Here is a 72,089-nt window from a genome sequence, read left to right as displayed (position 1 = left end):
TATTAAAATCCTCCCCAAAAGAAATTAATCTTCAATTCTCCCTTTCTTTCTATATTTTTTCCAATCCTTCATCTTCAATAATACTTTCTCCTTCAGCATTGCTCCTCCCCCTGCTTTTATTTTCAAAAAAATTTGAATGTAGATTTGAGACTGATGCATCTTTGAAGATCGCTCTCTCCTAAAAGTTATCTCCTTCATTTTGAAACCTCCATTTCGACTCTCCCTGCTTATATAATCAGTCACTTCCTCTCTTAAAAGTTGATTCTGTCTATAAAACCAAGAATTGTCATGATAAAGTTTATCAGTCTGCAGGAAAGAGTCTATTTGCTGCTTTTCAATTAACTGCATAGAAGCCTCTGCCAAAACCTCTGTTTTCAATGTGGTAACTTCCATTGTGTTCCTGACAGTCTCTTTTCCCTGCTCCAAAGACAAGTTAGTTTGATTTTCTTCCTCTTTTCCAGCCAGCAAATCATTTTTGTTCTCCAGATTATAATTTTGAATAGTCCTTTCAATTGATTCCAGTATAGCAGAAGTATAGAAATTTAAAAGTTCTTGTAAAACCTCTACAGTCACAATTTGTGAATTTGCTGGCTCATATAGTAATGATCCTCCATCCTTGATGTCAGTCATATTTCAATTCCCAGTTTAAGTTTGTTCAGCTATCAGGTCAATAAATCCAATAATTTTCCACACAATTTAGAAGTATAAAGTAGTTAAGGTCAATACTATAGTCTTTTTCATTTCACTAGCACTTTAAATCTTTTTCTTGCCGCATAATCTAGTAGCTTTTACAATGTTGCAGCTTTAACCATCACTTTCACTTGTAAGTTTCGTTTTAAACGCCCTTAAGCGCCATCTTTTTTCCTTTTTCTTTTAAACAGAGTTTAATACTTGCATTTTCTGTTCTCCTGATTTGCTCTGCCAGCATCCAGGTTCAAATTTTCTTAGTCCTTAAAATTGCACTGCTGGTGTGGTCGCGACCCCTTGTTCTGCATAGAGCAGAATCATCCCGGATCCGGAGCACTGACGGGCTTTCAGGGAGCTCTCACCCTGCAAACCCCAGGCTTAAAAAAAAAAAGCCTGGGGGTCTAGGGGAGCTCTACCCCGACCCTTCTGCTCTTCTCTCCCCCTTTTTCCCTGGGGGAGAGTTTCGAGCCGCTAGAACAGCTGATTTTCGCTGTTCTAGCGGCAAATGGAATCACGGGGCTGGAGCTCCTAAAGGAGCATCCATTCAGGGAACGCGGAGCCACTGGAAGTCCAGATGATTGGGAAAGGTGACTAAAATTGATCATTACTATTATCTCAATTTCCAGTTTGTTTATTATTGTTAAATCACTTATTCCCCTCATTTCAATAATTCCAGCATTATAAGCAATAATGAGAAATCAAGTGAGAGGATTCCATTCAGAATAAACAATCGGTTCATCATGATAATGCTAGAGGCAAAATAAGCATATGGGGAAAGAAATCTGTGAATTTCCAGCCGTTTCTGGCTACAATTCCCAGCACCCACAGCCAGCATGCTAATAGTGAGGAAGCTAGAAATTTTAGTTGAATAACGTCCTGAAGACCACAGGTTGCTCAACAGATATTTTCTTATCTTCCATCACATGGAAAAGGTCAGTATACTGGCCTGGGTCACAGGTAAATCTAATTCTTCTTAATAGTATGTGCAGGAGACATGTTTGTGTGCTCCAACCTCTTTTCTCTTTCAGAATATCTGCCCTGTTCAATGAACGATGGTTTCTCTTAAGAACAATATCAATGGTGGTTTTGTAAAATAAGCAAAGGAATGACAGCCATCATTTGAAATTGGTTTGTTATACTTATTAGATTTGGGGCTGGTAGACACGTTGCATTCGGTCCTAGTGTAGTTTCTTGGCTTAACAGAATCCATGAGTTACTTCTATGTGCTGTGTAAAGCAGGGGTGAAATCCAGCAGGTTCTGACAGGTTCTGGAGAACCAGTAGTGGAAATTTTAAGCGGTTCAGAGAACCCGTAGCGGAAATTTTGAGTAGTTTGGAGAACAGGCAAATACCACCTCTGGCTGGCCCCAGAGTGGAGTGGGAATGGGAATTTTGCAGTATCCTTCCCCTGCCACGCCCACCAAGCCATGCCCACCAAGCCACACCCACCAAGCCACATCACGCCCACCAAGCTACACCCACAGAACCGGTAGTAGAAAAATTTGGATTTCACCGCTGGTGTAAAGTCACCCAAGCATGACCTGGTCATTTTAATATGTTTTAAAACTGGCATTGGGCGATGTGTGAACCCAAACTTTGTTCAAGGAAGGACCCAGCCAGAAAGAGAACCAGGGTGGATTTGATTTAAATTGAGTTGATTTAAATCACAATTTAAATCATGATTTAAATCACTAGTAAAAAGGCTTGATTTAAATCAACTCGATTTAAATCATAATTTTTAAAGAGCAACTGTCATCTCTGCTACTCCTTTGACCCACTGTTGACTCACCGATAGTCCCAGTGTTGCAGAATATACAGCCTCATGCTACATAACTAAGCTCCATTTCATGCTGAATAAACTAAATTATTTATGTATCTTAAATAGAAAACTATCTTATGATAGATTTTTACCCCAAAAGTTTTTTATTAAAATAAATTCGATAAAAAAAAAAATCCGATTTAAATAAAAAAATCCGATTTAAATAAAAAAAATCTGATTTTTTTGATTTTTTAAAAAAAATCATTGATTTTTATCCACCCTGAAGAGAACCCAATACTTCCAGTCCAAAATTCATTCAGATTTATTCCAACAGCATTAAACGTCAACATTATGTGTTAAAGATCATTCTCAGTCATTTCTTCTTTTTCCAGAAGGCAGGACAGAGAAGAACAAAAGAATGATGAAGTCTCCTTGTTTTCCTTCTGTTTTTACTTACAAGTCTGAATCGTCAGCGATGTTCTTTTGTGGGTATATCAACTTAACAGCCAACAGTTGCCAATAAGAAACTTGCAACAGAGGCCAACAAGGGTGTGCTACACTACTTCAGGATTCCTGGCAAATTTTTATCTGAGTCATGAGCTAATTGCCCATCATGGTTTCCATGTAACCTGAGGCTCAAAAAAATTAAGCCAATAATTTTATACATTGGTATAACTTTCTCCTATGAATGCTGGGAACTGGAATCTTTTATTTATTATTGATGTTTGGTTGCTTCTTACCCATATGCAATGCTGAGGAGAAAGGTAGCAGAAGAACCTGTCCCAGGCCAGTATAAAGCTCATAGCCTTCGTTTTTTGTTCACACAGGTAGTCCTCCACTTACGACCACAATTGAGCCCAACATTTGTTAAAGTGAGTTTTTTCCCCTTTTACGAACTTTCTTGCCACAGCTGTTAAGTGAATTACTGCAGTCGTTAAGTTTGTAACACAGTTGCTAAGTGAATCAATGGTTTCCCCATTGACTTTGCTTATCAGAAGGTCGCAAAAGGAGATTACATGACCCCCAAGATACAGCAACTGTCACAAATATGAGTCAGTTGCCAAGCATTTGAATTTTGATCACGTGACCATGGGGATGCTGCAAAGGTCATAACAGTAGTGGGTTCCTCCCGGTTTGGCCCGGTTCCGCCAAGCCGGTAGCGGTGATGATATGACGTGCCTGCAAAAATAAATGGGTAGACCGGTACAGCTCTGCAAGCAGTTAAAAGCCTGGTAGACCAGTACCTCTGCTAAATCCTACAGAATTGTCACATGACCATCAAGCCACGCCCACAAAATAAGCCACGCCCACAGAACCGGTAGTAAAAAAAATTAGAACCCACCCCTGGGTCTTTAGTGTGAAAAGCGGTCCTAAGTCACTTTTTTCAGTGTCCTAACTTCAAACTGTCATTAAGCAAACTGTTTTAAGTCGAGGACTACTTGTATTATCTGACTTTGGGGAAAATAAATCAGTTTGGGAACTAAACAGAGCTGCCATGCCCATCCCTGCAATACTGGAGTAACGTGATCCTCACTTATCACTTAGGCAGGGCTTTATAAATATCCTGTTTCAAGAACTTATTCAGCTCTTTCAAGACGCCCACTTGCACAGACATTTGTGGGCACATGTGCTGGATGATTCAGATTATATGAGACCACACAAGCCTAACGCTGTGGTATTGCACCCTTGCCATGTTTATGAATGACACGCCTACGTGAAATCCTTCCATTGAAAATTGGACTAAAAGAGGTAAGTCTATGCCAGCAGCTTCATTTGGACAGATACGTTGGATGAGTGATGAGGAAATTGTGAGAATCCTTGAGTAGGTCTACTGACCAAACAGTGGCTGAAAATCAAAACAGAGGGGCAAATATCTGAAAAGAAATCAAATTTTTAGTCTTGCTTTCTCCTATTACAAATCAAACTCTTCCCTTAAATAACCTGACAGCTGTAGGTAGATAAACAAACCAATTAGCATACCTCTTATTGTGCCTATACAGGTAGTCCTCATCTTACAACAGTTCATTTAGTGACCGTTTGAAGTTACAACAGCCCTGAAAAAAGTGACTTATGACCGTTGTTCACACTTAAAACCAGGGGTGAAATCCAGCAGGTTCTAACAGGTTCTGGAAAACCAGTAGCGGAAATTTTGAGTAGTTCGGAGAACCAGCAAATACCACCTCTGGCTGGCCCCAGAGTGGGGTGGGAATGGAGATTTTGCAATATCCTTCCCCTAGGAGTGGGGAGGTAATGGGGATTTTGCAGTATCCTTCCTCTGCCACACCCACCAAGCCACGCCCACAGAGCCAGTAGTAAAAAAAATTGGATTTCACCACTGCTTATACCCTTTGTAGCATCCCCATGGTCACGGGATTTACATTTGGATGCTTGACAACTGACTCACATTTATGACAGTTGCAGTGTCCCGGAGTCACATAATCCCCTTTTGTGACCCTCTCAAAAGCAAAGTCAACGGGGAAGCCAGATTCAATTAACAACCATGTTGCTAATTTAAGAACTGCAGTGATTCACTTAACAAATGTGGCGAGAGAAAGCCGTAAAATGGGGCAAAACTCACTTAACAAATTTCTCCCGTAGCAACATAAATTTTGGGCTCAATTGTGGTTGTACATTGAAGGCTACCTGTATTACATTCTATAGTTGTATACTAGTCGTTTATCAATATTTTACATATTTTTATAAAACATGATAACTGTGGATATATTAGCTTTGTTTTTTTATTTGGCAAAAAAAGAAAACATTTTTAGAAATTTGGGGGGGGAGGGTCAAAGAAGATTCGTACAATTGATATATGATTATGTGCCATAAAATTGCTGTTGAATCGTAACAATCACATAATCTTTTTCCATGACAATCTGACCCTAAAATTTGGTCCTTCAGGTCTTCTAATGGTGCAATTGTTGCCATTGTAACTAAGTCAATCCACTTTGCTGCTGGTCATTCTCTTCTTTTTCTTTCCTTCCACTTTTCCCAGCATTAGAGATGCTCAACAGAGCTTGGCCTTTGCACAATATGTCTGAAATATAATACTTTGAACCAGGGGTGAAATCCAGCAGGTTCTGACAGGTTCTGGAGAACCAGTAGTGGAAATTTTGAGTAGTTCGGAGAACCAGCAAATACCACCTCTGGCTGGCCCCAGAGTAGTGTGGGAATGGAGATTTTGCAATAGCCTTCCCCCAGGAGTGGGGAGGGAATGGGGATTTTGCAGTATCCTTCCCCTGCCACGCCCACCAAGCCACGCCCACAGAACAAGTAGTAAAAAAAACATTGATTTCAACATTGCTTTGAACCTGGTTCTTTGGGCCTTGAGTGAGAACTCTGGGTTAATTTGTTCAATGATCCGTTTGTTTGTTTGTTTGTTTGTTTGTTTGTTTGTTTGTTTGTTTCACTGTCCACAGTGTTCTCAGGAGTCTTCTCCAATCTCAGGGTTTAAAGGTGTCAATATTCTTTTCTACCCAGTTTTTTTTTAAAGCCCAACTTTCCCTTCGATAAAGTGTCACCAGTGTCAACTTTATTGTCTCCTCAGATTCCCATCTCAGGTTACCTGGAAAAATTCAAACTACATCCAAGGGATTTCATTGCCTTCTTCGCCCTTGCCTCTGTCTGATCCCCACTTGAAATCCTGTTTTGCAATGGAAAATTTATTTTACTGTGCAATAGTATTTATGGTGTATTTTTATGGATGATTATTCTGGGTTTCCTTTTTCAGCCTGTCATGCGGTTTCTCAATATATTTTTTTTAAAAAAAGTTTATTACAATTTTGTTATCTTCAAGTATAATTTAGAATCAGTAACTGTACTGTAGTTTTTAAATTGAGACTTGAATGTATAGATTTATTAATTCAGTGATTAATAAATCACTGGGGTCTGCAGACCTCTGCAGGGCTAGGATGTCATCACAGGAGTTCCGCGAAGGCTTGAAGAAATGTTATGATTTAAAACTTGAGTTAAGTTTTGGGAGTCCGTGGCCATGGTCTGTGGCCACAAAAGGTATTTAAAGGAAGCCCATAGTAAAGAAAAGGTTGCAAACCACTGTATTAATTGACATGTGCCATCAAGTCAGTATCAACTTTTAGCAAACACATAGTTTTTCTCCATGATGGTACCTACTGCCATTTGCCATTTAATCCACCCATCATGCCACTAAAAAACTAAACCTGAATGTCAATGAAGTGCCTTACTGGACATAGCTTATGTGCTCATAATGCAGTTCTCAGGAAAATATTACTATTATTCAGTTTAACTGCTTCATATCAAGTTGAACACTAAAAGTGGCAAATTAAAAAAAGTAAGATGAATGATGTTCAGAAAACACAAAATATGTTAAACTTTCAAGTAATTTGTATTACATTAGAACACAAATAAGTTAGGGGTTTGTAGGAGGAGAAACATATCTAACAGGAAAGAAACAGACTAATGTTAGTAAGCCTAACATCTTGACTGCCACATAATTGTCACTGTCTGCAATAATCCCACTTTGATGAATTTTTTCAAAAGTTTCCTAAACATGTTAGTCCTTTTCTGATATGATGGAAAGCAACAAGCTTCTGACCGTGGCTCTTTTCATAAAGACAGGATGAAACAGATCACTCAAACTGTCCTGGAATGATAACGAATCTTAAGGTATTCAATTATCAAATCTGGAGGAAAACAAAGAGGGCAATGCAAATATTGGAAAGTTACCATTTCTAATTTCAAGAGTTCCAAAAAACATGTTTGGATAATGCTTTCACTGTCATTGCCAATGGTGAAAAGCAAAGCTTTAAGTTCTTTTAAACTGACTCTCAAGGCAGATGTCAAGGAGGAGGAGGAGGAAGAAGAAGAAGAGAAGGAACAAGGAAGTTAGCTTTATCTTGAAGGAACAGAGTGACTGAAATGAAATGTTTTATTTGGTACTGACAAACCTAACAGACAATACATAAAACAAGCTGTAGCTCTGAATTATATGCAATCACAGGCAGACTTCATTCTCCTTAATATGCAGCCAGGTAAAAAGCTCTGAAAAACTTACTGTACATTTGTTTCCTATCTTATGACATTTTGGTTGGCCTTAAAGAATTTGTTGTGTATTATGAAGTGTTTCTTAGAGACCATTACGTTTGTCTTTACATTCTTATTTCAAAGTCATCCTACATTTACTTAATAATTAATGTTTACAAGCAGGCATTAACCCTGTCAGGTTCTATGTTCATCTTAGAGGGAACTTTATCACCATCACAGAACAACTGCTATTCATCCTTATCAGAAGCACCGAAACGCTTTCATGGTGAAAGGATCAACTAGTAACATCATAGTTGACTGGGGGACACCCAATTTGGGGCGCCTTTTCTGTCCGCATTAAGTTGCCCACCAAAATTGTACCCATTTATCTACTCACAGTTGCCCACTCGTGAACTGCTAGGTTGGCAGGAGCTGGAGCAAGCAACAAGAGCTCACTCCACCACATAGCAGCAACTGGGTCTTGAACACGAATCTGCCAATCATCAGCCCAGCATCCTAACTATGTCCTAACCAGATGCTAAACCACAATAGTTTCATAAACTTCCAGCACTGCTGGCATCACACTTCAGAGGCAGTAGCATGACCTGTGTGGCATTGTAAAGGATACTGCAATACAATTATTTAACTTTTCACAGCAATATTCCCATAAATAGAAAAAATTATTGAATCAGACAAGTTTGTCTCTTGGTGCATTTATGAACACTTTGTGTAATTTTCTTGGCACCAACATGGAAGCGATTGGCTTTGATTTCTTCCAGGATGTTTTGATGACTTTCCATCTAATGTCTACTCCTACTATTTCCAGTCTCCCATGCAATCACTAAAAAAAACAACTCAGCTCAGCTTTCAAGATTAGCCAAAATTAGTTAATGCTGCTATCTTGATGGGCTGAAATGTAACACACAAGAAATTGTGCAGGGGTTAGACTATCAGATCTAGACTGCAGAAACTGGAAAGCTATTAAATGGCAGGAAGTAATGTTAACTCCATGACACCTGGTTGTTGATGGGATTTTTGCAGCCCCACTCAAGATGGGCATCAAGTCATCAATGCAATATTTAATGACTATGTTTTGCACGTGAAGGACACAATATTGCTCAGCATGAAGAACTTATGGAGAGAGGACTTACAACATGTCAGTTTCCATAAGTAATTTAGAATCTTTCATTTAAAAAAAGTATGGTAATGGAAAAGACAAGTTCTTGCTGTGGCCAAAACCTTGTTGAGGATATGTATTGAGATGTTCTAAAATTTTGGATGGCTAACAATAAAGACTAGCATTACCCCTCAAACCCAAAAACTAATAAACCCATTCATGATTTAAACCAAATGGAAACATCAAAATAATAAACAAAAATATGAAGTCATGCACTTCTCAGATTACAACCCTCACCTTGCAACAGGTCTTCCTCCTATGCTAGAAAGATCTGCTGAAACCAAGAAAACTTAACACTGATGATGTTACCTTGCAAGAAAACAACTAAGCTCAGAGAGCACCAAGGACCTCTCAGAGAAAGATGAGACTGGATCTCAATGAGGAGAAAATTCTGTTGGGATTTGGGCAGATCAAGATAGGAGAAGATGGTCTCTCGTATATACTCTGAAGCTCAGGACCATTTTATTGATTTTCGAATGCATTACTTAGCCATACAAATCCTAAGGCATGGTGTGGTTTGTTGACATGGGGTATGCATGCCCCAAATCAAATATTGTGGGCTTACCAATAAATTGTAGTTACTAAGCATCGCTTTGTGTTATGTTAATATGTTTCATGTGTGTTTTATGAATGCAACCTCAGGCTACGACTACAAGCTATGGGCTTAAGAGGTCAACAAGTACGATCCACACACAAGATAAAAAGCTTTGGGGAGATCAAATGTTTGCAGAAAATTGAAAACAGTCCCTCCCCCCAAGAAAAGATGATGGAACATGATCACTGGTTGAAGAAAGCTGCCTGGTAGTTTGGAGAAATTAAAAACCAATGTCAAAAGAAAGATGGAGGGGCTGAAGACCTGGACCAATATAGCATGCCATATATTATAACTGAGATCCCCATTGTTTCATTTCAATCTTGTTTGATAAGCTCCAGTTAGGATGTCATTCAGCCATCAGAAGAATGATAAGTGATTTTCCAGACATGCAGTCAATATTCCTGTCTCATTCCTCTGCCTCTAGTAGGATCTTGCCATCTGAGGCTCTAGTAGTCTATGTAGCATACAGTTCCCTAAGACTTTTCTCTTTCTAAAGAAAAAAAATAACATTTTTAAAGGAGGAGGAAGAATACGGCAGGGAAAAGAACATTGTGAAGATGCGGAGGATACGTGGGGCTGTTCTCTAACCCCCAAGAGTGAGCTGGGACATTCCAGAAAAGTTACAAGCAAGTCAAAAGTAATATTAACCAGAAAGGATGTGTTAAGGTATTTAAAATTTAATAGCTGGAACAGTGAAGGATTGGACAATGAGTAAGAACACACAGTTGTAGTTAATTAGTTGAAGAGAGCTGGCCACTGCATGAGGAAATCTGAGCTGTGATTGGTTGAAAGGGGGCGTTTCCTTGTTTCCCGCCTTTTTCCTCTATGTGCTCTCTGGGATTTACCTCATGATATTTCTGCTGTGTTGATTTACCTGACGATGCTCCTGTTTTCCTATCTTATTTACTGTAAATATATTTATTTATAATATGCGAAGAGGCTTTCATCCTGCCGTGGATAGACAAAGACTTAAAATGATGGAGGAGGAGGAGGATATAAAATTGCAAGTTCTTGTCAGCGTCTCTGACTCCATTTGAACATCCGGCTGCACAATTTTCTGACAGGATGTCAGATTCATGTAAGCAAGTTCGGCTAGAATTTTTTCCTCAGAATTTCATTAATTTGAATGTGTGTGTACTACCTGACTGAGATTTCTGTACCTATGCTAGGCAAAGCAACAAATATTAAACTAAGATCTTGTGATCTTTGGGCAGCAGATCTTACCCATATAGATCAGTGGTGGGTTTCAAATTTTTTTACTACCAGTTCTGTGGGTGTGGCTTGGTGGGTGTGGCTTGGTGGATATGGCATGGCATGGCTTGGTGGGCATGGCTTGGTAGGCGTGGCAGGGGAAGGATACTGTAAAATCTCCATTCCCTCCCCAATCCAGGGAAAGGTTACTGCAAAATTCCCATTTCCTCAGCTGGGACTTGGGAGGCAGAGAATAGATGGGGGCAGGGGCAGTCAGAATTTTTACTACTGGTTCTCCAAACTACTCAAAATTTCTGCTACTGGTTCTCCAAAACTGGTCAGAACCTGCTGAAACCCACCTCTGATATAGATCTATGTCTCACAGTATTTTAGAAGAGATTTCTTTTAATAGGTTATTTGTCATTCAGTTAAACTTAAACGCCTTATTTTATTCTCCTGTAACTGACTTGTGTGACAACTTTTTGGTAGAAAAGCTCAAAATAAATTTTACATTTACCTTTTTATCACCTTTCTTTTTTAAAAAAAAAGAAAGAAAGAAATTGTCCTTTTGTCCTTTTGTCCCAGCTCTTTGATCATAGCTTTTCTGTCAAAGGAGCAGAATTTGGCATGACAGAGTTCATTCTCCTTGTTAATAAACATCCTTTTTATTATCATCGTTCTCAGTTAAGGGGACGGTGTCACATAAAGACATTTCCAGAATAAACAGAGTGGTTGCAACCATAAATTACTAAGGTAGATCCTCAAGACAGAGAGATGGACCAAATCCATGAGGATTTCTGGGACCAGAAGATTGAAACCCTACTCCCTCCCGTTCACATATGAGCTTGGCTTTTATTATGCTAGCCCCATTTCCCATATGGGAAAAGAACGGGTAATTCTTCATGGGTCTGAAGATGAAGATGAAAAATTCATTTTATATACACCATAATAGTCAACAACAAACACTGAGTCCGTATTTTGCCTTTGCCATCGACTGTATTCATTTGTGTTAATTTCTCAAGATATTTCAACATTTGGTCTGAAGCCTCTGTCCTTGATGACTTTAATAAAACACAGTCCTAAATTCCCCTGGTTTTCTCCTAGCCTGGAGCCTTCTAGATATGTTTAGACTACACCTCTAAAAATTTCCAGCTGGATGACATCAGGCTCAAGCAAGGCTGAGTTACTTTAGCACAACTTTAACACAACGTTATAGGAAATTGGAGCAACAAGAAGAATGGCACGTATTCCTTGCATTTTGCTGATTTTTGGACAAACTACACTGAAAAATCAAACAAGGATAATGACTAGACTAGACTAGACTAGACTAGACTAGACTAGACTAGACTAGACTAGAATAGAATAGAATAGAATAGAATAGAATAGAAATACCTCATTTAGTGACTAAAGTTACACTGGCACTGAAAAAAGTGACTTATGACCATTTTTCACACTTATGACTGTTGTACCATCCTCATGGTCACGAGATTTACATTTGGATGCTTGACAATTGACTCACACTTATGACAGTTGCAGTGTCCTGGAGTCATGTGATCTTTTTTGTAACCATCTAACAAGCAAAGTCAATGTGGAAAGCAGATTCACTTAACAACTGTGTTACTAATTTAACAACTGCAGTGGTTCACTGAACAAATCCGGCAAATCTATTCATGGCATTGGGCCTGGGTACTTACGGGACCGCCTTCTGCCGCCGATAGCCTCCCACCGGCCAGTTCGCTCCCACAGAGAGGGACTCCTCAGGGTGCCATCAGCCAGGCAATGTCGGCTGGTGACCCCCAGGGGGAGGGCCTTCTCTGTGGCAGCACCTGCCCTCTGGAACAACCTGCTCCCGGAGATACGTAGGATACCAGATCTCCGTGCTTTTCGCCGTGCCCTCAAAACTTTTCTATTTCATCAAGCTGGGCTGACGTAACACACACACCCCTTAGATATTTTTAATTGTAAATGGATTTTAGTCGGGAGGTTTTAAATTTTGGGCCAAAATTTGATTAATTCTTTTAAAAAAATTTAAATTTTGTATTGGGATGTTTTTATTCTTGGCTGTGCACCGCCCTGAGTCCAGTAGGAGAAGGGCGGTATAAAAATTTAATAAAATAAAATAATAAATAATAAGAAAAGTCATAAAATGAGGCAAACAAATTTCTGAATTAACTACATAAATTTTGGGTTCAATTGTGGTTGTAAGTTGAGGACTACCTGTACATACCAAACATGCAGACTCACAGAGGCACACAACACAAAGCTTCCATAGTACAGAAGTTGAAGCAGGACATAAACGAACACTGCTGCTTCCTAATCTGTTTCCAGAAACTAATCAAGGCAGGGTGTTTGGAAGACACTCAGCAGTGAAGCAAAAATTGAAGCAAAGTCGTTTAAGGTCAATGCAGTTAGCTTTGTTCCATCATTTCTTTAACAAAAAAATAATAATAAATAAAATAAAAACTCCCTGGATCCCTTCCATTACCTCATGACTACAGCAATGTGCAATCATAATATTAAAAAAAACACTTACAGTTGAAACTTGCTTTCTCTTTAACATTCCCACAGCTTTCATGTATAGAGGAGGCCAGAAAAATAAGCAGCAAAGACAGAAGTTTCCTATTCATTAACTTAAAGAGAGAGAGATGATTCACACTATTTATATCAGGCACAAATAGAAAGTTCTTCTGTTTTTGTGCAATTGCCAATTGGGCAATTGCATAAGAATTTTGACTTTAAAAATAAGCATCAGATTTCCAAAAGTGGGAAATATCCAAATAAATGTACTAGCAAGCTTTAGAATAATCACAGCCTATTGCTGCCCTATATCCCATGAAACCAGGGGTGAAATGCACTTATCTTCGCTACCGGATTGCAAATGTGAGCTCGTGCGTGTCTCCTCCACACATGTGCAGAGCCTTCTGCACATGCGCAGAGGGTCAGTGATGACGTCTGGGAGGGTGGGCGGAGCCTCCCGCCACTGGCCCTACCGGATCGCGCAATCCGGATAGATCCGGCTGAATTTCACCATTGCATGAAACCCAAATTATAGTTCTGGAGAGTCCTACATGTTTCAAACTTGAGCCATTTGTGATTTATGAAAGCAATTGTTTTCAGAACTGCATAGGCATATTTCTTTTATCCCGGAAATGAAAAAAATTCAGAGTTGATTTCCAGAAACATTCCCAAAATATGAGGGTGGGAGATGGAAAGAATCAATTAAAAATGTTTTTCAAAGCCTCATATTACTGTGTTGTCATAACATGGGTGTGTGGATGCATTATATATTTAAAAATGCATTTTATGGAGGTATGGCTAAGCATTTAGAACACAGCAGCCTCTAAATAACAACAGTAAATCATCAACTGTTATTAATTTTGCAAAATAAGTTGATTGTAAAATAATTATGAATGCAAATAGTGTAAAGCAGGGACTTATTTTCAGAAATTAAATTTCAAAGAGTGGAGGTGCATTTTATAATTAATGGTTTACTTATATTGAAGGCAAATGACTTTTAGAGCAACTCTTTAATCTTGTCAGGCTTCATTAATTTAATTGTTTGAGTAATTTGCCAACATTAAAGGCAGTGTTCCTTCACTGACTCCGCAGGGAAGAAATAATGTACTGAACTAGTAGCAAAAGGTAATCCACACCGGCCTGCTTGTTATTCCAATCAAATCATTACAGTAAACATCTTTGTGCCAGCAAAGTCACTCAAGTGCTCTCATGAAATTTTTAGAATAATTCTACTTGTGTTTCTTTCTGAGCAATTAATCACCTTAAAAATGTAACAAGTACAATTTAGTCTCATTTTCAATGATTATATAGACTTTTTGATATCGCCTCATTATCAAAAAGCTGCCCAGGGCATGTACAGAGAACAAACAAACAAACAAAAAACCCCATAATTGTTAAGGTCTAGGCGAAGAATGGAGGTGAGGCCAGAGTGATTTCTAACAGCTCTTTATTCAAAACTGCCTGTGAGGCAACTGAATTTACTGGCTGACACAGCTCCTTTTATAGGGAACTGATTAGCCAAACAACCAATCAGAAGATAGTATTTTCCCGCTCCCATAGAGGACCAGAATGAGAACTTCAACTGACAACTATACACTATATACAATACATAACAATAATATATAAACAATACATTATGAACATAACATTCACACCCTCTGAGGCTATTGGAGTCCCCTACAAATTTTAAAAATGGAAAACTAAGGCCCAGGTTGTAGAAATGTTTACTGCTTCTAGTTCAATGTAGAGCTAACAAATTTAGCTTACAAAAACCCAGAGAACCACTAGATGGCAACAAAGAGTTAGATTTTTCTAAATCTCTTTGCTGCCCCAATTTCTGCCACTCAGTTCTAGGACTCCTGGTTTAATGCAATATAGAAAACTGTTGCCTTCCCAGAAAAAAAATCAAGTCTTTCAGTCTAATTAACACAACTAAAATGCAGGAAAAGGTCAGCCCTAAGCCTTTCAAAATCAAACACAAAATCCCCAAGTGGTGTCTCTTTTGTGTGAGAGCCAAACAAATGCAGTTGGATAGGCCCCTTGACTTTACAGGAAGGTACGTTCTGTCCCTATTTTGTGAAATTATACTGATAAGATGAAAACATTGTATGAAGAGCACAATGGCCTCTGAAAGATCAGTTATTAATTTGTCCATCTTGAGGACAACCTCCAGTACTAGAACAGCTGCAAAGAAAAGGTTTTCCATTACCAGTTTCACGATGCTCTTAACTGCAGCAGGGGCTTTTCTGCATAAAAATGTATGTCACAGACCGGGCTCAGCTCTGTTTTCTGCCCAATACGCCTCCTCAACAATAGCAAAGGAAGCCTCTCGCTTTGACAAATGCCTTAAGGAAGAAGATTGATACTCCCCCAGCTTTTCATGCAGACCTCTGCAAGTTGTTCCTAGCAATGTTCCTTTTTTGGCCAAACTACAGACAGGATTTGAAGAGCCATCCTCCTTTGCTTGCCTATGATCCTCCTACAGGCCAGTCCTGACTTTCCTCTGTGTGGAACAACATTCAGAAAACCATTTCTCCTTCTCCATGCCTTTCTTCAAACAAAAGTGGCCCTGCCTTCCGTCCATCCTGCTGGTTCTCTCTTTGAAGTTTGCTCAGACAGCAAGAATGCATGAAGGGGAAGGAAAGGGTGGTCAGCAGGGAGTGTGAGTGAGGCACAAATTCTTGACTATAAACAAAGAAGGCTTCTATCATATTGCATCCTCAACACAGGGTAGCTTCCTTGATATTCTTCATCCACATCCATCCATACACACACACACAAAAACAAACACATAAACAAATCTTACAATTGTTAATAAATCAGTCTAAAACTAAGGCTGCCATAGTTTTTGTACTCAAGCAAGGCAGTCAAGGCAAATGTTTCCTGGGGGGAATAAACCTCACTAAGTCCTTACTTGAAAGAGATCCAGGAATGCATGTTTGCTTAAAGCCGATTAGGAAGTCTAGTAAACAGTTTGGAAATTTGTAGGACCAGTCTGGGCATAGACTGTCCTGGAGAAACTCTAAAATCAAGTTTGTATCAAGAGTTGATATTAACTTGTTGACACATAATCAATCCATTTTTTAATTATTATTTTTTTGCATTCCAGAGCATTCCCTAGTTCAGGGCAGTAACTCCTATCACTAGTTCGCAACTTAAAGATGTTGCTTAAAGGTCCCAAGTACTGAGAGTTTGTGGTACTGTTGAAAGTTCCCTCTGAACAAAATATAGCAGCTATGTCTATACCACTGTTTCTCAACCTCAGCAATTTTAAGTTGTGTCGACTTTGACTCCCAGAATCCTTCAGCATGAATTCCCAGCAGTCCCACCAGTGGGTAGATCATATGTATCAGTTTTGCTTACTTCCAATTCCCAAGGTGCAATCTTTCCTCCATGAATGGAAAAAGTACATCCATCTTATACCATTCTTTAATCACCTCAAGTTCACGTGTGAAAGGATTGTCCAAGTGAGCCAAGAAGAACTAATGAGATTTTTTTTTTGAAGGTGCATTTCAGCATTATGTCTTAATATCTACAGCAGCTTTCCATATAAAGCTATCTTCTATCTTCCATAGAAGATACTCTCAGTATCTTCTAAATGTGCTGAGAGTTTGGTTGATTGTGGCTTTGGGGAGTCTAGAGTAACAATATGCAACCGCATGCCATATATTACTAATTATTATCAAGTTCCATGCCACCCATTAAAACTGAGAACCAGTTCAGTTGGAGGTTAAGGCACCAGGTTAGAAAGAAGGAGATTGTGAGTTTTAGTACCACCGTAACCATGAAAGGCAGCTGTGTGTCTTTAGGCTATTCACTCACTCTCAACCGAACTCACCTCACAGGGTGGTTGTGGGGAAAACAGGAGAAGGAAGGAATATGTTTGATCCCTTGAGTTATTGGCAAAGCTAATAAAAGCAGGCTACAAACAAAATAAACTTAGAATTCAAGCTTTATCTTATCCTATTGGGTCAAGCATAAAGCCTTAATATGTAAAGCAGAATAAAAAAAATCAAGGCTCATTCTCCCCAATTAAGTCACACAGGTTGAGTTCACACATAATGGTAAATCATAATGTAATCAATCAATCATAGATTACATAAGACAAACAAGTCACATTATGCCTTCGAGGAGTGTTTCATAAAAGTAGGGATTAAGCTGGTCACTCAAATATCTTTTACATTATTCATACCTCTAGTGTAATATTTGAGACACATATTGTAGTTGATTCAAATCTCATATTATTCTAAGCGTATTTGAGGAGGAATCAAGGAAACACTACCTCCAGTCTTTATTCATTAATTCTAAATGATTTATTGTTGATTAAAAGTGATGGCAACTACTCTATCTTATTGCTGCAGTCCTTTGAACACAGACACTAAAGTTTGGGTTAGGGCTTATTTCTTAACTACATATTAGGTAACTTAGAACCCTAAATGTGGCCTAACAAAACACAATTACTACATCTCCCAAATAAACTATGATGGCAGGATTCATTTTTAGAATAAAATAAAATAATGATGCCGGTTCCCATAACCTGCCAAACCAGACCATGAAGATTCATTTTACATACTCCAGAGTGTTGTACTAAGTCAATGCCAATTGTAGTGGATCTTTTGAAAGGTAAAGAAGAAGATAAACTGGGTAGGAATCTGTAATCACCTACCTGATAAACTACAAAACCCTCAACCAACATGACCAGCAGCTGGGAGATAGAATTTGGCAACACTGGATGGAGTCGCTTTACCAACTGTCTCAGAAAATGAGGGACAGCCCCTTTTGGCTCCAAATTTAGAGGAGGGCTAAATTTGGGGCTCATCTGGATTGCTGCATATCGGATTTGGCAACCTTAACCAGGATCCTTGGTTGTAGGTTTCACACAGGCAGATCTTAGCTTTGTAGCACCAGCAACTTAGTCCATCCAGTAAGAATGCCAGACATAAGCAAACTTCTTCATAAGCTACTCAAACTACCATTCAATTCCCTCAATCCTGCACCGCTTCAAGGTTGAACTCAGCCTTCCATCCTTCCAGACGGGAAGTTGAACAACTAGCCTCGTGGTGCGACTGGAACAATCTGGAAATGAACACACTCAAAACCGTAGAAATGGTGGTAGACTTTAGGAGAAACCCCTCCATACTTCCACCTCTCACAATACTAGACAACACAGTATCAACAGTAGAGACCTTCAAATTTCTAGATTCTACCATATCTCAAGATCTAAAATGGACAGCTAACATCAAAAACGTCATCAAAAAAGCAAAACAAAGAATGTTTTTTCTGCGCCAACTCAGAAAGCTCAAACTGCCCAAGGAGCTGCTGATCTAGTTCTACAGAGGAATTACTGAGTCTGTCACAGTGGTGAAATCCAAATTTTTTTACTACCAGTTCTGTGGGTGTGGCTTGGTGGGCATGGCAGGGGAAGGATACTGCAAAATCTCCATTCCCATCCCACTCCAGGGGAAGGATACTGCAAAATCCCCATTCCTTCCCCACTCCTGGGGGAAGGATACTGCAAAATCTCCATTCCCACCCCACTCTGGGGCCAGCCAGAGGTGGTATTTGCTGGTTCTCCGAACTGCTCAAAATTTCCGCTACCGGTTCTCCAAAACCTGTCAGAACCTGCTGGATTTCACCCCTGGTCTGTCATCTGCACCTCTATAACTGTCTGGTTCGGTTCTGCAATCCAACAAGACAGACAGAGACTTCAGAGGATAATTAGAACTGCAGAAAAAACAATTGCTATCAACCTCCCTTCCATTGAGGACCTGTATACTGCACGAGTCAAAAAGAGGGCTGTGAAAATATTTACAGACCTCTCGCATCCTGGACACAAACTGTTTCAACTCCTATCCTCAAAACGATGCTAAAGAGCACTGCACACCAAGACAACTAGACACAAGAGCAGTTTTTTCCCGAACGCCATCACTCTGCTAAATAATTCCCTCAACACTATTTACTAAGTCTGCACTACTATTAATCTTCTCATCGTTCCCACCACCCATCCCTTTCCACTTATGACTGTATGACTGTAACTTTGTTGCTTGTATCCTTACATTTATATTGATATTGTTTCCTGATTGCTTATTTGTACCCTATGACTATCATTAAGTGTTGTACCTTATGATTCTTGATGAATGTATCTTTTTTTTTAGGTACACTGAGAGCATATGCACCAAGACAAATTCCTTGTGTGTCCAATCACACTTGGCCAATAAAAAATTCTATTCTATTCTATTCTATTCTATTCTATTCTATTCTATTCTATTCTATTCTATTCTATTCCATTCCATTTTGAGGTCGGGCAAAATGTGAACCCAGATTGTAGGGGGCAATATGCTGACTCTGTAAAACCCCTTAGAAAGGGATGTAAAGCGGTATAGAGCCTTGGTACTACAGTGGTTTAAAGCACCCTGTTATTAACACAGCTGCCTGCAATTTACTGCTGGTTCGAATCTCTCCAAGGCTCAAGGTTGACTCAGCCTTCCATCCTTTCTAAGGTAGGTTAAATGAGGACCCAGTTTGTGGGGGCAATAAGCTGACTCTGTATAAATATACAAAAGTATGAAGGCTATTGCTTAACGCACTGTAAGCCGCCCTGAGTCTCCGGAGAAGGGCGGCATATAAATCAAATTAAAAAAATATATATATATATAAGTCTCAGTGCCATTGCTATCATACCACCATCCTGCACTCACTTCTGCAAAAACTGTGTGGCAGGCAAGCTGGAGGAAAAGTTTTCACTTCTCCCTCTGCAACAGACCACTAGCATTCCTCTAGTTCCCTTGCAACTTAAACAAATCCCAGTTGTATATATACTCCCACCCCCATCAATCATTTTGCCTGGCTTCCTTCAACACTTCAGCATGTTAGAGCCATCAATCCCCGTCCCCCACCATGGCATGTCCCCTTCACGGTCACGACCACCTGTTGGGAGATGCTGCACCTGTTGCGTTTCTGCCTGATCCTAAAAGCGGGGGAGGGGGGAAGGGAGGAGAAGCCCGCTGGTATCGAGAGAAGCGACCCTTCCCCCGCCTTTTACTAAGCGCCCCATCAAGCGTTACTTTCGCCCTACCTGGGAGGCGCACCCGGAGCCTCGTTTGCAGCGGCTCCGTCGAGCCTTCGGCAGCGCCGCGCGGCCGTCTCTGCGCTGGGAAGGGAGCGGGGGGGGGAGACCGGCAGGCTCAGGAAGAGGCTCCACCTTGGAGGCGCCTGCGAAGCAGCTGCCGACCGTCTGGGGTCGCGGGATCAAAGTAACAGTGCGAAGGGCTGGCCCTTTCCTTCCTTCCCTCCCTCCCTCCCTCCCTCCGTGTATCCAGCTAGGCTTATTCGGGGGCAGGATTTCCAGAATAGCAGAGATGGGACTCGAGCGTGGATCCGGATCGAGGGTGGGAAGGAGGGAGGGGGGGAACCCAATTGCGAAAAGGGCCTTTGGGGAGAAGCTCCTAGGAGGGCGCCTTAGGGCTTCGGGTGGAGCTCGTTTGATAGGCTCCGTCTGAGTTCATAAACTGCTGCCTGAACTCCCCAACTGATCCTAAAAGGCTCTTGCATCGCGTTCAGTTGCGCATTTGTGTTCCCAGAGGGTCGGGGTGATCGTTGCGCGGGCGGGCCGGGAAGGAAGTCTGATAGTAGAGCGACCATCTATTTATAAGATGACAGGTCGTCCTGGACTTTAACAACAGTTCGGTGAAGTGACAGCATCGCTGAGAAAAGTGACTTGTGACCGGTTTTCACACTTAACGACCGAGCCCCCGTGGTCCCCATGATCAAAATGCAAAGGCTTGGCAACCGATTCATATTTATGACTTGCAGGGTCCTTGGGGTCATGTGCTCCCCTTTTGTGACCCTCTGACACTGTTGAAGGGCATATTCTTCTGCAGATAGGTTCCTTTTCTTTTCGCCTACAGCAGGGGTCAGCAACCTTAAACACTCAAAGAGCCACAAAGGTCCTAACCGGAAGCCCCCCATTCAATTCTGGAGCCGACCGGAAGTCCGGTTCCCTCACCATAGAGTAGTGATGGCTAACCTTTTTGCCATTGCATGCCAGGAAGGGGGTGGGGGTGGGGGTTTCGAATGTGCGTGTGCCCACACCCATAATTCTATATGCCCTGCCCTGCGCATCCGTGCGTGACCCCCCTCCCCCCCCCCGCACCTGGCACGCAATGGCCCGGTAGGCCCATTTTTCTTTCTCACCTAGCTCCAGATCCTCTTTATGCATCTGGGAAGGACGAAAACAGCCTTCTCCACCCCCTCGGAGGCCATCTAGAGGCAGGAAACAGCCTGTTTCCCTACTTCTGGTGGGCCCAGAAGGCCCGAAAATCAGCTGGCCAGAGCTGAGCTGGTGTGCCAGGCAACATGGCTCTGCATGCCACCTGTGGCATGTGTGCCATATGCCACGTATGGCCATCACAGCCATAGAGTCTCCTCCTAGCGTGGCATCCTTTTTTCCTCTACCTATCCTAACCGAAAGCCCTATCAATTGTGGAGCCAACCGGTAACAGGGAGCCGCCTCAGAGGGATGAAAGAGCCACATGCAGCTCCAGAGCCACAGGTTGCTGACCCCTGGCCTACAGGAATATGGTGGAAATGCAGTATAGGTAGTCCTCGACTTACAACAGTTCATTTAGTGACCATTCAGTTATAATATCACTGAAAAAAGTGACTTATGACCATTCTTCACACTTACGACCATTGCAGCATCCCCCATGGTCGGGTGATCAAAATTCAACAACCAGGTTACTAACTTGACAATCCCAGTGATTTACTCAACAAGTGTGGCAAGAAAGGTCACAAAATGGGCCAATGTTCACTTAACGACCATCTCACTTAGCAACCTAAATTTTGGGCTCCATTGCGGTCGTAAGTCGAGGACCACCTGTACAAAGCTGTGCAGGCTAAAAAGCAGACCTTTCATTCACTTCAGGTTCTCGCTTCGCTTGATCTTCTTTTTCCAGGAACAAAGTGTCTCTGAGCATATTTATTTTTGCTTCAGTGTTGTTTAAATTCAGTATGTTGATCCAGGAGATAAAATAATTTCAGTAAGTTCTTACTACTAGTACAGGTATCCCTTTGTTTACAATAGTTCATTTAGTGACTGTTCAAAGTTACAATGGCACTGAAAAAAAATGAGTTAACAACTGCAGTGATTCACTTAACAACCATGGCCAAAAAAAAGATCATAAAAGGGGGCAAAATTCACTTAATTGTTTCTCTTAGGAACAGAACTTTTGGGCTCAATTGTGGTCCTAAATCGAGGACTACCTGTACTCAGATAGACTGCTCCTGCTTGGAATTTTTGACTGTCCTGATCAAATAACGCTGCAATCAGTGTTTATGGTGGCCTCTCCCACTTTATTCTCAACTCAATTGGGCTAACGGTGGCCCACCTGAAGAACTGAAATGTATGCTTAATTGAATTCTAGTGTTTAAATATCTGTAGCACAACTACTCAAAACCTGTGGGACAAAATCTGTGCCTGTTCTTTGTTGTTTTCCCCTCGCTCAAGTACACCCCCATCAGGGGTCCTTGGTGCTCTCTGAGCTTGCTTGTTTTCTTGCCCTAAATAGGCAACAGGTTCAATGCTATGCTAGTAAGGAGTACTGTTCGCTGTCAGTTTATATTTTGGCAACTTGCCTGTCTGGGTGGGTGGGTGGAAACGGTCTTAGAGATTCATTTACTGATGGCTTTTTGGCAGTTTCTTGATTGGGGCATTGCTTGTTTGGTTGTTGGCCCCGAGTTAATCTATGCTGATCTGGTTGCTGATTACTGGTGGAGAGATGCTTGGGTCTTTTTGTTCCCTTTTGGGGTGGTTGATTGTCTCTGTTTAGCCCAGGTGTGTCAAACTCGATTTCATTGAGGGCCACATCAGGGTTGTGTTTGACCTCGGAGGGCCAGGGTGGGCGTGGCCAGGGGTGGACATGGTCATCGTGGACGTGACACAGGACTTGTTTCGGAGGGATACCTGTAGTGGCCAAGTGCTAAGGTAGGACTTCCCTCAGATTCTCCCTTACTCTCATTATACTCTCCTTCCTTCCTTCCTTCCTTCCTTCCTTCCTTCCTTCCTTCCTTCCTTCCTTCCTTCCTTCCTTCCTTCCTTCCTTCCTTCCTTCCTTCCTTCCTTCCTTCCCTCCCTCCCTCCCTCCTTCCTTCCTTCCTTCCTTCCTTCCCTTCCCTTCCCTTCCCTTCCCTTCCCTTCCCTTCCCTTCTCTTCTTTTTCCTTCCCTCTTCATTCTGGCCTGCTGCCCTCACAAAGCCTCTGAGGAACTGTATAATCCAACTTCATCTGAATGTCAGCATACTGCTTGACCTTTGTTACTTACTCATGTCTTGACTCTGCTGAGGGCCTTCTGGTCTTACTGCAATTGTACTAATGTTCTTGTCTCACATAATTTAAAATTGCAACCAAGTTAAAGAGTATAGCTTCCAGACCAACCTGACTCCAGAATTCTGGGGATTTTTTAGTATAAGTAGTCCTCCACTTATGACCACAACTGAGATCAGAATGTCTAAGTAAGGCGGTTGAATCACACACCTTTTTTAATGTCCTCTTTGACACAGTTTTAAGCAATCACTGCAGTTGTTAATAGCTTCCCCCATTTACTTTGCTTATCCAAGTCAGTTTTCAGCCGAAGCACACTCATAGTGAAGCACTGGTTTGCTTAATGACCTTGGTGTTTGTTTAAGGACCACCATGCTTGCTTAAGGACTGCTACAGGAAACATTATAAAACTGGATTGGTCATGTGACCAGCCCATTGTACAAATATTATGACATATGACCATAATGGGCAAGCTCAATTATTTATTTATTTTGTTTGTTTCTTTATTTGTTTATTTGTTTATTGTCATATTTATATGCCGCCCTTCTCCCGAGGGACTCGGAGCGGCTCACAGAATAAAACAACCCAACAATAAATAGAATTAAAATGTTAAAATCCGATTTAAAAACCCCAAATCCCCAAATTAAAATGCACAGCAGATCAGGGAATTTGCTGAAAGAGCCAAGACTTTAGGTCTGCGCGGAAGGTGTGGAGGTCAGGGGCCGTCCGGAGCCCAGTGGGTAAACCATTCCAGAGGGTCAGTGCGACCACTGAGAACGCCCTCATCCTGGGGGCCGCCAGCTGACACTGTCTGGCCGATGGAACCCGGTGGAGGGCAGTCCTATGTGCATAATTATGGTATGTCAAGGACTACTCATATGGACTCTTTGCTGAAAATGGATAAAAATGAACTGCTCATTTTGGAATTTATTGATTAAAAAGTTTTGTTCATAGGAAGAAGAGCAACTATGATATGCATTAGGGAAATATGGCAACGGTATGTAATGTTTGGAATTGCGACAGCAAAGAGAGGACGCTGCTTCTTTAAATATATTTTTTTTGCTTTTTTGTTGCCACTTTTTATTTTATCCTTTTTATAATGTTTTTCCCCCTATCTTTCTTTTTCAATAGCATTTTTTAAATTTTTTGTAAAATCTGTTAGTAAAAGCTATTCATAAAAAAAAAAAGTCTGGAAACACTAAATAGGGATCAAAAGCTTCAAATACTCAAGATTAGTGTTGGTGAGCAGAAATAACAGTGAACGATGCCGGACAGGGCAATGAAAACAAGCTTAATGTGTGTGTGTGTGTGTGTGTGTGTGTGTGTTTTCTTTCCAATTCTATTCTGAGAAAAGAAATGCTTTTGGAGATGGTAGGCTTTCCAGCTCAAAAATCTTATTTTTTTTAATACCAGCCCAATATTGGGAAAACGTTACTAATGCTGGACTTCATTCTAAGTGAAAATGCTTATTTGGCATATATTAGAGAAACCTGGCATGGGAGTGTTTGTCCTATTTTGAACACCAGGTTCCTCTGAATTAGGTTGGCAGAGAACATTGCATTCATTTAGTGGAAGTCGGTATTGCTAACCAGATGTTCCAGCCAGCTGCCTGCTGATTCAGAGTTCAAGCTGCAGTATGCCTTTGGGTCAGGGGACAATGAAGGAAACTTCTCCCTGATTGATATAGATTTGCCAGACTCTTTATTCTGCTCCTCGATATCACATTCCTGAAGCAAAGGAATGAGAGCTCCCAGCAGTTAAGTGTTTTTCTCCCTGACTTTTCCTTAAGGTAATCAAGATTACTAAACTTGCAACATCATGAAGTAAATGTTCAAAACAAACCTGAAACCCCAAATGAACCAGCATTCTCTGGCTGTTAATTCTAGAATAACCCCCCCCCTCTTCTCTTTCTTTCGTACGCTCTGTTTGAGAACGTCTGCACTAAATATCTTTTTAAATTGTACAATACGGCCTCAAGCACAGAATGTCCTACCAAGAGAGGTATATCAGTGCCATCTTTAACATGATTCTATTCTCTTTATTATTATTTTTTAAATAAAACTTTAGGTTGGATCCTTACAACTGCTGTGGCCCTGGAAGACTTCAGGCCCATCAGTCTAAGAGTTGGAGAGAGATATGGCTTTATCTCTTGCAGTCCTCTCCCCCACCCTAAAAATAAAAACCTCCTATCATCCTTCTGAAAAAAAGTGGAACATGGAGATATTTTCATGGATATCTTGGATATATTCAGATCAGAAGACTTCACCTTTCATATGGTCTCAACCACAGAAGCCATAATTATCTTCTAAAATACATCTCTTTAGTCCCTGAGCCCTCTGCTTACCTTTAGAGTTTTGTGCTCTTTTCACAGTTACCGTATTACGTTCAAGTTTTATAATATTTGATTTTTTTAAATTCAGTGATAACTGATCGGTGAGTTATTGACTCACTGATTAATGGGCTTTCTAGGGGCAACTTATAAATTGAGCAACTGTCCATCTAATGCAGGGGTGTCAAATATCTGGCCTGCAGGGTGCTTAGATCTGGCCCACGGGGCTGCCCTGGAAACCCGAAGGACTTTACTTTACTTTTATTTGATTTATATACCGAAGGACTCAGGGCGGTAAACAGCCAACAATAAAATACATATATACAAAATTTAAAAAGCAAAGATAAAATCGAATTAAATAGTTTGGCCCAGACAAATTTAAAACCCCAATCAATTTAAAACAAATTTAAACTTTGAATATTAAAAATACTAAAAAATATTAAAAAATTAAAAATGTTTAAAAAGAGGGAGAAAGTTAGGCCAGGCCCGCCTGGTGAAATAAAAAGGTCTTTAGAGCACGGCGGAAGGTGCGCAGATCCGGGATCCTCCGTATCTCCAGGGGGGGAGCTCGTTCCAGATAGTAGGTGACCCCGCAGAGAAGGCTCTCCCCCTGGGCGCCGCCAGTCGACATTGTTTGGCCAATGGCACCCGGAGGAGCCCCTCTCTATGAGAGCGTACCGGCCGGTGGGAGGCTATTGGTGGTAGTAGGCGGTCCTGCAAGTACCCAGGTCCTGAGCCATGGAGCGCTTTAAAGGTAGTAACCAAAACCTTGACTGGCTCACGGTGCCTCTACCAGCAAAAATGGAGCTTGGGAGGACCACACGCATACTTCCTGAGCTCCATTTTCGGCTGTGAGAGCCTCCTGCAACCCTCTGCCGGCAAAAATGGAGCTTGGGAGGGCCACACGCGGCCCTCCCCGAGCTCCGTTTTCATTGGCAGAGTGTTTGGGTCACCACAGGTGCCCCCATGAGTGATGTCAAACTGGCCACGCCCACCCCAGCCCCCCAAGATCAAACAACCCTGATGCAGCCCTCAATGAAATCGAGTTTGACACCCCTGATCTAATGGTATATTTCTAATCTGATTTTTAGGCTTCAGCTAGTGCTGGGTGCAGATTTTACAATGAATTGTCTTTCTTCCACTTGGTTTTATTTCATAAGAAGGAAGAAATATATTTTTTCTCTGTTTTGGATACATTTTCTGAATTTTTAAAAAATATGTGTGTTTTAGAAAAGAGCAAGTGTGACATTATTATGGTTGGTCGCACAGTCATCCACATGTATAGACTGGATTTGGCAGCTTTATCCACTTATTGAGAGTTTCCCAAAAACCTGGAATAGATAGATTTTGTTGTTTGGTGATGTTCAAGGAATGCTCCAGATGTTTATTATTATTTGAAAATATTTTGATAGCTTTTGTAAACTATTGGCTGCGGAACCTTTAACTCCATTTTAACACTGCCATCTACTGGGGAAATTAAGGAATGTTAGTAAGAGATTTGAGCATTCTGTAAAATAGATAATGACATTTTCCTCCCGGCATAAATACTTAAAAATTGTGTTTAGTTTCTTCCCTTCTCCAAAACACTCTAACAAAACTTAAAGGTGAAATAATGATGTTATATAATTTTCTAAGTAAGTTTTATTTTGCAAAGAAATAACTAAGCTGTTAGGATATTTTCTCATATCTCAAAAGAGTCTCTGCAGCTTGTGCAAAGCAAATATCCCTTAAGATATTATGAATCTCTTTAAATTCTAAGTTTTAAAGAGTGTATGCAAAGTTTTAAGTGCGCCCATTTTAAGAGGAGATATAACAAAGTTTGAACAATGATGTTTCCCAGTGAAATTCTCTAAAAGTATGCACAGTTCTTTATTAATGTGACAATCCATATCAAAACTAAATACACAGCATGAAGCAAAAATAATTTTAATTCATAAAGCAGAAAAAGATTTTTATTTCATCAAATTTATTTAATTATTTACAAGAATTACATGGCTCTTTATCTCATACAATGATTCTGGACAGCTCAGAACAATCCATAAAACATAATTAAAAACAAAGGTAGCCTTCCCCCAGGTGCCAGACCGAACAGTCTCACAACTCAACCCCCAACCTAGCCCCATGCTTGGGGGAAGAGCCAAGTATTCACAGCCCTCTGGAAGGTTGAAAGGGTGGACTACTGAGTTGACCACTGAGAAGGCTGGTGTCCAAGGTCCCGTCAGGTGGCAACATTTAAGGAAGGGGACATAAAACATGCCCACCCTACATAATAAAGTAGGACAGATACCATGTTTCCCCAAAACTAAGACCTCTCCAGATAATTAGCCCAATCAGGCTTTTCAGCACATGCGTTAAAATAAGCCCTCCACCAACTACTTACACGCATGCACAGCCGGTCCCGCCATTTCCTCTGGTTGCTTGCCGTGCAACCAAAACAAGTTGATTCGAAGCCAGAGGGGGGGGGGAAGGGGGAAAACACTCCCTTCCCTATTCTTCACTCCGGCCGAACATCTGGCCGCCACTGCCCCGTAGAGCAGGACTCTGCAAGGATGGTTGTGCCGTTGCACGCACAAACAGTAGCACCACCGCAAGCTTCATCATACCGGCACAGCTGGCATCCTGCCGCTCATGGCTGCGCCAGTATGTCAAACCTTGCAGCAGTGCTGCCGTTCGTGCATGCAAGGGCACAAGCCTTGCAGAGTCCTGCTCCACGAGGCGGCAGCGCGATGAGTCTCACAAAGACTCATTTCTGACAGGTGGGGCGAGGGAGAAGCGAGATGCGTGGAGAGAGACATGGCTCTCCTTGCCATCTCTTCTCACTTCCCACTCACCGGGCATGGCAGGGCTCTTGCCCCTTGCTTAGCCACCCGCCTCCTTTAGGGATGCAATTTGGGGGTGGCAAGTGGGGCAGGCAAGAAGCGGGATCCACGTCTTACCTTTCAAGCTCCATGGTATTCCTTGCTGTTGTGTCCAGGGAAACACGTTGTAAAAGAAAACTTCTCACAAGTTCGATTGCCCTTGCACTCACAAACAGCAGCACTGCCGCGAGGTTTGACATACTGGTGCAGCCGTGAGTGGCAGGATGCCAGCTGTGCCAGTATGATAAAGCTTGCGGCAGTGTTGCTGTTCATGCGTACAATGGCACAATAAGCCTTGCAGAGTCCTGCTCCATGAGGCAGTGCCGGTGGCGGGACACGTCAGGGCAGCAGCGGCCAGCTGCTCGGCCGGTGTGAAGAACAGGGAGGGGAGGTGGCAGCGATGACGGAACATCCAGTCCCACATTCGCCGCCTCCTCCACCCCCAAAATAAGACCCCCCCCAATAATAAGGCCAAGCTTTTATTTCGGGTTTCAAAAGAAAATAAGACCCTGTCTTATTTCCGGGGTAACACGTTAGACAGGCAGTCTTGCAAGTAACCTGGCCCTATGCCATGTAAGACTTTTAAAGATGATAACCAGGCACCTTGAACTGCCATTAGAAAGTAGCTAGAAGCAAATGTAGCTCATGCAACAGTGTAGTTACTTGGGTGAATCCTGTTCATGCTGCTACATTCTGACTACCCAAAAATAAGACCCAGCCAGAAAATAAGCTCTAGCATGATTTTTCAGGATGCTTGTAATATAAGCCCTACCCCAAAAATAAACCCTTTACGATCGTTAGCCAGATGGATGCATTTACTGCCATATTTCCCCGAAAATAAGACCTAACCAGAAAATAAGACCTAATGTGTTTTTTGTAGCAAAAATTAATATAAGATCCGGACTTATTTTTGGGGAAACATGGTAGTTGCTGCTTCTGGCTGGTCTTCAAGGGAAGCCCCATGTAGTGTGTATTGTAGTAATCCAAATATTTGTGTGTATATAATCACTTTTAAATGTGGAACATAAAATTTACCTGCTTCTGATTTAGCTGGTCAATTTACAGTAATCAAACTGAGTATATTTGTAGTAGAGATACCGTAATGAAAAGTATAATGTGGAAAGCCTTCTTAATCATTCTAGAACATTTTATCAAACAAATGAATATGTAATGACAAAAAATAAGCTAATTAATCAATGACAGGACAATCATGAGATGTACAGTATATCACAATACACAAGAACCACTGTTTCTCAATGGAAGAAGCAAAAGAAGCAACTTGAAGGGAAGTTTTTGCTCAGAATTTCAACAAAACCAAACACCCCTTTTATGCATAGCTTTATTAGAGAGCTGATTTGGTATAGTGGTTAAAGCACCAAGCTAGAAACCAAGAATTTTAGTCCTACATGAAAGCCTGATGGTGACTTTGGGCCAGTCAGTCTCTCTCAACCCAACTCACCTCACAGGGTCGTTGTTATTGGGAAAGTAAGAGGAAGAAGGAGTATTATGCACATTCAGTTTTGCAGCTACAAAGATTGTTGGTCGTGCAAGCACAAAGATAGCCAGGGAAATGACTGAAGCCTGGGAAAGAGCCCCTTGTCAGTCAACAGGAGTGTTGATTTATCTTCAGCTTATCAGGTACTTAAGAGCCGAGGACTTGGCAGCACAAGGAAACAACAGCCAATTGCCAGCCATCAAATACACCATCAATCAATAGGAAGGCATCACATAAATATGGTGCATAGAATAGCCCAAAGCACACACTCTGGTAGAGAGAATTTCCCTGAGGATGGGCTCAAGCATGAGTCCAAATGCTCAGAAGACTAAACCTCTGGTCCTGGTGACTGTCCCAAATTAGATCTTGAAGTATTATACTGTATATGTTCAGCATCTTGAGTTATTTATAAAAAAATAATACAAGTAGTTGACTTACGACTGTTTGCTAAGCAACCGTTTGAGGTTACAGTAGAACCTCAAAAAGGCCAAGTATCTCTTGTCTTGGAAATGAGCACCATTTCCAAGTGGCCACAATTCATTCTCTCCTAATTTGGCAACCACTTCTGGGGCACAGCCAAGCAGCCTTTGCTGTGTAGGAAGGCAGTGCAGTGCAGTGGCTGCTTCTAGAAGATCCACCATAAAAGTTAAGTGATTGATGGATGACAGGGTAGGGAAGAAGGTGTGGGACGCATTGAGGTGGGAAGCAAGCCATTGGGGTGGGGACTCTGAGGGGCACACGGTGCCTCGAGGAGTGGAGGAGGCCTTGGGAGGCTCAGGTAAGGTGGACCTGGACCTGCACTGTGCTTTCCAGAGCCTTCTCATCCAACGCAACCCATGATCCACTTTAGCATTTGCTATTAACCATATTGCAGAACATATAGAGCAGGGATGTCAAACTCAAGGCCTACAGGCCAGATCTAGCCTGCGGGGTGCTTAGATCTGACCCACGGGGCCGGCTTGGAAATAGCAAAAGGACCGGCCCATGGTGTTTCTAATGAAAACGGCGCAGGGGGCCATGCACAGCTCCCCATCCCCGCTGTTTTCAGCCTGGACGGCCTCCAACATCCTACCAGCCAAAACGGGGCATGGGGGTGTGCATGGCCCCCACACCCTATTTTGGCTGGCAAGGTGCTGCAGGAGGCGTTCGTCCCATCCCCCGCCAGCCCGCAGAGGACAACTACAATGCTGATCCGGCCCTCGAAGAAATCCAGTTTGACATTCCTGATTTAGAGTAACAGTATCAGTAGTAATCATCGAAGCAGAGTTGGAAATTGGGCCTCTGCTCAGAAGTAAACTTCATTCAAAGACTGATTCAAAAATTCAAAACAAGGTTGGCAGAACATTTTGCTACCAAATATCGAAAGTTCACCCACAGCTAACTCAGCAAAAGCAGCAAAATTGGCAGTTGGAAATAAATAACGGTAGCGAATGCAGTTACTAAGATTAGTAAGCAAGTGAGCATGGAAAGTAACAAAAATCTAAACGTACAAAACAATTCATGAAATGGACTTTTATAAATGAGCTTCATTGTTTTCTAATTATCCAATTAATCTGAAAAAAAAAACATGACTTGGGGAGGGTTTTACTATTTCAATTAATTTACTGAACATATTAGATTGAATGTGCTAATTAATGCTCTTAAATCTTTTGAGGGTAATATTGCATGAGTTATTATTCCATGAGCTATTAGCAGAGCAGGATCCTGGAGTTATATGGAAGATCTTTTTTTCTATAGCATAGTGAGGACCTCTCCCACTAATTCTGGAGGGAGAGCTAGAAAGTCTTCTGATGTTGACTTCTGTGGGGGGAGATGGGATTTCTTCCCATTTCAAAAAGTCGAAGTACAAGGAGAGCTCATGGAAATTAAAGTTCTAGAAGGCAAGAATACAAGATACCTGGTTGGAATATAAATGGGCTTCCTGAGAAACCTGCCTTTTTCCCCACCAGTGCCTGGATAAGCTGGATGTCTCTTCCTGCTGTAGAAGGCCCTTCACAACAGAGTGTACCTTCTCTGCTGTCTCTCTTGCTGCTTTTACCCTGTAGAATATCATTCCCTACACCTCCACAATCCCATTAAACTAGCATGCCTGCCTCTCAAAAAGCTTTAGAGACCAAGTTTTCCCCCCAAGAATCGGATCTTATTGTATGGAAATCCTCAATCATCCAGGTCATGGTTGTCCCAAAGGTGCTTTTTCAAAAGGTAACTGGACTTTATTTTTCCTTGAAGATCTTTTGCTTCTCATCCAAAAAGCTTTTTCAGTTCTCTGTCGTCCGTTTGAATTTTTATATTTTATTATGTAGCTTGTATTGATTTTTTCCATTATGGACGATGTATGTTGTCCCAAGTTTTGTGCTGAGGAGGATGACTGTATAAGTTGACTGATTAAACACATACATAGCTTTCTTACCAGGAGATTCTGGTCTGAGACCTTGCAAAACTGTCCCAATTTGGAGGTGGGGTGTAGGCCTAATCCTTGTTGGGAACTATTTTCTTCTGCCAAATAATATTTTGGCTCAAGTCATAAAAATTACCTTAAGGTGTTTTTGTAAAGGAGGAAATTGACAACCATGTAGCAACCTGATGGTCATTTCCTAGGAGAGACAGATGTGTTCGTAATATTTTATGAAAACGCCGAGCTGATTACCTCTCTCTGAAGCTCTGACAGCAAAAACTAAGAACTAGTAAATCATGAAGTGAAGTGTGTGATCAAAATGGCCCCTGATTAACAATGATTGGGAAAATGTGTGTGTGTTTATATTCTCTGGAGAAAATGATATTAAGAAGCAAAAATAAAACAAACTGCATTTGTAAGGCTTCCCAATGAAAAATTTACCATGAGCAGCATGCAGATTAAAAACATTTTCAATACCTAAATACGGTTAACAGAAATGAACACAATAAATCCCAGGAGGAAACAAACATGCCCAACTGAACAAATATTGCATACCGATGTACACACCAAAATTTATCTCAGAGCTTGGGGAGAAAACCATGTTTTCAGAAATCATTTAAAGGCTTACAGAATCAGGCCAGCCTGAACCTTGGGAGAAATCCAAAGGGCAGGAGCCACAACAGAGAAGATATGCCTCCTAGGTTCATCAGATGTCATTACTTTATTGGAGATAAAGGCAGTGGTGGGCTTCAAATAATTTAACAACCGGTTCTCTGCCCTACTGATTTCTTCCAACAACCAGTTTGCCAAACTGGTCAGAAAGTTAACAACCGGTTCTCCCGAAGTGGTGCAAACTGGCTGAATCCCACCACTGGATAAAGGGATAAATCTGTAGCCACTAGAGGCCAATCAATAAATTTCCATCAAGCAATGCTAACTCTTAATTTTATTGGATCTTTGGCAATTAATAAAGAGAGCTGAAAACTTAGAGATGAGTTTATAGAAAATGGGGTGAAGTATGGAATGGAAGTATTTGGTTGCCTTGTAAAGAGACAGCAATAAGCTGTTAATGTTGAATATACTTTTGAGGAGTGAAGGAGAAGTTTCCTATATTTTCTTTTTGTTCCCCCTTTTTTGTTAAGGAGGGGATTCTTCACGTTCTAAATATTTCATTTTTTAAATGTATTTTTGTAGTAGGTTTTTGCCTTATAATCCTTCATAAAATTATACAAAAAGCAATGTTAACTCTTAGTGGCTACATAGATAGATCTTCTCCAGGATGATCTGTCTCCAAACTGTCCCTTCAGGTCTTCCAAAGGTTTATCCCTTATCACTATACAGGTAGTCCTTGACTTACAACCACAATTGAGCCCAAAGGTATGGTGGCTCAGACAGTTGTTGAATGAGTTTTGCCCAATTTTACAATCATAAATTCTTACCATAATTGTTAAGTGAATCACTGCAGTTGTTAAGTTAGTAACATGACTGTTAAGTGAATTTAGTTTCCCCATTGACTCTGCTTGTCAAATCACAAAAGGTAATCATGTGACTCCCCAGGACACTGCAACCATCAAAAATACATGCCAGTTACCAAGTGTCTGATTTTTGATCACATGACCACAGAGATATCGCAATGGTTATTAAGTGTGAAAAATTATCATAAATCACTTTTTTCAGTGCCATTGCAGGGGTGAAATGCTCCTGATTTGGCCGATCGGTAGCAATGACGGCTGGTGGTTCAGAGAACCGGTAGTAATAGCAGCTTGAGCTCCGCCCACCTGCCCAGTCATCATTAAAACCAGTAAGTAACCTGGTTTTTACCCTCTGCACATACGCAGAAGGGTTTGCGCATGTGCAGAGGGTCGGCGAGCACACGTTGACGCGTGGCGCATGCACTTCCAAACCAGTAAGGAGGGTAAGTAGATTTCACCCCTGTGCCATTGTAATAGTCACTAAATGAATAGTTGTTAAGTTGAGGACTATCTATAGTCTATGCACTTTGCTTAATTTGAAGCCTGGTTATTTGTGCCTCGAGTGAAAACTCTGTATTGCTTTGATTAGTTTGTTTTCTTGTCTATATCACTAGAATTCTTAGGAATTTCTCCAACATCAATGTTTAAAAGTGTAATTACTCTTTCTACTGAAGGCCACAAATACAATGCAAATCGTCACAGTAATAATGTACTTTTATTCCAGACAGATAAGCGAATGTATTTTAATGTATTGAAAGTTTCAAGGTAAAGAAATCAAATATCTATTCCAAACAATCCAATTTACTAGAGGATATTTACTCAGTAAAACTATATTCTCCCTTAATGGCCCCTGTAGAATGTGATAGCAGAACAAAAAATAGAGATTAATACAGTAAATAATACTGTGTTTATAATTTTAATACAACCAATCATTGGCTAATTTCGATGTGGCTTTTTAACAGTGGACAAAAAAAATGACATGTCTGACATTTTAAATAAATTAAAAGTGTAGCATAACAAGACTTCCAATGTGTGTATTTATTTACCATAAAAATTACTGTTCTTCAGAGTTGATTTCTCGCAAATGAAGATGAAGTAAGCCTATTTCTGGATTGTTACAGTATATGATAGTAACTTTTTTCTTTTTTTTTCTTTTGCAATAAAAAAGTTTTACAGAGACAGCAGTTTGAATATGCAATCCAGGGGTATTATGTCCACTGGAGAAAGATCATTCAATGTCACAACATGTTTAAATACCTCATCCAGAAGCATCCATTACAAGTTGCAATGACATCAAAAGGAAGACAGATGGGTCATGAAGTCACTGTACCAATGAAGAGCTTATGCAATGACATGATGCATTTGCATAAGTTGCATAATTTGTGTGATATCATCACACACGTGTCATTTACTGCCCTTCCAGACAACTCTGACCTCTTTTATTCAATAATCACATGTGTTCGGCTAAGGGAACCAGAAATAAGGATTTTCAAACTACAGTGAATAAGTACTGAATTTTCACAAGATGTAAATATAAGAAAAATTGAGGTATTCTCTTTCTTTTCAGTAGATTTGATGACACATCTAAAAGTACTATTTACTACTGCTGACATGAACAGCTAAACAAAGTAGTTACTTTATGAAGGAGATGAACATAGTTTAATAGAATGAAGGCAGCAAGATTCATTATTTTAGTGTTCACACTAAATGCCAGCTTTGCAGTTTCATTTGAAACCAACAGCGATCATGAAACGTCATGAAAGATTTAAAAAAAATCTCCTAGAGCGATTACTAAACGAATCATTATCACACTAGATCAGTAAACCCCAGAAGAAAATAACAACAATAATAATACCAGTATCTTATAATTTAGGTCCTTTTTCTAGTCGGTGCCTGTTTTTTAGACACAATCCATAAAAATTGGCCACACCGCACATTTCATTTATCTTAAAAATGTTGTATCCCCATAAAAATGCCTGGTACAAAGTCTGAAGTTAACGTCCATCCCTAAATTTAAAAGATCAGCTAAAATAAGTTTAAATTATTACAGTATTTACAAATCCAGCAGGTAGGACAGCCATCATGGCTTCTTTCCCATCTTCCTAGCAGCTGTCATCCTTCAAGCAGCTTTGACGGTTCCCTCGGCTTCTAGAAGCTTCCTCATTTATCATCAGTCATTTTGAGCAGTTCTAGAAGAGCCCCCACAGCACCAAAATAACCCTTCAAAATGATTGAAAAGGAGGAGTTAGCAAAAACAAATCCAAACTAAATTATTGCAATATTTAACAAATTTAACACTGGGAGTATTTTTTTTTAAGGCTGTAAAACAAAATACAGAAAATCACAGAGAAAAGTATTAGCATTAGCTAATTTCTATACATCCAGCTGTTTAGTAAATATTAGATGTGACAAATAGGTATACAGAACCCAAAGGGGTTATTCTTAAAAAAAATAATCCCCTCTTATTTTTAACCAAAATCTTAGTTGATTCATTAAAAGATTTCAGTACTCATGTTTTTTAGCAAATTTGCTGCCGGTGACCATTATACACTCAACCCGAAACAGCAACACAACCTTGTTTCCAAGTTTAAAATGTAGCAAATGATAATTTTCTCCAGAATAATTCAAGCAGGAAAAAAAAAGTGTGTGTGGTAAAGCTAAAATTCCCCATATACCCTAGGGCTGTGCAAAATCATTCAGAAGGTCATTCTGTGGGTCTGCTGAGGAGCTCAGTATCAAAACAGTGCATCCCCTCAAGGGCTTAGCAAGGCTATTGCATACTGAGCTTGCACAAAACACACTTCTGCCAAGACGGCTACACAATGTCATCTGTGCATGATTCTGCAGAGTTCTAGTACAAACAAGCTGCTGCTATCTATGCGGTACAGGATACATCAATAATTAGTCTGGTAAGGACTTCTAATAGAATTCAGTTACTGATTTATTTCTGAAATTTGTTGGCCACCCATCTTATGTCAATGTAACTCTGGGCAGCTTACAATTTTAAACAAGGGGAAGGCAGAAAATTACCAATACAATCCTACCCATCCACTCAGAAATCCCACAGAATGAAAAGGGACTTGTTTTAAAACAAACAGATTAATTGCAGCCTCCTTACTGCTTTCTGATAGGAGTTTGTTTCTATAGTCTCTACTGGGTCAAATACTCCTTCATCAGCAGAAGGACCCAATGAGATGAAGCCTGATGTTCTTTCTTGTCTAATATTCCTAGATGCCCTCACAACTTTACTAAAACAGATGCCTTATTCAGATATTGCCTTATACAACAGACATTGATTTGTTTTTCCATTCACGATTTAAAGCAGGGCTGGGGAACGATGGCCCTTTTATGACTTGTGGACTTCAATTCCCAGAATTCCTGAGCCAGCATGGCTGGCTGGATCAGGAATTCTGGGAGTTGAAGTCCACATCATAAAGAGGCCATTGTTCCCCACCTCTGATTTAGAGTGAAAATGACCAATAATGATAGTTATGACAGGAATTCATTGATGTTGTAAGCAGCCCAGAGTTGCCTTGCAGTGAGATAGGAGGCAAAAAAACTTCATAAATAAATAAATAAATTCATTACTATATTAACAAATATAATGCTTTCTTTTTTTAATGATTTTTACCTCATGTTCCAAAAAGAGAGCTTTGAGTTGTCCCTTTGACCAATAGTCCATGGCATAAGCTAGTACCTTCATGGCAACCATGTTGATTCTCAGGAAGTTGCCTACAAACACCACTCGATCAATATTCTGTAAAATTTAAGTAAATTAAGTGAATTACGTGCAATGAAAAGTATCTTATTTTCAACCTTATACATTGGAAAATGTTCAACAGTGCTTAAAGTTGCAATATTCCTTTGGTGTTTTGGACAGTAAGACCTCAGACGGACAACCCAAAATGGATGAACTTAGTTATATAACACAATTGATCCTAAATAATATTTTTCTGCAAACCAAGCAACAACAAAAAGAAATGTATACAGTTACAATATTTTTCTTTTTCAGATTTATTGAAGACTCATTCTATTCACTGACACGTTGCAAATACATTTGTTTGTTTGTTACATACTTCTTTTTTAAAAAAAAATATCAGAGAAAATAATCTCTAGCATATCAATGAACAGCATTTCTTTCTAAAGAACCATACATGGGGTGATTATTTTTTCATTGATAAATGTTCTGCTATAGGTTCTCTGGAAAGGATTCTGGCCGTGTATATCCAGGAAGCACTTAATTTTCATCCCTAAATATAGTGGGTCATGTAAATAATATGTAATTTAGCACATTCTAGAGAAATGTTTATTTCTCTAGAACAAACAAATAAAAATAAAACAACTATTTTTTTAGTCATATCTGTGCTGATGTACTGTAGCTGAAATGGGAGAAGGAGTTAAGAATCTGGGTAGTCCGGTCTCCATGAAGGGGGGAGTCAGTAAAGGAGACATGACTCCTTCTCCCCCAAATCCCTTGGGTCGTTATCTGGTTGTTTTCAACAGAGTGCATTTAGTCCAGTGAGACTCTTTTAAATAGGCAAGTAGCAATAAATACTCTTCTCTGCTCAGTTTGCTGTGTCTATTTCTTGCACCTGACAGCTAAAGCACTGAAGTAATGTATTTTCCCAAGTATTAAAGAAATGTTATAAACATCGTGTAAAGGTCTAAATTTACCAAACCACAGAATCTTCGTGCAATTCATTGAAACTGTCTAGAGATAATTTTGTTCTCATCATGGAACATTAAAGTTAATTTTGTTGCTGGCAGGGGTGCTAATCGCTGAAACGACCAGAAAATGCCTGACAGTAAAGAAGGAAAGGAACATCCAGGCATTTACTAGAATTTCAATATACTACCACTATCACCACCACAAATACACATAACACTTATGATAGCCTTCCTCTCTCTATGTGTCTTCCAGATTTCAAGACTCCCCATTATCCATATTCTCTGCAATTGTCCATTAGAATTGAGGAATTCTGAAAGGGGCACAGGTTGGAGTAGACTGCCTAGAAATTAGTTCCATCCAGTAGTGGGTTTCAATTTTCTTCGCTACCGGTTCACTATTGGGAGTGTGCGGCGCTTCTGCGCATGCGCAAAACATTTTTGATGATGATGTCCGGGCGGGTGGGCGGAGCCTCCCACTGCCGCCACTACTGGTTCGCCCAAACTGGGGTGAACCAGTAGCAACCCACCACTGGTTCCATTGCTACCCATGGCAAGGATATGAATTTGTACACCATAAAGCAAAGGGGAAAAAAAGACAGCCAAGTCCACATTCTGGCTCTCAGAAAGAGCACTAACGACCGGATGATTGTAAGGAAAATAAATCCTTCCACCCTGCACCATTTAGTCAGAACTGAAGAAGCTTCTTGGATAAGAAGCAAAATGTCTTCAAGGAAAAACAAAGTCCAGTTGCCTTTTGAAAAAGCACCTTTTGGGATCATCACTATTTACTTTTGTGTATTTTACTCATCAAAAATATATTTATTCGCTTCTGCTTCTATAATAAGCTATTCTGAAATTCACCAACATTTGAAAGAGCTACCAACTGCAGTGAAATCCTTATTTTGATAATACAGTTTCACCTTTAAAGAAGGAAAAATTAATTATCACTCAAGCTCGTAGCTAAACAAGCATCAGTTCTTTTAGTAATTACTGCAAGTTATTTTTGCTCTGAAATGTTGGAGGTGCTAACATGATAAAGCTTAGTGTTAATCATGCATATTTTAAGGTTGTCTTTCTTGTCAACCAAGTGGGCCATTGTGATCCAGTTTAATTTAGCCCTGGTTTAAATTTTTAATTACTATAAAAACAGAAAAAATACTGTTTTAGATTTCTTTAAAAGGGCGTTGTCTTACCTGAACGCCCCTTCTGATTGCGGTGGGGCCAGCGGTCAGGAATGGTCTGATTGGGACCAGACACATTAATTTGAGCTGCCCAAATTTCAACCGCTGTTCTCTATTCTTGAGACAACAAAAGGGAAAGAGAATTTCTATCTAGCTCCCACAATCTTGGTAGAGCTCTCCAGCGTGAAGGGTCTAGTGCCCGAGCCCGCTGAAGGCCGAGAGAAGCCTGCAACCAGCGATGGGAGGCTTCCAATGGCATCCGGCTATCCCCAGTGGTCTCGGGCGTGAGCCCTTCACACTGAACACGAGGGGGGGAGGCTCAACCAGAGGCTGGGAGCCCCCAGCCCCCCTGTCGCCGCAAGCGGCCTTCAGCGGGCTCGGGCACTAGATCCTTCACGCTGGAGAGCTCTATCAAGATTGTGGGAGCTAGATGGAAATTCTCTTTCCCTTTTGTTGTTTGAAGAATAGAGAACAGTGGTTGAAATTTGGCCAGCTCAAATTAATGTGTCTGGTCCCAATCAGACCATTCCTGACCGCTGGCCCCACACTCAATGAGAATAAGAATGTTATTACTAATATTTCTGAACATTTTAATATCATATGTTAAGAAATCAGTCACCATTTTTGGTCTAATGAGTCTAATGAGATATTTCTATGTGGATTCATTATTTGGATGCACTAGAAAAACATGCAAGACAGTGCCTTTGACTTCAGACCACAGTTGACGTTTCTTGAACTGAAGTAACTATAGAATTAAGATGCTCACAATTTAGGTTCTCACAATTTTCACAGTTATGGACTCCAACTATGTATTGTAAGGCATAAGCTTAATTTAGATTTCTCCCAATATTTTTGGAAAATCAGTGCTCAAGCCACGTGCTCATTTGCACTCTCCTCCATTATTTTATACAGTCTCACTTTAACCACCAAATCAAATCAATCACAGACCATTGTAAGAACAAGCTACTGTCTGCCACAACTGCAAAATCAGCAAAATTCCATCTGTCCTACAAAACCAGAAACTATTCTTTGAAAAGGCTCCCAATTTGCTAACCTGAGTATTATATTAAACTTGTTCATGTATTATTATGCAAGCAGATGCAAATTGTTAGACCAGAACTCAAAGGCCAAAATTCAAAAGATTGTATTAAATGAGCAAAAAATCTCATGAATTCTAGACTTTTGCAAACATTTGCTGGGATTCACAGATCACCAGAACGCATATCTAAAAATTGCAGTCAATTTCTGCTGTCGGACAAGAAATTAGATAGTAACAGAAATAAATAATTTGTTTGAAATATAAAGAATCCCATTCACATATGTTCTTGTAAGCCTTCATTAACAATAATCAACTTTCAAAGCTAAAGAATTCTCCCTATGTCTCTTTATATTTATAAAGCTGCGTTGCTATTGCAGTTAACTCTCTATGCTTTGATAGCCCTGTACAATGCTGCTTGAACTCCATGCCACAAGGCAACACTGTAAAGAAGCTGAAAGCAAAGAGGAAGTTCAGGACCACTTATTATTGCAGAGGCTTCCACTGATATTCCTATGTAAAATATTCAGGAATATTAAATTATGGTCACCAATACATAGAAGCAACTGAAACAGGTCCTCGGTTTGATATACTAATATCTTACACTTGCATTTCACCTAACCTATTCAGACATTGAACTATTTGACAATATGCCATTGTTTTCCTTCTTCTTGTCATATATTCTCTTACTATCTTTGACCTGAAACATGGCATAGAGAGGCAATATATTGAACCTGCATGCTGACAGGTTTTACCAGTGAGCGGTAAGATAAGTTGAAATTGTAGAAAGTATCTATTTTAGGTTTAACAGTCACTGTCTGGGATAGGTTATGCCAAGCCCATTTCCTTGAAGAACTATTGGTCTTTATAGCTGAAACCCCCCACATCCAAGTTCAACATTCTAGCAACGATACCACTTATAACAGATGCTAGTGATATCTCTGAGGAGAAAACCAGGCTCCAATTTCTTCTCTCCTGCACATATCATCAGGCTCCTGGGGACAAGCTCCCTCTAGGCACCAGGAGCAGGGAAAAACCTGTTTTGAGCTAGTCCTCAATGAAGAAGATCTGAGGACTTGGAAGGATGGAAAGCAGCCTCAGATGATGAAGGTTCCCAACCTTTTAAGTACTCTGATATAGTCATGATCAAATCAGATTATATCACTCGCATAAACAGGTATTCTTCTAGCTTTACCTTTAAAAGATTGTGTACTTTTTCTTTGCTATGGCTAAAATACAAACTGAAAGATATATAGCTCTTGCTAATTGTTGTTATGCCACTAAAACAAAGTTTCCAAAATGTAGATTGGAAATAATTCAGACCATTGGACCAAACAACATATGCAAATCATACTGAATATGTTGCCTCAATAATGACCCAACACTACCATTAAATTAATAGGGTCCATATGCTTTTAGTATAAATATTGGAGGCTTCAAATTAAACATCACATCTGAAAAGTAAATCTTGAGCAAAGCCAGAATCCCACTTACAGGCTCAAAGAAGTCTCAGAAATAGTGATCCTTCTACTTAGGTGAAGTTCTTAACAATTTAGGAAGAGATAGCTTTTATAGATAGACACACTATCTATAAAAAATTATCATTTTAGTCTTTTTAAAAAAGAAAAACAGTAGAGCCTGTTCATATCATGGAATAATATACTTTAAAACAGGGGTATCCAGCCTTGGCAACTTTAAGGTTTGTGAACTTCAACTCTCAAGTATTCCTCAGTCAGACATGCTGACTGAAGAATTCTGGGAGTTGAAGTCCATAAGTCTTAAAGTTGCCAAGGTGTGATACCCCTGCTTTAAAGGACTGTTCAATATTTTCATTGGTAGGAGAAGGTATATAAACCAATAACCCCAATCTTCTTAGTAACCTCAAAACAGGTTGCTATTAAAATGATCTCACCTCCTTCAAGGCGCACATCCGAGCAATGGAGCCAATGTTATTGGTGATGGTGACTAATGTTGCTCTTGCCAGATCCTCTTTGCTGATTGTCTCTCGCTTTTCTTTGCTCATCATGTTGCCGAAACTGTGTGATAATACTAGAGGATGTGATCTTTCTTATATTTTTCAGAAAGGCCAAGGTTTCTAAAAATATGTTTTAAAGAATTTGTCTGGGATATACAGAGTCATTCATTCAGGAAGCAAAACACACGCTCACGTACAAATATAGAGAACTGATCAATTCCAATTATAGCTAATCCTACCATTAAATATAACTTTATCAAGCATATAAAAGTTACCATAGAAGAATCAACATTGCTTTTATAAAACTGAATCCTGGCTCGCTAACCTTCTAGCATTCTCAGAGAGGAACTTTTAAAAAGGATATTGTAAAACAATCGAGAATACAGAAAAGTCAAAAGGATCTAGGATTTAAAAAGCATAAAATAAGGAATGCTTACAACATTGGGGGGGGGGGGTTCAGTTTAAGAAAAAAAGTTATTCAACAGAGGACCAAGACAGAAAGAAAGCAACATGGGAAATATTCTCAGAATAGAGAACTTGGGGCCATCTAGGTTGTGATTTTTTAACAGTATTACTTTACACGGTGCGTTGTCCAGTTTTGAAATGTACTATTGCAAGATACAATGATGGCCACTAATCTGACTGGTTTCTAAAGGGAATTGGATTAACTTTTGTAGGATATAGCCCTTGGTCACAATTATCTTGCTTTTATTCTTTTAAAACCAACAGGGCCATTGTACTAGGTGAGCCTTGGCTCTGATCCAGTATATTTCTTATGAACAAATGTGGGTGAAATCTGTTTATTCCAGCCCTCTCAGATAAAGCTAAGATATGTTGAGTTTACTGTACACAGATTGGGTTTCTAAATCACATAACAGTAATCATGATTCAGCTGTAGGGGGAGTGATAAATAAATAAGTCTGGAAAGTGGGTGTACCAGACCTACAGTAACTCATTCTTGCATGATTGGCAATTAATTTGAGCAATAGCATTGATAAATTGAATTGTGCATAATACAATTTACTAGGTATTTTCAAGATGCTGGTTGATTTTCTAATTTCATTTTACAATGTGAAAATCCATTATATTTATCAATCCTGATGACAGAAGTTAATTAGCTGTAGACCATCTAGGGCAGGCTTGTCAAACTAGCAGCCCGCGGACCGGATACAGCCCATGGAGGCCACGCGCACCTCGGCTCCGCAAAGGCAAAAAAGTCACGATACGTCATGATCTGGTCTGCGACACAGTCCAGTTTGACACCCCTGATCTAAATGCTTGCTTGTAACTTCTAGAGCATGCTGAAAAATCTAGCATTTTACTGGAGGTTTAGAATGCACAATTGAAGCATTGAAAAATTATCCCCCAATCCACAAATCCCATCTTTCCTCTTCATGTGGCCTTGCCCACTTTGTCATCATCTTGTTATTCACCTCAACCTTCACTGTCAAACCTGACAATCATGGAATGGATGGGGATGGTAGTTAGGGTAGAATGAAGCAATATGCTACTGTTGAACAATACACGTATAAATAGAAGTCACAGAATTTGTGTTGTGATTTGTCCATGCGTACCTTGATGCAACAGCAGATCCTTGAAGACCAAACCGTTCATAATCTCCTCCATAAATATCCTTCACCAGCTTATCAACATTGGTGCTGTCTCCTTTAGCTGCCATTTCTAGAGCTTCCTCAAAGGTTTCACAGCCAGTCAGCAAACAACACAGACCCAGGAATGTACCACCACCAAGACTAGAAAGCAAAAAATATCATTTCATATGCTTGACAAGAGTTGGGGTTTCTCTGTTCCTATTATTCCAACAATCCTTCAAGCGGAAAGAGAGAACTGAATGTTATATATTTTGGGAGGGACTATTCCTTAAGTCTAAAGAAGTGAAAACAGCCTTTTTTAGGCATACAATTAAACCCAGAGCAGTAAATTTGATCTCTAGTTTGGACCAACTAGTCCAAACTCCTGTCAGTTTGATCAGTATTTCCTATGGAAAAGATTGTGGGTAATCTGGAACATCTAAAAAACTCCAGACTAGATTAGCATTAGATGAGAAAAACCAAAGCAAGCTTGACCATTTCTTTTGCAGAACCATTAAAAGGTGGAATACATCCACTTCCTATTTGAAAACTAATCAAAATTGGTTTTTATATTTTTCTACTTGCATGCCTCAGTTTGAAGTTCAGATCACACAAGAAGTTCTAATCACTTTCTAATTCATAGTAGAACTTTTCAATCTCTTCTTGGAGGTCATATATATAGAACTCATTTAGTGATCACAATTGGGTCACTAAATGGAACATTACAATTTTACTTCAGCTTTCCTTTGAAAGCTGAAGTAAAATTCTAATGCGCCACAGTGGCGCAGTGGTTAGAGTGCAGTACTGCAGGCTATTTCTGCTGCCTGCCCGCTGCCTGCAACTTGGCAGTTCAAATCTCATCAGGCTCAGGGTTGACTCAGCCTTCCATCCCTCTGAGGTGGCTAAGATGAGGACCCAAATTGTTGGGGGCAATATGCTGACTCTGTAAACCGCTTAGAGAGGGCTGTAAAGCACTGTAAAGCGGTATATAAGTCTAAATGCTATTGCTATTGCTTTACATTAGAGAACTGAGAAAGTCCTAAATGTGAGAACTGGTCACAAAGTTACTTTTTCAGCACTGGTATACAGTGGTGCCTTGATACTTAACTGCTTTGAAACTCATCGAATTTGGTACTCAACGCATTTTGACACAAAAATTTCATCCTACTACTCATCGTTTGTGTGGTACTCAACATACAAGCTAGAACTTGTCGGTGTTGGCTTCTTTCTGACTCACTACATTATTCCTTATGGGAAAAAAATGATTGGTACTCATCGTGCCTCCCGGAACCAAAAACGATTTTTGATTTTGGTTCCTGGATGAACGCTGAATACTAAACATCATGCCTCCCAGAACTAATTAACGATGAGAACTGAGGTACCACTGTATGGCTTACTACTACTAATTCCTCAGTGTTAAAACCATGATTTAGAATATAGACACCCATGTCCTGCATGCAGTCCCCAATACTATCTATCTATCCATCTATCTATCTATCTATCTATCTATCTATCTATCTATCTATCTATCTAAAAAAATCCTAATAGAAACTGGGATGCTAAGAGGAAAGCTTTGAAGAAAGGAAAAGAGCAATGCAGTCCATCCAATTTGTGTGATACAGGCTAATAACAACTAACAGCAAACTGAATTTGGCACTGCAAACATAATTAAAATCACCCATCTGGATTTAAGATTACATATGAAAAAATATTATTTTTTACTATTATTCCAACGAAGGATTACAATAAACAGGTAAAAGGGTATAGAGCATCATAAAAGTTGGGAAGTTGGACAACTGTGTCTGATGGAATCTTTTTTTTAGATTAGTCTGAATACTGATACTACTTATAATTTTACAGGCTTTGAATAAAAATAATTTAAAATAAAATTATTTGGCTCTTAGCCATTTGATTCTGTTCCCTATCAACCTCATCATCTAATTTTAAAAAATCTTTATTTTTACTTGTTTTATAAAGCACCTACTCGGAATACACAAGACTAGGGAAGGTAACCAGTTTGAAATTTGGGGAGAATATATTTTTTCAGGGACTGAGTATGAAACTATAACAAGTTGTTGATTTCAATGATTTTTGGAATTTTTTTTGGGGGGGGGATATTTCTCTAAAGGCTTTGCTTAATTATATTAGCTAACAGTTCTGGGGTCTTAACCCAAATAGCTGATTCCATCTATCCCACAAAAGTACATTTTCTTTAATATCCATGTATGGTTTTTTTTTTCTTTTTGCACTTTCTTTTATTATAGGTTGCTCAGAGTGATGGTATTAGTGAGATGGGTTGCACACAGATTCAATAAATAAATAAAAAAATAATAAATATGAATATTGTTGTTCACCGTGCCAAAGCCACACCCAAAATGCAAATCTTAGATTCAGCTACTGTGTTGTGGGATCCCAATTCCCACATCTAGAATGAGCTGAGAGAGGTTTCATCAGGAAAAAGTTCTTTTAAGAAGGTAGTATATTCACCTGGTCCCCGTAACTCTCTTATAGTTGTCTTTGGAATACACTGCTAAAATGCTGACTCCAGAGCCTATGTTAACTAGCAACATAGGAAAGGGGTTATCAAGGCAGTAAGGCTTTTTCTGACACCGCTCAGGGTCTGAGGGGTTTTCAAAATAATAGCATTCGGGCTGGCCGTTGAAGCCGATAGAATCCACATACAGAAGACCTTGGATCAGGCAATCCAACTCATCTAGCTTATGAAGCTGGAGATCAGCAATCTGGAAGAGAAGTTAATAAATGAACATTCGTCAACGCAGCAGAAAAATCCGCAGAAAGTTGAAAACATAATAGGGTCGAAGACTTTGTACTATTTGAATTACCCAATAGATCAACACATCGAGTACTAAATAATTATTTACACAGGAAGTGTCAAGCCAAGTATGCTGTCTGCCTGACAACAAGTATGTGTTTACCTTGTCAGGATGTGCTAACTTTCTGAGAATTAGGAGAAAAGGTTTCTGTGGTATTATTTTTTGACGAGGTCTCACTATTCAGGTCACAGTAGAAAAAAAAACTGAAGATGTTTTGAAAGAAGGATCATACAGATAGTCCTCGACTTACGACCACAATTGAGTCCAGAATTTATTTTGCTAACTGAGAAATTTGTGAAGTGAGTTTTGTCCCATTTTATGCCTTTTCTTGCCATATTTGTTAGATGAATCACTGACGTTCTTAAATTTGTAACATCGTTGTTAAGTGAATCTGGCTTCCCCATTAACTTGTGGCCTGGTGGCGCAGCTGGCTAGTAGCCTGTTATTAACATTCAGCTGCCTGCAATTACTGCAAGTTCGAATCTCCCAAGGCTCAAGGTTGACTCAGCCTTCCATCCTTTCTAAGGTAGGTAAATTGAGGACCCAGTTTGTAGGGGCAATAAGCTGACTTTGCATAAATATACAAAAGTATGAAGGCTATTGCTTAACGCATTGTAAGCCGCCCTGAGTCTCCGGAGAAGGGTGGCATATAAATCAAAATAAATAAATAAATAAATAAATAAATAAATAAATAAAAACTTTGCTTGTCAGAAAGTCACAAAAATTGGTCACGTCATCCTGGGGCATTGCAACCGTCATAAATGTGAATCAGTTGTCAAGCATCTGAATGTAAATCACATGACCATGGGGATGCTGCAATAGTCATAAGTGTGAAAAATGGTCATAAGTCACTGTTTTCAGTGCTGTTGTAATTTCAGTCACTAAATGAACTGTTGTAAATCAAGGACTACCTGTACTCTTCTTTTTCAACTTTTAACTGTGATCAATAATTTCAAAAAAACTTACACGACATGTTTTGCAAGTAGTGATGAGGTTTATTTTTTTTTTAAAAAAAGGTGCGTATTATAGAAAAATCCTCAAATCATTTCTTATTTATTTATTTATTTATTTATTTATTTATTTATTTATTTATTTATTGGTTCGATTTATATGCCGCCCTTCTCTGGAGACTCAGGGCGGCTTACAATGCGTTAAGCAATAGCCTTCATACTTTTGTATATACCTGCTTAGTAGGGCTTTCGCCCCCCCCACCAAGAGGTGTTCTTTTTTATACAAAGTCAGCTTATTGCCCCCACAATCCAGGTCCTCATTTTACCTACCTCGAAAGGATGGAAGGCTGAGTCAACCTTGAGCCTGGTGAGACTTGAATTTGCAGTGATTGCAGGCAGCTGGTGTTACTTATCAGCACTTTAGTCTGCTGAGCCACCAAGACTCTTTTCTTAGAAATGCCATGTTTCTAACACAGGTCATTAGGTAAATGGTTAAAAACTTGACTATATAACCCAGGGGTCAGCAACCCACGACTCTGCTGCAGTCCCTGTCGCCGGTCAGCTCCACAATTGGTAGGGCTTTCGGTTAGGACAGGTACAGGAAAAAGGATGCCGTGCTAGGAGGAGACTCTATGGTGGGGGAACCGGACGGACTTCCAGTCAGCTCCAGAATTGAATGGGGGCCTTCTAGTTAGGACCTTTGTGGCTCTTTGAGTGTTTAAGGTTGCCGACCCCTAATATAACCCATTGACCAGATATTGAATTTAGCATATAAAAGAATTAGAAATCTTTTCGATTTTACAGCCCTTAAAAAATTATAATCAAAATTTGGGGGAAAAAATAGTTTCATTTGATGAAATCACGCTGGAGGATTATAATAGAGCTTCCTGAAATTTTGTTAGCTGTAGTTATGTTGAAAATAAATTGTTATGCAACAGCAACTTACAAAATTTGGTTAGGTTTTCACATTTAACAGACTGCTGATGTTAACCACAACTGCATGTTGTAACTGTCTGTTTCTAAATACAAGTTATACTGAGCAGCAGAAGGACTTACCAGTCTTGATTGGAACATTACGATTAGATGAAGGTTATACTTCAAAAATTATTTAAAACCAATAAATAAAATAGCAACAGGCACAATTGGTTTGTTTTCAGATTCCTGTGCTTTTTTCTTACCCCTTACATCTTATACAGATAGTCCTCCACTTACAACAGTTCATTTAGTGACCTTTCAAAGTTACGACACCACTGAAAACAGTAACTAATGACCGTTTTTCACAGTTTCGACCTTTCCAGCATCGCCCATGATCATGTGATCAAAATTCAGATGCTTGGCAACTAGTTCATACTTATGACGGTTGCAGTGTCCCAGGGTCATGGGATCCCCTTTTGCGACCTTCTGACAAGGAAAGTCAGTGAGGAAGCCAGGCTCACTTACTAACTTTTATCAACTGCAGTTCGCTTACTAAGAGGTTCACTTACTAACTTAACACTGAGGCGTAAAAGGGGGGCAAAATTCACTTAACAAATGTCTCACTTAACAACAGAAATTTTGGGGCTCGACTCTTAAGTCGAGGACTACCTGCAGAGCTTACAGGCATAATACAAACGACACATAATAGATTCAGCAAAAGATTAAAAAAAAAACCACAACTCTGTACGTGGCTTCAGTTACACATCTCTTATTACCATTCCCTACTGTTGAGGGCTCTATCCATTACCAGTAATGAATTATGGACCATTTGAAACCCATGGCAAGGTTTTCGTAGACGATTAATAAAAGCTTTAAAAAAGTGTTGATAGATTTAAGCGATTCTATTTCAAACAAGGCTGCCTGTGAATGCTTGAAGCATGAAACCCAGCCATGCGGGGAGGAAGTGTGTGTGCTTGTGTTACCTATTCCCCATGCTACACCCTACCCCAAAAGATATACTGTATACATGTCTCACCTTACCTGCCTTGCCTCACCTTATGCTTCAAGCCAAACAGCCAGTATGAGAAACACGTTGAATACAGAGATGGGTTTCGGGCAGGTTCTGACCAGTTCTGGGGAACCGGTAGCGGATATTTTGAGTAGTTCAGAGAACCGCTAGTAAAAATTCTGACTGGGCCCGCCCCCATCTATTCTCTGCCTCCCAAGTCCCAGCTGATTGGGAGGAAATGGGGATTTTACAATATCCTACCCCTGGAGTGGGGTGGGAATGGAGATTTTACAGTATCCTTCCCCTGCCACGCCCACCAAGCCACATCCACAGAACCGGTAGTAAAAATTTTTGAAACCCACCAGTGACTGAATACTGTGTAAACTGTTAGCATACTCCACAAAAGGCTCACAACTCAACACAGTGTTGAGTTCTCACTGTAACTTTTCATTCCCTGTTTCAAGGAATCTCACGGACAATAATGAAAAGGCAGAATGAGAAAAGGAAGCGACTGGTCAGAGGTGAAGAATGTTAAGATGCAGGACTCAGCAGCACCGTTTGGAGAACCAGAGATTTCTCACTGATGACTTCAAAGCAAACACAGGCAGTCGTCGACTTACAACAGTCCACTTAGTGACCATTCAAAGTTACGTCACTGAAAAGGGTGTCTTATGGCCAATTTTCACACTTACGAACATTGCAGCATCCCCCCCCATGGTCACATGATCAAAATTCACAGACTGACTCGTATTTATGACGGTTGCAGGGTCCCGGAGTCATGTCATCCCCTTTTTACAACCTTCTGAAAAGCAAAGTCAATGGGGAAACCAGATTCACTTAATAACCGTGTTACCAATTTAAGAATTGCAGTGATTTGCGTAACAACTGTGGCGAGAAAAGTAGTAAAATGGGGCAAAACTCACTTAACAAATTTCTCACTTAGCAACGTAAATGTTGGGCTCAATTGTGGTCGTACGTTGAAGACTACCTGTATTACATTCTATAGTTGTATACTAGTCATATACTAGTAAATTTTGGGCTCAATTGTGGTCGTAAATTGAGGACTACCAGTATAAGAAATACCCAAATACAGGTAGTCCTCGACTTATGACCACAATTGAGCCCAACGTTTCTATTGTTAAGTGAAACATTTGTTAAAGGAGTTTTGTCCCATTTTGTGACCTTTCTTACCTCAGTTATTGAATCACTGTAGCTGATAAATTATTAACTTGGTTGTTAAGTGAATCTGGTTTCCTCATTGACGTTACGTGTCAGAAGCCCGCAAAAGGGGGTCACATGACTTTGGGAACACTGCATTTGTCATAAATATGAACCAGTTGCCAAGCATCTGAATTTTGATAACATGATCATGGGGGATGCTGGAAAGGTCGTAACTGTGAAAAATGGTCATAAGTCACATTTCTCAGCACCATTGTAACTTTGAACAGTCACTAAATGAACTGGTGTAAGTCGAGGACTACCTGTACAATAGCTTTTCTTACAAGCAATGTTTACTTTTGCAACCACAAAGGGGAATTCTTTTTTCTTAGGTGAAAGTGGCAAAAGCTATCATCCTCTCTAAAATGAGAATACAGGTAGTCCTCGATTTACAACAGTTCATTTAGTGACCATTCAAAGTTACAATGAAAAAAGTGACTTATGACCATTTTTCACAGTTACAACCTTTGTAGCATCCCCCATGATTATGTGATCAAAATTCAGATGCTTGGCAATTGGTTCATACTTATGGCGGTTGTTGCATCCCGAGGTCATGGGATCACATTTGCAACCTTTTGACAAGCAAAGCCAATGGGGAAGCCAGATTTATTTAACTACTGGATTACAAACTTATCACCTGCAGGGATTCACTTAAGAACTGTGGCAAGAAAGGTCGTAAAATGGGGCAAAACTCACTTAACAATTATCTCACTTAATAACAGAAATTTTGGGCTCCATTGTGGTGGTAAATCCAGGATTACCTGTATAGGCATGATAAATCATTTAACACAGGTTAATAAGACTCAGTTTCTGGGGAAAAAAAGCATAGCAACCTAACCAAAAGTAAAAGAAATAATAATAATAATAAAAAACTCCACTCTTAAAATGTAGCTCATATTTGTAAGCTCACCCAAGTGACTTCTGAATCACCAAGCAGGAAACAGCCTACCATTCATGTGAGAGGTTTCCCAATTTTGCTTTAAGAGATGCAAACAAAGAGGTTTAGCCTGCTATAAAACAGCACTTTTGCAAGATTGATAGCTGTAGAGTTTAGCGGGACAAAATTTACCACAATTCCAATGCAAATAATAATGTTTTAAAAGTCTCAGTATAGCACAAACGCTGACATGACAAAATGGCACCGTTCTGCCCCACTGTCATCTAAATGTGTGAAGCCTGAGCCAAATATACCCACTTACAGTATCAACGCCAAACGCTAGAGAATGCAGTAAAATGTTCCTCTTAATGAATGCGTTTAAGCTAAAAAGTGGGTTTGACATGATTAAAAAATAAAGAGGACTTCCCTGAATTTGATCTGGCAGTTTTACCACAGGGAGTAGGAACGCTCCTGAACGTAAATTCACCTACCATTCGGAAATCTTCCTCAAACTTGTAGGCTCCGCCTCCAGTGGCACAAAGCGTGGTATGCAAGCTTGAAAAGTTTTTTTCGCTGCCCATCTGTATGAACCTGTGCATAGCACAGCTTGGGAAACGGATGAAATGGAGATTCCCTTTACGTCCGCACATAGTCAAGTTTTTCAGTTCCAGGTGGACATCTCGGATCCCTGTTTTACCATAGGCTGTGTTGGAAGTCAGATACTTCCTGATGCTTTTGAGGTTTTCCACTTCTTCCTGCTCTTCTTCAGCGGTAATGTCTTTTGGTTCAAAGTATACCAGTTTAACAAGGGTCCCACCAATGTCCATGCCAAACCATGGGAATGCTAAAGGAAGGAAGGAAATAAAGGTTACTGCAGGAATGCTTTAAACAATACCCTGTTTCCCCCAAAATAAGACATCCCCTGATAATAAGCCCAATCGGGCTTTTGAGCTCATGGCAATAAAGCCAAGTGCTTATTTCAGGGTTCAAAAAAATATACGACAGGGTCTTATTTTTGGGGAAACACGGAACTTTTAGATATTAAATGTAATAGTTAGAAGGCCTTTATTATACCACCAAATTATTATCAAAATATATAGTTACTAAAATGCACCAGGAATCAGTTCCATGGCGAGAGGTTTTTCCGTGGACCGGAGGAGGCGGGGTTTCATGTGCTGCCTGCACATGGCTGGGACTTTACTTGTTTGTGCAGACAGGTTTCTGGCATGCTGCGGACCGGTGCCGGTCGATGGACTGGAGTTTGGGGACCCCTGACCTAGACAAAACTTCCCCAACCAAGTATTCTCTAGATCAGGGGTCCCCAACCCCCAGGCTGAACTGGGGTGTTCAGAACTGGGCCATGGGGGGGGGTACACGTAACCATCCCCTCTCCCCTCCCACCACCACTGCCCCCACTGGTCCGCCAAGCCAGAAAGGGTGGAGACCATTACTCTAGAATCTCGATAATGATGGGCTTCCAAAGGACTGGAAATTATGGAATTTCAAATGCATATCTGGAAAGCCTATTCCATCTTTTAACAGCAACAACAGTGTTATCAGCCAAGTCAAATGATTAAATGTGCAACTGAATCAGCCTATGGCATGCATATTTAGTACAGAGATTCATTTAATTGTTTATAAAGTAATTCAGAGTATATGTTCAGCCAGAAATAATTCTCTTGACCTCAAGGTAACCTGTTTTATCTCCTTCGGATGCCTGCCTGAATAGGTTTTTTTTTTCTTCTTTTTATATTACTGTGACAACTTGCTTTTTGCCACCATATTTTCAGCAACGATACCAGCAAACTTCAGAAATCCCTTTTTAAACTTTGATTAAAGGCTCCTTCCCAGAGACTCCTTGAAAAAGGATTCTCTCCTTTTCTTTTATTATATTCAAATGCAATGACAATCAACAACCAAAATACAAATAAATATTGGATTTACTGGTTGAAAAAACAAGTGTCCATGAGCATTATGATAACTTCTTTTTGGTAATAAAATAGTTGCTTGGATCTTGAAATTAACAATAGGAATTTGGCCATAGAGAACAAATTCCATTAGAACAAATTCTAATGGAATTTGGCCATAGAAAATATTCTTGCTTGATGCTACAGGCAACAAAGCATCTCAATACGTTTATTTTGGAATATATTCATTATTCAACTTTTAAAGATGCCAGGGCTCAAGGAGTACCACATTTGTTCAATTAAATCTACTTTTGTTTAAATGATCAATGCAAATATAAAATAACATATTTATCACAAAGCTTATTTCTAACTTTCTACAAATATTGACACAGCAACAATATACCAATGATTCTGTTTTGTTTTTGTTAAATTACTGAAGCATGATTAAAAAGGAAAAAGGAAAGGAACAAGTCAGCCACACTTCTGTGATCTCTTTCCTAGTCTCTGTCCATTAGGAAACAACAGTCCCAAAATAGTCCCTGTTCTTCTATTTTTGGCACCCCCAATACAACTGTTGTAGGGGAATGCAGCAACGGCTCCACATTCAATCACATGGAAATATCTGCCTCTTATCAAAATATTTTTGCATTAGTATTGTACATTCCACTTACATAATAACTGTATATAATTAGTGCCCAAGTACAGTAACTTAAAGTCAGTGCTATATCTAGGAGGCCAGAAACCATCAATCCATGATCACATATCCCATAGGACCGTGATGACAAACCTATGGCATGCGTGCTACAGGTGGCACATGGAGCCATATTTGTGGGTATGTGAGCGTTGCCCTAGCTGAGCTCCAGTGCGCATGTGCATGCTGGCCAGCTGATTTTTGGGCCTTCCGGTCCCACCGGAAGTTGGGAAACAGGCCGTTTCCGGCCTCTGGGGGGGGGCTCTGGGCGGGTGGGAGAGGACGTTTTCGTCCTCCCCAGGCTCCTAGAAAGGCTCTGGAGCCCGGGGAGGGTGAAAAACAGCCCTACCGGGCCCACCGATAACCTACCGGGCCCACCGATAACCTTTTTGCCATTGCGTGCCAAAAGTGGGAGTGTGGGGGTCCATGCGCGGGGGGTGGGGCACATTGAATTATGGGTGTGGGCACGGGCACGTGTCCCCGCGCTTTTGGCATGTGACGGCAAAAAGGTTAGCCATCACTGCCATAGGATATATAAAACTCCCAATTGCAATTTTATGTGCATTCACTAGGAGGCATACCGCACTGAATACAAGGCAATTTATTTTATATATTCCTATGATCACCCAGTTGAAAAGGTTCTGATACCCACTAATCTCTATGCCACATGCAGCAGAATGGCACATTGCAGCCACACTAGTATGAAGTTGTTACATAAATGGGGAAAACGCAGGATTTCCAATGGCACCATGCTCCCAATGCCAGCTGAAATAGGAGAATGGGTATTAAGTAGCACTTAAATCAGAATTGAGTAAAAAAGCAGCAAGGTATCCCAGGGCAACAAATTAGTCTTAATCTTCTCTTATGGACAAAAGTCCAAAGTTTGTGAATAATTTCAAGGCATCTAGTTTTTCCACTTTTTGCACCGAATCGAAAAATAAAAACATTTTCCAACTCTTTTTTTTAATGACTGTGTTTCATGTTTAGTGTTGTATAGCTTTTTGTTGTTGTCACTGTTCACTGTCTGGAATCACTTCTGGTGAGATGGTCAGACATAAATTTGATTAAATAAATAAAAACTTGCACCTTTGGTTTTAAACTCCCATTTAGGGAAAATATATATACAGTATGATCACCCAAGAATCTCCTGAATTTGTTCAGTCACTGTTTTTTATCAGGGCAACCTGATCTACCCAATTATGGGACAGAGCATACTGCTTCCACTTTTGCCTTTCAGCCCCAATCCAGGAGCTTTCGCAGCAAACAATTTTTGTGTTAAATTTATATTTACTGACAAAGAAATAAAGGGGTTTGAATCCTAGAAGGGTATAGCTAGCTGACGAGAGCTAAATAGCTTAAAATAGATCTACTAGTCTCCCTTTATTTCTTTGTCGTAAATATAAATATAACATAATATTTATGTTATAAATTTAACATAAAAATTCAGTCACTAAGTTGTGTCCGACTCTTCGCAATCCCATGGACCATAGCACACCAGCACCCCCCCCCATCCTCTACTGTCTCCCTGAATCTGCCGAAACTCATATCCACTATGTCGATGACACCTCATCCTCTATCGTCCCCTTCTCCTTTAGCCTTCAATCTTTCCCAACATTTTCTAACAAGTCCTCTCTTCTCATTTGATGGCCAAAGTATTTGAGCTTCAGCTTCAGTATCTGCCCTTCCAGAGGACAGTCAGGGCTCATTTCCTTTAGGATTGACTGATTTAATCCCCTGAATGGATAGGGTTAAAGGCTAGCCTACTCTGAACCAAAAGTTATTACATCCTCTTCAGACTACAAACAGTTGTGGATTTCAGCAGAAGGCTTCTCACCCTTTGCCACACAAAACCATAGTTCAATATACCCTCTTATCAACTGGATTTAGTCAACAAGAGATAAGCAAAAGGTGAACGAAAGACAAAGTTAAAGTCTTGCAGAAAACATCAGTTATTTACAGAATGAAGTACCATGTTTCCCTGAAAATAAGACCCTGTCTTATACTTTTTTTGAACCCCGAAATAAGTGCTTGGCCTTATTTTCAGGGAGGTCTTATTATTTTGGGGTGCATGGAGCAAGATGGGGCTCCTCTTGCTGTTTTACCTGCATTTAAATATTTTCGGGGAGAGCTTATTTTCGGGGAGAGGCTTATTTTAGCGCATGCGCTCAAAAGCCCAACAGGTCTTATTATCAGGGGATGTCTTATTTTCGGGGAAACAGGGTATCAGAATTTTCAAAGTCTGCAACAAAATTATTTATACAAAAAAGGGAGTATATAAAGACTGGATTGTATCTTGGAATCTTGTATTTTGGAATCAATGGTTTTCTACAAACAGATATAAACACATTCAAAATGACATGTTTTCTATGTTGATAAAACATTGAAGTATGTTTTCATATAAAAACTAAGGCCTAGCTTCATTTCACAATACTACAATCATTGAATTTGTGTAATTTTGCAAAGTCCAGATTATTGATAGTGTACATTCTGGTCAATCTGGAAGAATTTATACTTGGCCCAAATTTTTATCGATAAGAGTTTCAATATGGCAGAGTGGCAGTAACAAACACAGCTGTGAAAGGATCATTCTTGCTAATTTGACAGGCCAAAATCTTCAAGATTTTACAGATTTATCTTTTCTCTGTTCTGTTGATGCTTCCATAATAATTATCTTGACACAGTAAATGCTGATATCTACCTAACTGGAAACTAATCTAGAAGTCAACATAGGTAAAAGAGGATTTAGTCTTAATGTCACTTAAATATTTGTATGCTACTTCCTATAACAAAACTTTGAAACATTTTACAATAAAACAAGCAAATGTAATTATTTCTAATCGTGTCTTTTTGAATTTGGACATTTTCTTGATCTTCTCACCACTTCAGAAGAGAAAAAAAATTAATTATACACATTTTTCCTTCTCAACAACTATAGAGCCAAAATAACCTTTCTTCTGTTTAGAATTTCTGAGAAACAATGGTCTAAAGGACATACTGTATGTAACATCATGGATTGGACCAAGGGGCTTACCTCTTAAATGTTAAATAAAATTCCAAGGCCAGATGACAGGGGAAAATATCTTGATTAAATACTGCAAAAGTCAAACAGACCTCAGCAATCCTGTGTTACAGCCCATTAAACCCATAGACTGAATTTTATTACAGGTTTATCCAAATCCTATTTGTTCAGCTGTAGATATCACTAATTATATGCTTTTATCATAATACATGCAAAAATCAGAGTTATCTGTTTCTAGAAGGTTAATTAGGATTTCAAAATACAGTCAAGCACGAATTCACTAGCTCACACAAAAACAGTCTTGCAACAGTTATTCACCAAAATGAAAAGTGCAATATATTTGTCATCCACTTTGTAAGATTTCATAAGGTTGAAGAAATTTGAAATTCCATGTAAGGGCATATCAGAGGTCTCATTCATTGAAAGTCAAGAACTGGAATGGTTACTCTAAGACCGGGGTGTCAAACTCGATTTCATTGAGGGCCGCATCACAAGGTTGTGTTTGACCTTGAGGAGCTGGGTGGGCGTGGCCAGCTCAACGTCACTCGTCGGGGGCACCTGTGGTGGCCCAGATGGGGCCAGGGGGATCTTCCTGCAACTGGGGCCCTCCCGAGCTCATTTTCACTGGCAGAGGCACCGCGGGCCGGTCCTTTGCAGAAAATCAACCGAACGTCATGTCTCCATATTAGACCAGGAGTACAAAACTTCAGTGATGTAATATCTGAAAGCCACATAAAAGGAGCATTTATAAGAAGCGTGTAGTGTAGGAGTTGCTTGTTGCTCATTCTCATTTTAATCTGTTGAAATTCTGTGGCTTTGTGTGAAAAATCTCTACTACTACTTGGGGATGGAAATGTATAATAACTGCATAATGTCAGTACCTCACAACAACCTCTGCACAATTAATTATTACACTGGGATTTTCAAAATTCACCTTCAGCTTAGAGGTAGTCCTTGAGTTAAGACCAAAATTGAGCCTGGAATTTTGGTCATAAATCAATCTGATTCAATTTTACAACTGTTTTTGTGATGGCCGTAAAGTGATCCAATGCTGCCATTTTCTGCCAGAAAGCAGCCAAAACAGTCACAAATCAGTTACGTGACTGCGGAAAGCTTTGCTCAAAAATACAAATTTGTTGCCAAGCAGGTGACATGAGATCACATAAACACGGTGTATGTGGGGGGGGGGGAGGCAGATGTAACTTTGAAGGTGGGTCGGAAGTACTCTTTTTTAGTTGTTGGTTGTTAAGCAAGGACTACCTATATTACAGAAGACTGATGAGACAAACATTAGTCTGTGTCAGTGTTACTTTTGGAAGAGAAGCTACATAATCAGAGCACATCATACACTAAGGTGAATAATTCTTACTAGGTGGTCATCCAGAAATGGATTTCTGTGATTGGGCGTATTTATTAGACAGCATTTTGTGATTTTGTACGTAACGGTTTACATTCTCATCTATTGAGAATGTTGTAGACACTCTCAATCTCAAACCGAGCTAAAACGTTTATTATTGTCCTATTTTGCTTGACTTATAGTTCTCTATCTTTTTTTTTCCTAAATGACTCAGCAGAAGATAGTCGTTATTTTTATATTTTAAAAATTCATGCAGGATGGATGTGGGCCCCCGAGATATTCTTGTAAATAAGAATGATGCTAGAATGTAATGGGGTTTATGGTATTAATAGCAACACCAAAAAAAATCATTTAAATGAAGCCAATTTTCCATCATTGCAAGTTTGCCTCATTATCCAATGCTTTTGTTTTTTAATCTAACAGGTTCCGTGGCCTAAAAATTTCAAAATCCCTGTCCTAGAAGGTAATGTTCTGTGCTTTTCTTTTCTAGTCAGTATAATCTTTTTACATAATTAGGTACAGAGGTGTTTAAAAGTTTGTGAAGCCTTTTGAATTTTCAGTATTTCATCATAATAAGGCCTGACATTTGATCTGTTCTCCATACAAATGAATAAATAGAATGTGTGTGTGTTTTTTTTACTTGTGTGTTTCATTGAGTGCTCTATCTAGTTTTAGGATGTATGTGAAGAACATCACATTTTAGCTCACATTTACACAAAAATACTGAAAATTCACCACTATAAATTAGGGAGCCTGGCAAGTGACATGGAAGCTGCCCACAGATACCACCTCACCTAAGGAACTATATTAGAAATGTTCACAGAATAAATGGAGCATTTAAATAACGTTCCCTGTGCAATCATGGAAAAACAGGGTTTTATTTTGTAATTGGGAGAACAAGCATTATGCTATAGGAAGAAATGTGTGTGTTTCTTTTCAGGAAATGCTGGAAGTAAAACAGGGTTTCCATCCTTCTCTTTTTTTAAAAAAAACAAACAAACTTTTTTTCCCTCACTTAGGATAGGCAAAATAAATTACTTGTGCTTTGCCCCTCCCAATCTCATAAAGAAGCAGATTTTGTTACACATGCTAACATCAGCATAAGCAAACACACTTCATTATGTCAGTGTTGTGTTATGTACAATACAACTTGAAACCAAACCAAGCCAAAGGAATCTGAACCCAGGGAGAGGAAACCATACGAATGACCTACAGAGGGCAAACAAGCTGTTAAGTCCACATGAGGACATCAGAGAAGATTACGGTACACAAATGACAACTGCACAGTGGTATTGCAGTTGTGTTAATTGGTTCATTTTTTGTGGACATGGCATTACCACCTTTGATAATAGCATGTTAGCATACCCTGACCTTTCAATTCAGCAAACCTTTCCCTACACTGAGGACTATGTACTTTGAAGTCGAAGAATTATGAAAATGTGGACGATCAGTATTAGAGTAGTCCTTGACTTCTAACCACAATTGAGCCCAAAACGTCTGCTGCTAAGCGAGACAATTGTTAAAGAGAATTTTGTCCCATTTCTCACCACAGTTGTTAAACGAAGCACTGCAGTTCTTAAATTAATAATACAACTGTTAAGTTTGTTAAGTCCCCATTGACTTTGCTTTTCAGAAGGTCACAAAAGGAGATCACATGATCCCAGGACACTGCAACCATCATAAATATGAGCCAGTTGCCAAGCATCCAAATTTTGATCACGTGACCATGGAGACGCCGCAACAGTCATAAGAATGAGAAACGGCCACCTTTTTGAAGTCACTTTTAGTAACTTCAAACAGTCACTAAACAAATGGTTGTAAATCAAGGATTACCTGTATTTCCATCGTCAAAGTTTTCCAGAGAATTCAGAATACTGTTGTATTGGAGTTCACTTTTGTCTCCTTATGTTTTATTGTTTTATGGTTCACAACAGCTAAAAAGCAATAGGAGACCTGTCTTTCTGGCACAAAACTAATATTCAAGAACACTACAGAGTTTTGGTTTGTTCAACAAGGAAGAAAGAGTCAATTTCTGCACTCTTGTAGCTTAGGATCAGAAACCAGGCCAAACAAAAAGATATTAAGGAATGCACCATCTTTCAAGATCTTGAGAAATGTTTATTTATATTAGCAGGGGAAGATATAAATAACCAGTTCAATATTTAGTCCACCTTAAATCTAATGTTGGGTCATATTCTCTACATTTTAGATCCAGTACATGACGTAGATTGCTTGGTGAAGTAATCCATTGCTCCTAAATGCTGCATGAATCAGATTACAACGATTCAGGTGCATGGCAGATACTGCTTGGTGAGTACAGACAAATTGGCTGCAACCCAGATGTGTCTTTTGCCTTGGGCAAAACACACAGGGTCCTTGGTAAGCAGCAAACAAAAATAGAGAAAGATGCTAGAGATTAATTTGGTATGCTGCACCAAGCAAAAAATTCAACTGAAACCAAATTATCTATCTAGAAACTTAAACAGATGGAAACCTTCAAAGTTGGAGAGCCATTTTAGGAGATAAAAGTAACTTTCTAGTTGTGCATCCACCCTTGCTCTACTTGATTTCTCTGCAACTATACCATCAGCTATGGCAGGGGTATCAAACTCAAGGCTTACATCTGGCCCCTTGGGGCCGCCCTGGAAACAGTGAAGGACCGGCCCGCGGTGCCTCCGCCAGTGAAAATACAGCTCGGGGGCCTATTTTCCCTGGCAGAGCTCTCGGTCCACCACAGGTGTGCCCAACGTGAATGACGTCGAGCTGGTCACGCCCCCCTGCCCCCCCAAAGTCGAACACAACCCTGATGTGGCCCTCAATGAAATCAAGTTTGACACCCCTCAGCTATGGTATCCTTTTGGATCAGCTCAAAAGACTGGGAGTGAGTGGCATTTTGTGGTTACTTCACTTCATATCTCCATGGTCAATTTTAGTTGGTAATGGGGGGAGTGGAGAGAGATCTCACCTTGGCCCTACTGTAGGATGCTGCAGGGTTCAATGCTTTCTTCGCTTTTATTCAGTATCTACATAAGGTCATTGGGTGAGTTCTTCAGTTGCCATGGGATGAGGTATAAAATATACATCTCTGCGCCTGGCAAATTGAATGAGACTGTGGACATCCTATCTCAGTGCCTGAAGGTTATGAGGGTCTAAATAAGGAATAATAGGCTTTAGCTGAACCCTGGCAAGACTGAGTGGCTTAGGAACTGGGGCTTGCCAGTTTTAGGGCTAGGCCATCTTTGGTGCTGGGTGGAGTTGCACTGTCCCAAACAGACCTACTACACAACCTGGAAGTCTTCCTGATTCCTGACTCCGGCATGAAGAACAAGTAGCAGTCATGGCTAGTCTTTGCACAACTTCATATCTGTGCACCAGTTGTGCACATTCCTAGATTGGGAGCTTCTGCTCATGGTCACTCATGCCCTATTCACCTCCCAATTGGACTATTGTAATAGGGCTGCCCTTGAAGAGTACTGAGAGCTTCAGCTAGTGCATAATGCAGTAGCATGGGCAGTTATGTGTGCTCCATTGGTTACTACTCTACTCCTGGGTCCAATTCAAAGTACTGGTTTTGAACTTCAAAGCCGTCCATGGGGCTGAGTTATCCGAAGAATAAACTCGTCCAGATTACTCTACCTATCCCATCAGATCAAGCAGAAGTAGCAGGTCCCATTTTTTAAAAAACACTTTATTAAACTTTTATTACATTAAAAACATAAAAAATTATATCACTCAACAACAGCTATTTATGGTGTTTTTCTTGTGACAGTAATTTGTGCGTTATTTACAAAAAATAAATTGTGCGTATTTACATTCTTATTTTATCTATTGCTTATACTGTACATTGTGTTGTTTAAGTGTCCCCTTTATTTTTTTTGAGCAGTGTACTTAATAACTATTATCTTAGATAGATTAATCTCCATTCTATCCAGTTATACCACTGTTCCCACACATATTTAAGATCCCCAATAGGAAGAGTTCCGATTCTAAATCTAATTGTTCGTTAGTAATTTCCTGTAGCCAATCTTTAATTTTAAGCCAATATTTTCGAGCCTCAGGGCAGGACCACCATATATGGTAGTATGTTCCCTCTTTCTTTTTACATTTCCAACATATGGGGCTCATTTTAGGGTATATTTTCGCTAATCTCGAAGGGGGTAAGTGCCACCTGTAGAACATTTTATATGCATTTTCTTTATATGCTGCTGATTTTGTTAGTTTGTGGTTTCTGTTCCATATATTCTCCCAGTCTGAGAGTTTTATGTTGTGTCCAATATTTTGACCCCATGCAATCATGCATCCTTTCACTACTTCTTCCTCCATTTCTACTTCCAGAAGGTCCCATTTTAAAGAACCATTCTCCCCCCTGAAGTGAGATTGATTCCATCTTTGTTGGTTTTTTGGAAATCCCTAAAACCTGATTATACCATCAAGCTGGGGGCCGTAGGGGACCAATGAGGTAAAGAGTTAGCTCCATTGTTGTTAACATCTGCTGTCCTCATTTAGCCTTTCTGATTTTTTAAAAAAATAATAATAATTGTTTTTATATGTTAACTGCTTTAGAGTTTTGTTATACACCACCCAGAATTACTTTTTCATGAAATAGGCAGCCATATAAACTTGATGAATGAATAAATAAAATACCGGTAAGTTCCATCCTAATGAGCCAAACATGGAATTATTCAACAAGGCACATAATAAAAAGGAATACCACAGAGTTCACGAGACCAATTCTAATTATACTGCAGTAATACCCAGATCTGAGCCAAGGAAAATGAACAAGAGGACGATAAAGTTGGCCTTGGTATTTTTATTTCTCCTGTCTTCTTCCATGTCTGGCCGTCATGTAGCTATGTTCATAACAAACCAGACGTTAGGGCTATTTCAGTTCACCCTAACCTGATATTCTCCAATTCATTTGTCTAACTCTTGGGAATAACAGAAAATCAAAAATCTGGGAATCCTTGTTGTAAGCCGTTATCCACTATTCTGAAGAAATAAAGCACTAGGCAGAAGTCTTTAAAACAGCAAGTCTTCTAAAGCCGGAAAGAAATTTCTCCCCCTTTGTTATTTATCATTTTTTAAAAGTGTCCCTTTTATGAAGAAATTAGTATTTCTGCTCCCAGTAAAATAAAGCAAAAGGTGCAACTGTTTCCTACTATTTTAATTGCATTTTAATACAATCCTGAATCGTTACTCTAGGATGGCAACATATCAAGCTGATTTTCTTTTGTTCAGAAGAATTAGTTGGAACGCACCATCCTTATTACACAATATTAATACAACTCCGAGCAATGGGAGGAGAGGAAATTCAACACTAGTATTGTTTTATCAGATATAAAGCCTGTATTGGTACAAGAAAATCCAGTTCTACACATTACACTATTTAAACAGGATAGCGTAAAATTAATTATGTAATGTGAAGATTCTAACTGATTACATCTAAAACAATTTAGTAGTATTAACTGACACAATGCAGAAATATGATGCTCAACATCACTCTAGAATATATTAGAAATCCAAATTGTGTATTATTAACACAAAGAAAATGATGGACTAAGACTCACTTCACACATTGGTATGATAATCCTGGATCTAACTGGTGTTGCATAAGACTGTTGGACAGAATTCATAGGATGGCAATTATTGATTATGAAAAAACAATCTAAGATGTAGGAAAAAAGTTTAGGAAGAAAGCTAGGCTAGACAAAAATATTTTCCCCAATATCAAGTTTTCTCTGCTTAAAAATATCTTCTATTTAATCATAGGAGCATAATTGCATCTGAAATTATACAGCCCAGACATACATTTGCAATCTCTATCACAACAAGGTCTAAGTAAACAGAAAGAATTCAAAACATTACAAGGGTCATTTAACTTGATGAATGCTAACAGCTGAACTATATAGAGGAAAGTTCATTAATGGACAAGACAAGAGAATCTTTAACAGTTTATGAGCCTACCTTTGGACAAGTCCAAGTGTTGCCAAAAACTGATGAACTACATATGTTTTATTAATGCTTTTATGCTTTATGTTTTTCAAAATACAGGTAGGATTTTATTTTAATGTAGCATGGCAAAAGGGAATTCTAATAGATGTCAATACTTGTGTTGAAAGCCAAAGCTGGAATTAATGAGAAGTTGATAGTTCTTCAATTAATTAACATAGTTTAAAAAGATGTAACTGAGACCACAAACCTCTGATGCCGATTTCAGCACAAGTTTACTCCAGAGTACATGATTGTTTACGTACCGTAAATAATAATTAAATTTGGATATATGGATACAACACCAGAAAAACAGATGTCCAAAACTGCAACAAAATTTAATGAGCATTCTTCTAAAGTAAATTGCTGAAGTCTTGTGCTCAGTAACCAGCACTAACTTTCCATATAAAAGTTTAAAAGTGATATTTTCTTTAGTTGAGCAAAAAAGGTGGTCCCAATGCTGTCCTTTCAAAAAATTTCTTTGGGGAAAAGCATGATAGATCCAGATCCAACATTATACTGGAACAGATATGGCCAATTTGTAGGCATCGGCCATAAGTGCTCTGGTTCAGAGGTCTCCAACCTTGGCAACTTTAAGCCTGGCGGACTTCAACTCCCAGAATTCCCCAGCCAGCGAAGAATTCTGGGAGTTGAAGTCCGCCAGGCTTAAAGTTGCCAAGGTTGGAGACCCCTGCTCTGGTTCACAACATGGAACATGATGCTGAGTCTTGTTTGCCTTAGATTCGTGGTGGCATTCTCTTGTATACAGAGCGTAAAGCTTGAGGGGTAACACTGAGCAGTGCAAGGGATTAGTAGTTCATTGAAAATAAGGCTTTAAGATCTGGAAGCTACTCATTTTTTTTTCCTCTCTGGGACACACATTTGACTGCAGATTGCATCTACAACAATTAAGTTGCAACCATTCCCTAGAAAACTACCAAGAGGGTAAACTTTGATCTGAATTAAGAAGCTGGGCATAATCACCTGGAAAAGCATTTGTTTTCCATAACAATCACCTGGCCTACACAACTGTCAAGGCCATTTCAGTCCTGACACCAGAAGCAAGCATTTCTTAACTTCTTAAGCATAAATCAGAAGATAATATTCCCTTCATAATCTGCAATTAACACTATTTCCACAACAGTCTATAGTTGTCTGTTATTATTAGATTTATACCCTGCTTTTCTGCTGTATAATTCAAAGTGGCATACATAATATTCCCAACCTCCTATTATCAACAACACCAACCCTATGGGGTAGGGTGGGGCTAGCCAACCTAGAATGACTGACCAAAGTCACCCATCCAGCTTTCATGCCTAAAGGAGGATTAGAACTCATAATCTCCTGGTTTCTAGTCCAGCTATTTCACCAAGCTAGCTCTCTGTTAGATGCTTACTATGGTATTACCAAATAAAACCTGAAGAGACTTTTACATATGTAAATGGAACAATTCTTGACTTAAAAGAAATGATAACTATCTTTTGTATATTGCAAAGGATAAGTAAATAAAGTTGGAGTTCCAAGTACAGGTTTCAGGTCCTCTCTTTATTAAGCTACAATCACAAGTTACCTCATGCAATTTGTAAAGTACACTTTCACATACAAAACTAATAAGCACTTTTTAACACTGACCTCTAAATAATCCTGCCAAACCAGAACAACCAGATTATTCAGTATTGTATTTTACACCGGCTTCTTCAGTGAAAATTCCTTATTTTGTTACTCAATGTAAACAGTCCAAAACTTCTAGGAATCTCAGTTTAGACATTTTATCACCATTTTTCTTTACTCCGCCTCATTCATTTTATTCTCCTTAGAAAAATTTAATTTAAATCTATGTTTTTCCTAATTAAAGTTCTGACTGTGGAGCTTTCAAGCTATTCTTTGTAAAATATTCTTCACATACTATTATTGGTCTTCACTGTAGATCAGGTTTAATATCAGTAAGCAAACACTATTTGCTGATAATAGAACAAAGATGGAGACTGCATATTATTATTCTTAAGTACAGGATTTAAAGGTAACATCACCAGCAACTGTACAAGATAAAATCAAAATAAGAGAGTGTTGGAAGGGACCTTGGAGGTCTTCCAGTCCAACCCTCTGCTCAAGCAGGAAACCCTATACCAGTTTAAACAAATGGTTATCCAATCTCTTCTTAAACATCTCCAGTGCTGGAGATATCAGAAAGGCTCTTTTTAACTTTGATGCCTAATGGCAACCAAGATTTGAGAGCTGAATGTAAGAACCACAAATATTAAGGTTTTTAAAATAATGCACATTAAGGTCCGAAAAATAAAGTAAATGTAGCCTGTCATTGTTTGAACAGTTGAAAAACAAGCTACTAACAGTACGAACAACTATTATGGATGTGCATAAAAATTAGAATATAACAAAAAATTAGTTGGCACTGAAATGACTAATTAAATTGATGCAGAATAAACAATTGCTCTGAATTGCAATTGCAAGAATTGCATCCTTGTTTTGGTTCTTAGATTTACATTGCTACATTTCTCCAAAGAACTCACTCCAAGGTGAACATGTTTAAAGTCTTGCAATACTTTTTGAAAAATGTTATGTAAGGCTAGAGCTCTGTTAATTTCAGTGGGGTTCTGTCATGTGCAGAAGTAATCATCACAGATGGCATACCATAATATTAACTGACCCAAAAAAATCAATTAAAAACATCAAAGTCAACAACCATATACAATCATTTGTGAATTAGATTTACACCAAGTTTCTATGGTCTACCACATTGTAGACATTTCTAATAAATGTGAAAGTTCCTAGAAACACTTCTGATGGAAATAAAAATTTTCATGTATGCATCATTTTAATGGGTACTTTGCTTTCTTTAACCTTTTCCTATTTTATCCAGCTTTGGACTGTTTTCTTTTAAAATAAAACAAACATCTTCTTACCTCGTAAAAGTCCCAATCTATCAGAGAATATAATGGGAAAATAACACGGCAAACATTTCAATGAAACAATGAGTGAACATTTTTTCTGGTTCAGCTAGTTTAGGAAAAATGGTTTATCTTTCTCAAAATCCAACCAAAAAAAGCCATCAAAACTATAGGATATATCGCTGCTCAGTGGGGTTATATCCAGTGGTGGGATTCAAATAATTTAACAACCTGTTCTCTGCCCTAATAATTTCTTTCAACAACCAGTTCACCAAACTGCTCAGAAAGTTAACAACCGGTTCTCCCGAATTGGTGCGAACTGGTTGAATCCCACCACTGGTTATATCTAAATATACTGATTCAAGGGTCACATTGAATAAAACAGGGTCTGACTTCCAAGTAAGTTAAGAATTGAATCGAGTTGTGAATGTCATTGTTTTAGCAGCATGCACACAGCCTTTTTAGAATCTATTTACAAAACTCAACACTCTGTATTTCTAATTATTATTTTTGAGTATTATATTAAACTGCTCTAAACATTAAAGAATTTGCTACATCTACACAAATTACTCCAAAATACATGTTAGTGAAACTGATCTTTGAGAAATATATTGAATTTCATAGAATTGAACAGGTAGAAGAATTTTTTTTATTCAAACCCAGTAATTTTCAGATAGCATCCTGCTATCTAGTCAAGCTCTCCCTCTTTCCTTAATAAAGATGCCAGCAATGGCAGAGAAAATCATGCTGATTATGAAAACAAGGGTAGCCTTAACACAAGTCCCGTCTACTTACAATGCTTCTTGTCTATGATTAGCCTCATTTTGAGTTACTAAAACGAACAGTTGGCTTGAAGCAGGCAATCCACACAAGTCAGTGTGACTTTTTTACATCCCCAAAACTGGCAAAGCGTTTTATCAAGGGCACATTTATACAACCCATCCACATTGAGAAAATCTGTTTTAGCGCTCTGTACAGAACAAGAGGGAGACACGAGACCAGCCCACATTTTCCCAGCCTCCTCATTGGTCAAGCCCGGGACCGGCCTACGTGGGATCAGTGGGTGTGCATCGGGAGAACGCGCCCCTATTGGCTGAGCCCGAGACGGTATTTAATGAACTGATGTTTGGGCGGCGGAACAAGAAGCAGCCCGTCGCAAGTCAGAAACGCCGGAGCCGCTCCTGGGGAGTTGAAACGGGAAAGCGCGATCAGATCCTGAAGCCAGAAACGGCATCACCGGCAAATATTACATATATATAATAAATATGTATATATAATATAGATAGATAGATAGATAGATAGATAGATAGATAGATAGATAGATAGATAGATAGATAGATAGATCGATCAACGGCTCTAATTTTTTTTGGGAGGGGGGTGTTCTTCGTTATTGCATCGAAATAACATTCGCGTTTGCAGCGAGGGACGCAATGAACTCCCGCTGCGCCAAGCCCCCGTCTTGCCTCTTTCATCACGTGAATGACGCTTTTGGAAACATTCCGATGGCACACAGACACGTGAGCCAGGGCAAATCTGCCCGCCGGTCTCATTCACAGATTTAAGTTTCTCTCCATCCACCCACCCCCTCCTTTTAACGAAACGCCAACCCGAAACCGGGTCGGGGTGGTGGTGGAAGGAAACCGCCTTGCAGCGATGCGCCCGGTGCAAACTCTTCGCTTGCAAGGGGCCCCTTTTTTTTTTTGTTTGCACGCGGGTTCCTTCCCGATGCGTTGCGATCCCATTGTAACGCACCCCTCCGAATCGGACCCTCCACCCACAGCCTTGACTTACGCGGCCTGTTCTTTCTGCCCGAATCCATCCTCCGGCGCGCCCTGCTTTTTTTCGTCGGCGAGTCGTGGCTGGAGAGCGGCAGCTCGGGACGAAAATGCAACGGGTGGGAAGCCTCGCCATTGCCGGCCAGAGGGTGGAAGCCGTTGTGCAGCGGCAGCCCGTTGTGCAGCGAGCGGGTGGGAGAAGCTGCTGCTGCCGCCGCCGCCGCCGAAGAGACGCCGGCTTGGCCTCGTAGTCTGTCCCCCATGGCGCCGGCAACAGCTGCAGCCGCCACCCCGAGGCCGCCGCTCGTCCTTTGTCTCGCCTTTCTCCCCGCCGCGAAGCAGGCGAAGGGCAGAGTCCCGCGGGGCGTCCCCCGTGCTGGCTCTCCCGCAGCGGCCGGGACGCTGCCTCCGCCGCCTTCCCGAGGCAGCGGCAAGCGCAGGCGTCCTGCCCACCGCAGGAGGAGGAAGGAACGCCGGGCGAAGGATTGCTGGGAAGGGGGGCGGTAGCAGAGCCGCAGAGCGCTTGGCTCCTTCCCGAATTTGGGGCGTGAACCACCGGCTCCCTCACACACACACACACACACACACCGCACGCGGGAGCTTTTGCCCGCCTTCCCGCCTGAGGAGAATTGTGAGCGCCTCGTTCTCGGGAGGAAAGAAGAAGGAGCCGGGCTCTCGCAAACCGACCGACCCACCCAGGAGCTTCGGTGAAACCAGCTTGGTTAAAGCTCCGTGTCTTTGCCCAAAGGTGCTTTTTTTTCCAGAGGCAAATGGACTTTCTTGGGGTTTTTTTTTTTTCCTTTGGAAGACGTTTCGCTTCTCATCCAAGAAGCTTCTTCAGCTCTGACAGGATAGTGGGGAATGGAAGGATTTATATTCCTTGCAGACAGCTGATAATATGCATCCTTTTAGAGCAGTGTTTCTCAACCTTGGTAGCTTGAAGATGGGTGGACTTCAATTCCCAGAATCCCCCAGCCAGCAGCGCTGGCTGGGGGATTCTGGGAATTGAAGTCCACCCATCTTCAAGCTTCCAAGGTTGAGAAACACTGTTTTAGAGGGTCGTTGAAGCACTTGGAGGTTTATCTGTGTCCTCAGGGTCACCCGAGTACTGCTCCTGGTTCCTGTAGTCTGCAATTATTTTCCTCTGGAAATCCATTCCTACTCCCACTCCATCCCAAGGGTGTTCATCCCAAATTGCGTCACTAAACGTCTGTGGAGATTCTCAGTCATCCAGGTCATGGTTGTCCCAAAGATGCTTTTTTCGGGAGGCAACTGGACTTTTTTGTTTTCCTTTGGAAGACGTTTCACTTCTCATCCAAGAAGCTTCTTCAGCTCTGACAGTGAAGGATAGTGGGGAATGAAGGGGAATCCTTGTCAGAGCTGAAGAAGCTTCTTGGGTGAGAAGCGAAATGTCTTCAAAAGCCAAAACAAGAAAGTCTTGAAAAAGCACCTTCTTTGGGACAACCATGACCTGGATGACTGAGAATCTCTATATACTCCGTGTCTTTTGCTTATCCAGGATGAGAAAACCACACGTGTGCCAACAGCACATCCTGCTGCTGTTCCCGGGCAGAACTTAGTAAAGGAGAAGGCAACTCTAAGCCAAAGGAAAGGCAGGAGCAAAGAAAAGGAAATGTAACAAACAAAGAAAACCAAAAAATTATTTACTGTAAATCTCCATCCTGGCATCCAGGTTTCTATCCTGGCAAAGCCACCTTCCTTTCCCCTGATTTACAGCTAGATTACCTTTTGTTCCTTCAATTTCTCCCCTCTCTTTCCAAAGGTTATCCCAAAGGAGGCAACTGGACTTTCTTGTTTTTTCTTTAAAGACCTTTTGCTTCAAATATAAACCCTTCCCCACCATCCAGTCAGAGCTGAAGAAGCTTCTTGGATGAGAATCGAAATGTCTTCAAAGAAAAAACAAGAAAGGCCAATTGCCTCCTGAAAAAGCACCCTTGGGACAATCATGACCTGGATGACTGAGAATCTCTATAGATCCCAATATGGGATGAACACGGGTGAACAAGGATGCCCAGATTTCCAGGGTGGAAAAAATTGCAGACTACAGGAACCAGGAGCACTACTCAGGTGACCCAAGTGTTTCAAGGACTTTGTAAAAGGATACAAATGAATATAAATCCTTGAATTATATCCTTGCTGTCTGCAAGGAATATAAAATCCTTCCATTCCTACAATCCAGTCAAAGCTGAATAAGTTTCTTGGATGAGAAGTGAAACGTCTTCAAAGAAAAAACAAGGAAGTCTCCTGAAAAAGCACATTTGGGACAACCATGACTTGGATGACTGAGAATCTCTATAGACTTTTTCCAAAGCTTACCAACTCCAAACAACCACCACTTTCTCAGTTTTCCACCTTTTTTTCCCACCCCTTCCCTCTTCCT

The 72,089-nt window shown here is 40.1% G+C and overlaps 1 protein-coding gene across 1 annotated transcript; it reads right to left on the bottom strand.

Annotated features, from left to right (window-relative positions):
- Nucleotides 1-35,637: 35,637 nt before the first annotated feature.
- PANK1 (pantothenate kinase 1) lies at nucleotides 35,638-70,103 on the bottom strand. The gene is made up of 7 exons (XM_070945301.1): nucleotides 69,705-70,103; nucleotides 52,537-52,889; nucleotides 46,730-46,983; nucleotides 44,228-44,404; nucleotides 42,591-42,714; nucleotides 37,425-37,550; nucleotides 35,638-36,013 (listed from the first exon to the last, which is right to left on the bottom strand). The coding sequence occupies exons 1-7, from the start codon at nucleotides 69,949-69,951 to the stop codon at nucleotides 35,954-35,956; spliced, it is 1,341 nt and encodes a 446-aa protein (XP_070801402.1). The 5' UTR covers nucleotides 69,952-70,103; the 3' UTR covers nucleotides 35,638-35,953.
- Between the last annotated feature and the right edge of the window lie 1,986 nt (nucleotides 70,104-72,089).

Source organism: Pituophis catenifer, unplaced genomic scaffold (assembly GCF_029215685.1).
Source record: "Pituophis catenifer annectens isolate HBS135680 unplaced genomic scaffold, rPitCat1.0.hap2 SCAF_6, whole genome shotgun sequence".
Lineage (NCBI taxonomy): Eukaryota > Metazoa > Chordata > Lepidosauria > Squamata > Colubridae > Pituophis > Pituophis catenifer.
This window is presented reverse-complemented; position numbering and strand designations above follow the sequence as displayed.

Bases quoted from the DNA above. Each gene is read 5' to 3' on its own strand.
- PANK1 (XM_070945301.1), bottom strand. From the start codon at position 69,951: ATGGGGGACAGACTACGAGGCCAAGCCGGCGTCTCTTCGGCGGCGGCG. The intron at 46,984-52,536 runs GTAGGTGAATTT...CTTCTCTTCCAG, and splicing joins TTGAGGAAGATTTCCGAATG to ATTGCTGATCTCCAGCTTCA. The intron at 37,551-42,590 runs GTGAGATCATTT...TAAATTTTACAG, and splicing joins GGATGTGCGCCTTGAAGGAG to AATATTGATCGAGTGGTGTT.